The sequence below is a fragment of the Alligator mississippiensis genome, chromosome 15 (assembly GCF_030867095.1).
Source record: "Alligator mississippiensis isolate rAllMis1 chromosome 15, rAllMis1, whole genome shotgun sequence".
In the NCBI taxonomy this organism is placed as follows: Eukaryota; Metazoa; Chordata; order Crocodylia; family Alligatoridae; genus Alligator; species Alligator mississippiensis.
In genome coordinates, this window is record NC_081838.1 from 37,164,099 (window position 1) to 37,228,626 (window position 64,528).

Consider the following 64,528-nt stretch of genomic DNA (forward strand, 5'->3'; position numbering starts at 1 on the left):
TGGAATGGGCTCCCAAGGGAGGGGGTGCTCTCCCCTACTCTGGGGGTCTTCAAGAGGAGGTTAGATAGGCATCTAGCTGGGGTCATCTAAACCCAGCACTCTTTCCTGCCTATGCAGGGGGTTGGACTCGATGATCTATTGAGGTCCCTTCCGACTCTAGCATCTATGAATCTATGATCTCTGTCCCCATATATCTCTGGTTCTATATATCTTTGTCCCAATATATTTCTTGCTCCTTATATCTCTGGTTCTATATATCTCTGCCTTCAGATATCTCTGCCTTCAGATATTTCTTGCTTCTTATATCTCTGGATCTATAGATCTCTGTCCCCATATATTTCTAGCTCCATATATCTCTGTCCCCATATGTCACAGAGCCCTGAGATGCCCTGCTCCCATAGAGGGGAACACTGCTAGGGAAGAAGACCTAGCAGGGAATAAGGAGCCCAGCTGTGGGTTGCCAGGGCAACCAGAGAGAAGGTCAGCTGACCCTAAGGGGCAGGGTCTGTCTCTTATAAAGCCCAGGAGCTGAGGCCAGAGGCAGTTCCCTGCCAGCAGCCAGAGAGGCAGGAGCTCCTGGAGTAATGATGCGAGAGGCAGCGAGAACCGCAGGTACAGCTTGACTTGAGTTGAGCAATGTTGTTGTAGCCACCTGGTTATATGTTTGAGTTATAGCCAGGAGGCTCAAATTTGTGTTGCTGTTTGTTAAACCAATCGGTGGTTTGGGTGAGGCTATTAGGGGTTGGAGGAGGCCTCATAGGGGACTCGCAGCAGACTGCGAGGACCCCAGCACCAGTAGGCGCAGCACACGGGGTGCATAGACCCCAGCCCCAGAGAGGGGCGTTTTAGAGGCCCAAGTTGGCTGCGGTGAGCCCCAGAAAAGGGGGGCAGCATTTTTAGGAGCCAAGTGTGGGCCCAAGTATAGGCACGGAGAGCCCAGATAGGGGGCAGCTTTACTGAGGTACCCAAGGGTGGGCAAGGAAGGCCCCAGGAGGTGGCAGCATTGTGGATAAGGCCCCAGAAAAGAGGGCACAGAGTGAGAGGGGGCCGGAGGGAGCCCTCACACCGGAGGGAGCCCTCACACCATAGGGAGCGTGCAGTAAAGGAAGGAAGGCCCAGGGAGAACAGTAAGGGGCCGAATAGTGAGAGAACTGAGACAACAGTGATTCCTATCGACGAGGTGTGGACTGCGGTGTAGGGGAGGAAACGGACCTGCAGATAGCATCCCCTAGTGGCAGAGCAGTATAAGGGCAGCCTCCTGCTAATTAATACTAATTAATTAATTAATTAAGATCAAGGCATGGCAGGCGAGTAGGCAGGCGGCTGCCCCAGAGATAGGTGTGTGGGCCACATTAAGAGTGGCCCAGAGCAGATGCCTGTCACACCATATATTTCTGCTTACTTACATTTCTGTCTCTATATATCTCTGGCTCCAAATATCTCTCTCTCATTATAATTCTGGCTCCATATATCTCTCTCCCCATATTTATCTGGCTCTATATTTTTCTGGCCTCAGATATCTCTGCCCCAGATATACCAGGCTTCTTATATCCCTGGCTCCATATATCTCTCGGTCCCCGTATAGCTTAGCCCCGTATATGTCTGACTCTATATATCTGTGGCCTCATGTATCTCTCTCTCCTCCATATCTCTGCCTACTTACATCATTGGCTCCTTACATCTCTGTCCCCATATCTCTGGCTCCTTATATTATTGACTCCTTATATTTCTGACTCCTTATATCTTTGGCTCCATATATCTCTCTCCCCATATATATCTGGCTCTATGTATGTCTGTCCCCATACATTTCAGACTCCATATATTTCTTGCTCCTTATATCTCTGTCCCCATGTATACCAGGTCCATATATCTCTCTGTCCCCATATAAATCTGGCTTCTTATATCTCGGAGTCTCTATATATCTTTGTCCCCATATATCTCTCTCCTTGTATATACCCGGCTCTGCATATCTCTGCCCCCATATATCTCATCGCGACCCTCAATGCACAAACTAAGTCTATTCCATCTTGGAGGAAAGGCAGCAAGAGGGCACAGCAACCCCCCTGGCTCTCCAGGGACCTAGCAGACCTCCTGAGGCTAAAAAGAAAGGCCTACAAATGATGGAGGATGGGAGTCACCTCCAAAGAGGATTATTCTGTACTGGTCTGGTCCTGTAGGGAGCATACCAGGAAAGCCAAGGCTGCAACTGAACTCCAACTAGCTTTGAGCATCAAGGACAATTAAAAGTCCTTTTTCAGATATGTGGGGAGCTGGAGGAAAAGCAGGGGCAACATTGCACCCCTGCTGAACCAGATGGGGCAACTGACACCTGACACACAGGAAAAAGCCAACCCATTAAATAGGTACTTTGCGTCAGTCTTTCATCAGTCCCATGGGATGCCCATGCCCACTACGGGACAGGGAAGTCCGGATGAGGGTGACCCCCTGCCCTCCATTAATGCTGACTTCATGAAGGAACATCTTGAGAAGCTGGATACCTTCAAGTCAGCCGACCATGACAATCTTCACCCCAGGGTACTCAAGGAGCTGGCGAGCATCATAGCCCAGCCTCTAGCACGGATCTTTGAAAACTCTTGGCACTCTGGTGTAGTGCCCGAAGACTGGAAGAAGGCCAATGTGGTGCCTATCTTCAAGAAAGGGAGGAAAGTGGATCCGGCTAACTATAGGCCCATCAGCCTGACTTCTATCCCGGGGAAGTTCTTAGAAAAGTTTATTAAAGAGGCCATCCTTAATGGACTGGCTGATGCCAACATCTTAAGGGATAGCCAGCACGGGTTTGTTGTGTATGGTCTTTCTTGACCAATCTCATTTTCTTCTACGACCAGGTGACCTATCACCTGGACCAGGTAGGAAGAGATTGATGTCATATATCTTGACTTCAAAAAAGCCTTCGATCTGCTTTCCCATGATCACCTCTTGGAGAAACTGGCCAATTGTCGCCTTGGGTCCTCCACGATCCACTGGCTGGAAAATTGGCTCCGGGGTCGGACCCAGAGGGTAGTAATTGATGGAACTCAATCATCATGGTGTCCTGTGACCAGTGGGGTCCCCCAAGGCTCTGTCCTTGGACCCATACTGTTCAACATCTTCATTAGTGATGTGGACACTGGAGTCAGAAGCGGACTGGCCAAGTTCGCCGACGACACCAAACTTTGGGGCAAAGCATCCACGCCAGAAGACAGGTAGGTGATCCAGGCTGACCTGGACAGGCTCGGCAAGTGGGCGGACGAGAATCTGATGGTGTTCAACGCCGATAAATGCAAGGTTCTCCACCTTGGGAAGAAAAACCTGCAGCATCCTTATAGGCTCGGCAGTGCTACACTGGCTAGCACTATGGAAGAAAGAGACTTGGGGTTCATCATTGACCACAAGATGAACATGAGCTTGCAGTCTGATGCTGAGGCTAGTAAAGTGACCAAAACGCTGGCTTGCATCCATAGATGCTTCTCAAGCAAATCCCGGGACGTCATTCTCCCCTTTGTACTCGGCCTTGGTGAGGCCGCAGCTGGAGTACTGCATCCAGTTTTGGGCTCCACAATTCAAAAAGGATGTGGAGAAGCTTGAGAGAGTCCAGAGAAGAGCCGCGCGCATGATGAGAGGTCAGGGAAGCAGACCCTATGATGACAGGCTGAGAGCCCTGGGGCTCTTTAGCCTGGAAAAACGCAGGCTCAGGGGTGATCTGATGGCCACCTACAAGTTTATCAGGGGTGACCACCAGTATCTGGGGGAATGTTTGTTCACCAGAGCGCCCCAAGGGATGACGAGGTCGAACGGTCATAAACTACTCCAAGACCATTTCAGGCTGGACATAAGGAAGAATTTCTTTACTGTCGGAGCCCCCAAGGTCTGGAACAGCCTGCCACCGGAGGTGGTTCAAGCGCCTACTTTGAACACCTTCAAGAGGAAACTGGATGCTTATCTTGCTGGGATCCTATGACCCCAGCTGACTTCCTACCCTTTGGGCAGGGGGCTGGACTTGATGATCTTCCGAGGTCCCTTCCAGCCCTAATGTCTATGAAATGTATGAAATATCTCTGCCCCCATATATCTCTCTCCCACTATATATCTGGGTCTATATATGTCTGTCCCCATATAGCTCTGGCTCTATTTATCTCTGGCACCATATATCTCTAGCTCCTTATATCTATGCCTCTATATATCTCTGTTCCCATATATCTCTGACTAATTCTATCTTGGTCCCCTTACATCTCTGGCTCCATACAGCTCTGTCCCCATATTTCTCCTGCTCTATAAATCTCTCTCCCCAATATATCTCTGGCTCTTAATATTCTCTGGCTCCATATATCTCTGGCTCCACCTCAGTGCTGCCAGGGGTCCTGCCTCCATGGTGCCACCCTTACGGAGCCCCTCTGAGGCTGCCACCCAGATGGAGCCCTTGTGGGGCCAGGCAACCACCTGCCCCTGAGCTGTGGGTGTGGCCCGGTGGGATGCCTGGGGTTGGGACTCAGGTCTGGTGACTCCCTTACCTGCCCCTCCTGTGAGCACCTTCAGGCTCTGGAGGGGCAGGTGGCAGAGCTCCAGGCTGAGGTAAGCATGAGACCCCGTGTGCACAGCGCCCAACTAATCGGTGGCAGCAGGTACCTTTCAAGGGCAGGGCAGTCTGAACGATGCTGTGCCTGCTTCCCAGGCACCCCTTGGGAACAGGTATGCAGCCCTGGCGCCCCTGGAGGAGGAGGCAGAAGAACTGGTCACCAGGGGAATTGAAGCCGGTCAATGTACATCACCGGCTCAGAAGAGGCACACCCCAAGAAGGAGACACACAGTTCTGGTATTCGGGGACTCCGTCCTAAGGGGGACCGATGGTCCAATCTGTCACCCAGAGCCCTGGTCACAGCAGGTCTGCTGCATGCCTGGAGCAAGGATTCGCAGTTTCACAGAGACCATCCCTAAAATCATCAAGCCCTCTGACTACTACCCACTGGTTGTGGTCTATGTGGGTACAAATGATGCATTTAAGGGCAAGCTGGATAACATTATGGAGGACTACAAGGCCTTGCGACACCAGCTGAAGAGGATGGGAGCTCAGGTGGTATTTCCCTCCATTCTCCTGGTAAGTGGATGGGGTAGGCATCATGAGGCCTGCATTGACATGGTTAACCAGCTGCTTCAGAGCTGGTTCCACAAGGCAGGCTTTGGGTTTTTTGGCAACAACCCAGGTTTTTGTAAGGAGGGAATGCTGGGGTGAGATGGGTTTCACCTCTCCCCTAATGGCAGACCTATCTTTTCCTCTAGGTTGGCTGATCTCATATGGCGGGCTTTAAACTAGCTTCAATGGGGGAAGGGGTCGCTTCAAGTGGAGAGGGTGCTTCACCATCATGCAGGGTGACAAGAGGAAGGGAAGAACAGTTAAGTGTCAACATCTGAGGCCACAACTGTCCTGAGGGTGGGAGGAAGGCATGAGCACCCTCAGGTGCCTCTGCACTAATGCTTGTTGTATGGGGTGTAAGCAGGAGAAACTATCCCTCCTGATTGCAAGTAAGAACCCAGACTTAGTAGGGCTCACAGAAACCTGGTGGGACCTTACTTATGACTGGGCAGTGGGCATTTGGGGGTACACCCTATATAGAAGAGACAGGACAGACAGGAAAGGGGGGGGGGGTTGTGCTCTATGTCAAAAAGCACCTCACATCATCAAGGATTAGCTTCCGGTTAGAGGAGGGTCGGGCAGAGACACTATGGGGCAAACTACAAGGGGGGCAGGGCGAAAGGACCTTACGGTGGGTGTCTACTACAGACCACCCAACCAGGGGGAAGAGCTAGATCAGGACTTCTGCAGTCAGCTTATGGAGGCAGTTAGGTCAAGGGATGTTATTGTCATGGGTGACCTAAACTACCCAGACATTTGCTGGGAGGAGCAGACAACCAGGTCTGACCGCTCGCGTAGGTTCCTGGCTGTATTACAGGACCTTCAACCTATCCAGGAAGTGCACAGCCCCACTAGGGGTAATGCCTTGCTGGACCTGGTCCTGGTCACGGGGGATGACCTGGTGAGGGGACTACAGGTCCTTGACCACCTGGGCAATAACCATCATCACCTGCTCGATTTCATTATCCAACGCAGGGCGTCTAGGGCTCACATGAAGGCTAAAGCCCTTGACTTCAGAAGGGCCAACTTCAATGACCTTCGGAGACTAGTGGGGGAGGCACTTAGGGCCAAGAAGGTATAGGAGATGGGAGCCCACAAGGGATGGTAATACCTTAAGGGGACGATCCTCCAGGCCCAAAGGATAACAGTCCCTGAAAGAAGCAAGTGGGGTAAGAGCGCCCAGAAACCCCCTTGGCTCAGCAAGGGCATTCAACAATGCCTGAGGACTAAAAGGGAGGCATACAACTAGTGGAAGGGAGGAGCTATCACCAAGGAGGAGTACTCCTCCTCTGCCCGGGAGTGTAGGAGGGCTATTAGGAAGATCAAGGTAGAGATGGCACTCACGCTAGCGTCCAGGATTAAGAACAACAAAAAGTCCTTTTCAAGTACATTGGGAGCAAGAAGAGAGCACCAGGCAATGTAGGGCCCCTTCAAGACACAAACAGTAATCTTGTGGCCACACCAGACAAAAAAACTGTTATTTTTAACAGTTTCTTTGCCTCTGTTTTCCTGAACAGGGACCGGGATATCCCACCTACCAGAGGTAGGGACAATCTTGGGGATAGCTCTATCAAGTCTTCAGTCAGTGCAGATGTAGTTAGGGTTCTTCTGGAAGGGCTAGACTTTTTTAAATCTGCAGGTCCAGATGCCCTCCACCCAAGGGTATTGAGGGAGCTGGCAGGGGTCATCGCGGAGCCTTGGCCCAGCTGCATGAGCATTCGTGGTCATCTGGCCAGGGCACCTGGCATTGGAAACTGACTAATGTGGTCCCTATTTTTAAGAAGGGAAGGAAGGAGAACCCAAGTAATTATAGGCCTGTAAGCCTCACCTCGGTTCTCGGGAAGCTCTTGGAGAGGATCATCAAGGAGCAAATCTGTGGGGGGCCTGCACGGGAGATAATGCTCAGGGTTAATCATCATGGCTTCACTAAAGGCAGGTCCTGCCAGACCAACCTGATTGTCTTTTATGACCTAGTAACTAAATCCTTGGATGATGGTGTCACTGTAAACGTGGTCTTTCTAGACTTTAAGAAGGCCTTTGACACTGTCTCTCACCCCATCTTCATCAAGAAATTAAACGACTGTGGCACTGATGCCCGCACAGTTGGATGGGTAAAAAATTGGCTGATGGGGCGCACCCAGAGAGTAGCTGTGGACGGGCCGTACTCAACCTGTTGAGATGTGAGCAGTGGGGTACCCCAGGGCTTGGTCCTCAGGCCCACACTGCTTAAAATCTTCATCAGTGACTTGGATGAGGGGGTTGAAAGCACGTTGTCCAAGTTTGCTGATGATACTAAGATGTGGGGCAAGGTGGGCACACTTATAGGGTGGGAGATGTTGCAACTACATTTAGACAGACTACAAAAGTGGGCAGACGAGACTAGGATGGGGTTCAACATAGACAAATGCAGGGTGCTGCACCTTGGGAGAAGGAATCCACAGTATACATACCGGCTTGGGAGTTTCCCTCTTGAAAGCACGGAGGCGGAAAGAGATCTTGGAGTCGTTATTGACTCCAGGATGAACATGAGCCGCCAATGCCAGACTGCAGCCAGCAAAGCCAGCCAGACCTTGTCGTGCATCCAAAGGTGCATCTCAAGACAGTCCAGAGAGGTGATCCTCCCCCTCTATACGACTTTGGTCAGGCCGCAGTTGAAGTACTGTGTCCAGTATTGGGCGCCGCACTTCAAAAGGGATGTGGCCAGCCTGGAGAGGGTTCAGAGGAGGGCCACCCTCTTGGTGAGAGGGCAGCAGGACAGGCCCTATGAGGAGAGACTGAAGGACCTGAATGTGTTCAGCCTCAGCAAGAGGAAGCTGAGGGGGGACCTGGTGGCTGCCTACAAGCTCATCAGGGGGGATCAATAGCAAATAGGCAGAGCTCTTTTCTCCCCAGCACCACCTGGGGAGATGAGGAACAATGGTCATAAGCTGATGGAGAATAGGTTTAGGTTGGAGATCAGAAGGCAATATTTTACAGTTAGGGTGGCCAAAATCTGGAACCAACTTCCCAGGGAGGTGGTCCTCACCCCTACCTCGGGCATATTCAAGAGGAGGTTGGATGATCCCGTCTGGGGTCTTATGAACCCAGCATTCATTCCTGCCTGTGGCAGGGGTCAGGCTAGATGATCTGTTCAGGTCCCTCCTGACCCTAGCTACTATGAAGGGGAAAGAAAATTCCCTACTTGGGGCACAGCTCTGTATTGTCATCATTTGCTGTTAGTATAAACCACCAAAAAATGAATAAAGTACACCCCCTTCCCATGCTCAGAAAGAAATGTGACTCACGGGACAGTCTTTGAGTCATGGTGCTGCCCCCAAAGATTATCCCCACCCCCTTCTGCTCAAGTTTGTCTCAAGGTCCATCTAATCATCTGTTTACATATTTTTCCTCATCTATCTAGCAGGATATCACTTCCTGCTTTCAACAGTTTATCAGAGACTGAGAGAGCTATTTCTTTTTCTTTTGGACAGCCAAGTGGAAAATGTCTCTCAGATTCAGTCTCTTCCCTTGTTTGGTTGATTACAAAGCCAGTCATATATTCATAGGTTCATAGATGCTAGGGTCAGAAGGGACCTCAATAGATCATCGAGTCCAACCCCCTGCATAGGCAGGAAAGAGTGCTGGGTTTAGATGACCCCAGCTAGATGCCTATCCAACCTCCTCTTGAAGAACTCCAGAGTCGGGGAGAGCACCACCTCCCTTGGGAGCCCATTGCAGACCTTGGCCACTTGAACTGTGAAGAAGTTCTTCCTAATGTCCAATCTAAATCTGCTCTCTCCTAGCTTGTGGCCATTATTTCTTGTAACCCCCGGGGGCGCCTTGGTGAATAAATACTCACCAATTCAATTCTGTGTCCCCGTGATGAACTTATAGGCAGCCACAAGGTCACCTCTTAACCTTCTCTTGCGGAGGCTGAAGAGGTGCAGGTGCCCCAGTCTTTCCTCATAGGGCTTGGCCTGCAAGCCCTTAACCATACGAGTGGCCCGTCTCTGGACCCTCTCCAGGTTATCCACATCCCTCTTGAAGTGTGGCGCCCAAAAATGCACGCAATATTTCAACAGCGGTCTGAACAGTGCCTGATAGAGGGGGAGTATCACCTCCTTGGATCTGTTCGTCATGCAACAGCTGATGCACGATAAAGTGCCATTAGCTTTCCTGATGGCTTCGTCACACTGACTACTCAGGTTCATTTTGGAGTCCACTAGGACTCCAAGATCCCTTTCCGCTTCTGTTCCACCAAGCAGATCATTTCCTAGGCAGTAGGTATGCCTGACATTTTTCCTCCCTAGGTGCAGCACTTTGCATTTCTCCGTGTTGAATTGCATTCTGTTGTTTTCTGCCTATTTGTCCAACCTGTAAAGGTCTGCTTGTCGTTGTTCCCTGCCCTCCAGAGTGTCCACTTCTCTCCACAGTTTTTTCATCCACAAACTGGGACAGAGTACACTTCACTTCCTCGTCCAGGTCACTGATGAAGACATTAAAGAGTATCGGTCCAAGGACCGAGCCCTGAGGGACCCCACTGCCCACACCCTTTCAGGTCGATACCGACCCTTCCAATACGACTCTCTGGGTACAACCCTCTAGCCAATTCGCCACCCACCGGACTGTGTAGTCATCCAAGTCACAGCTTCTTAACTTGTTCACCAGTATGGGGTGGGATACCGTATCAAAGGCCTTCCTGAATTCTAAGTAAATAACGTCTACCCCTACTCCAGCGTCCAGGCATTTTGTAACCTGGTCATAAAAAGAGACTAGGTTAGTCAGGCATGATCTACCTGCTATTAACCCATGCTGGTTTCCCCTCAGCATAGTTTTTCCTGCTGGTCTCTGTTACCAAATTTGCCCATTACTTTGGGGTGTGCTCATTTATTAGGGATAGTTTCTAGGGTCTTGGTGATTCTGTCAATGTGCTGCTTGTGTTACTATATGGAGCTGTATTTCTCCCTTCTGCAAGCCCTCACCCCCAGTGGAGCTATCTTGCAGGACTCAATCTCAATGGGACTGGGTTCCTCCAGTCACCAAATCAGTCATACACACAAACACACACAAATTAACGTGACACGCCTGATCTGGCCGGGCTGATCAGCATGGACAGGCTGACACCCTCATATGCCAAGAATCAGTTCATAAGAGCAACAATAAAATGCAGTCAAACACAAGCACACAGGTAAACAGAATCCCTCTGAATCCGGCTGGGTGTCCAGCTGACACCCTCATGGGCCAGCATTCAGTTCATAAGGGCACGTCTGAGTCAAACTGGGTCAATCAGCCTGTACAAGCTGATCCCCTTATGTGTTTCAAACTCAGCACGTCCCAATCTTTGGCCTCTTGATGAGGAAACCCCACAATAATTTAGGCTTCACAGGGATCTTTAGCATAGGTAAAAGAAGCGTTGCTGCAGAGCACAGGAGGAAAAAGAAGCAGAGAAGGAAAAATATACCCAATTACTACCAGTTTGCCTATAAAAGTTATTTATTGCTAAGCATATGAAATATATAATAGTACTAGTAGTAATAGACATGCAAAAGAAAAACAAGCACAAACAATGACAATACTACCCTGGTTTCACTAAGCATTTGGGGAAACTTAGCTCAAGCTTAACTGATATAGTTCAGGTTCAGAAGTTTATGCCTAGAAAGAAGAGAGAACGCTGGGAATCTCACCGAGTCCACGGTACCCAGGCTGCAAAGCTGACAGGCACAGTCCGTAGCACAATCCTTGAACAGAGAGACGATCTGTTCTTCCAGCGTCCCAAGAACGACAGGGGATGGTGTCAGCACAGGAGTTTTCTTCTTCTTCTTTCTTTCTCCTTTTCTTTCTCCCTGCTTCTTCTTCTTCTTTTTTTTATGCACACGCACTTACAGATTTTTATACCCTCAGTTCAGCTGCTTTGAAGCACCCTCAGTAGTGTAAATCATTGTCTTTTCTATTGACAAGGGGTTATCTGGTTTGGACCATCTCAGGAAACTGATTGATAATCAGGAAACACTTAAGATTAGGGAGTAACCCAAATACTTGGGAGCCAGCTTGAGATTCCTATGGATGGCAGATATCCTGATGGGATATCTCATGGTTTCTTCAGGAACAATAGATAGCTTGCAGTATCAGGATTTTGGATTTTTACTTGTTGTGCACAAGCCTCAGCTTAGCATGACTTTTCCAGATTTTACTATAGTCTTTTAGCAGACTTAAAGCAATTATTGGGGTACTCATAACCTTTTGTGGAGAGGACTCCCACCAGTCGTCTCAGGAAAGATACGACAACACCTGTGATTAGGGCTCCAGCAGGCTGGATGCTGTGATGAACCCTTAACCATTGTTCAAATGTTGCCCATACCCCCTCTGACTCGGTCTCTTCCCTCAGCATTCCCTAACCCGGCAACCGAGTTTTAGTCAATCAAGTTTAAATAGGCCTCCCATAGTGGGACCGGGGAATGTACGGCCCGAGATGCCTTTTAAACTTAGAGCTGTGTGTGTGTGTCTGGGGGGAGAAAAGTCCTTAGCAAATCCAGATTAGAACTGGTCTGATAAATGCTGAGCTGGGTGTGTGTGAACATGGGTTAATTAACGTTGGAAGCACAGATTCCCCATCATGCAGCGCTCTCCTGCTTCTCTGGTCCCAGAATTCACTGCAGTCTCTGCTTCAGGCTTTCTGTTTTCCAACTCTCATGTAAATGAATGGTCATCTGGTTCCATCTCGGATGTAAATGAGACCTAGGGCAGTTGTTTCACTCTTATCACCCTTATCTGGAGAGTTTTAGGTGCGTCTCTCACTGCATCTTAATCAGTTTTGTTTAGGTAGAGGAGGGGAGGGAGTGGGGGGGTGAGTCCTTGTGAGTCAGACAGACTGCATCCTGTGCCAGGGTTGCCCAAGAATACAGAGCTGAGGTGTAACAGCTCTCACAAATGTGAGCCTTAATAATTTTTTTCAAAGACTTTGCCAAGGATGGAGGTAAGACTGACTGGCCTATAGTTGCCTAGGTCCTCCTTCCTCCCCTTCTTGAAAATGGGGACCACATTGGCCCTCTTCCAGTCCTCCAGGACCTGGCCCATGTGCCACGAGTGTCCAAATATTCCCACCAGTGGCTGTGAAATGAAGTCAGCCAGTGCCTTCAGTACCCTCAGATGGAGTTCATCCGGGCCTGCCGACTTAAACGCAAGTCCTGAGATTTCTTTTCTGCACGCCTCAGACTTCCTGGTTTCTATCTCTGGCTTTTCATCACTGATTCTGTCTGGTAAAAGCCTGACTGCCTGTGTTGCAGCCGAGGTGATTATTACACTTCACAGTAATGAGTTAGAAACCAGTACCTGGCTGACAGTAGTCAGAGAGAGCATTATGTGCTGAGTAAGAGCTTAAATGTCTTAGGTGTGTTCTACTGAGAAGCCGTTCTAGACAGGAAGTGCTTGCAAAGTCATTAGGGGAGCTTTAATTTCCATCTGGGCAGCCACCTGAAACGTCCTCTAATCTTTCAAGTTAAAAACTGTTCCTTACAAATGCAACACTGTCCTTAAGTCTTAAAAAATCATGTTTTTCAGGCTTAAGGGACATCTGTTTCTATGATAGTAGTAATAAAAGGAAGGAGAATGAACGAATGATGAGGTAGGGATCCATGCATTCAGTCCACTCAAATCTTCCACTCACTCAGATCTGAACCTGAAATGAAACTCACCACCAAGGACACCCACGACCTTAAGTGTGCTTCCGATTGCTGCATGATGGCTCACTCTGCACAGGATGTGCAAGCGACCCTAGAGCTCTTCAACACTTTGTACAAGAGACTTGGCCTGTCCCTGAACTCTGCCAAGATGAAGCTTCTCCACCAACCCTTCCCAGGCCTGCTGGAGAACTGATCGTTCCTCGCAGTATCTATATAGACGGGGAGGCTCCGCAGTATGTGGAGCACCTTCCATATCTCGGCAGCCACGTCCCTCAATGGGCTACCATCAATAAAGAAGTCCAGCACCGGGTCAGCTGCTCCAGTGGTGCTGCCTTCAAGCTGTGACAATGTGTCTTCAAAAATAGAGACCTTGGGAAGTCGATGAAGGTCCGGGTTTATAAGGCTCTTGTGCTGACCACCCTCCACTACTGCAGTGAAACCTGGACCATCTACCCATACCTCATTAAGGCCCTCGAGAGCTTTGACCGGTGGTGCTTGCATCAAATCCTATGGATCAAATGGGAGGACTGCCAGACTAGCATGAGCGTCCTCCATGAAGCTGCATCAACCAGCATCAAAGCCTTGCTCTTGAGAAATCGACTCCAATGAATAGGCCACTGAGTCTGGATGTCCAAGAACCACCTCTCTCACCAGATTCTCTTCTCCCAGCTCTCCACTGGCCAATGCTCAAAGGGCTGCCAAAGGAAACAGTACAAAGACAATCTCAAGGTCACCCACAAGCACCGGGGCATAGACACCAATGGCTGGGAGGAGCAAGTTGCTGACCATTCAGCATGGCACTACCTGGTCCACCAAGGTGTCTGCCAGTTCGAGGCCCAATGACATGATACTGAGGTGGAACGGTGGTGGTGGAGGAAGCATAAGAGGCCAACTCAGGACTCTGAATCCCACTCCCCCCATGCAACAACATGCCCCCATTGTCAAAGAATTTGTGTATCTAGAATCAGTCTCCGCAGTCACCTGAGGACCCATCAAGCCTGATGGATGTCATCCTCAACCTCGAGGGACCACCAATGCATGCATTCAGTGCAGGTTTCCAGAGAGCTCAGCTCCCATTTATGTATCAGAAAAGGGGAACAATTTTTGGAAGAGCTCAGGTCTTTGGGTTCTGAGCACTGCTAGAAAATCTGAGCAAGAGCTGATCTGGCAAGGGGCATGTGGGATAATTTTGTGTCAACAAAGGAAGAATTTTGTGTGTGAAAGCATCTAATCATTGATCTTGTGGTGTTCTCTATTGTTTTTCCTCACTACGTCTCCATTTTCATATAATGTGAACCAAAATGACGGTCCTTAGGGAGAGGGAGCTTTTCCTTTCTTGCAACGGTGAGAGCATCGCTGCCAGGTCCCGGATGAGTTTTTATTGCTCAGCACTGATTGCTGCTCACAGGCAGTCTAGGAAAAATGTCTTTTCTGCCTGTTCATCAGAAAGAAGTTTGGAGTCAGTGCTTGCAAGTGTCTTCGGTCATTTTTCAGTAAACTTGCAAAGACATGTTTTCCCCACATGTACTTGACAGAGTGGGGTTTTTAAAGTGACCTTTTTTCTTTAAATACTTGACCACGGGGAATGAACACAAGGGTAATTAACACTGCGAGCATCTCTTTGCCCAGAAGAATTACAGGCATGGAAATTAGGGTAAAACTGCACTTCATAAATGTAGTGGATAGAAAACATCCTGGACTACATATAGACATTGGATTTATGGCACATTATACCCTGCTTGCTATCTGGTTAACCCCAGGTAACCTCTCTACATTTTATCAGTTAGGTTCTTATCACCAGGTCAACACTCCTCCTTTCCCTGCCATGCATCTGTCTCATACCTGTTGTCTCCCATAGCCTCTGTTCCTCACTGCATTGTATCTGCATTTTCACAGACCTGGATTTTGCATATTGGCCTCCTATTCCATCCCAGCAAATCATTTTGGAACCAAGAGTTCTAGTTTGTTGCATGTCTTCTATCCCATGCAGCTACTTCAGAGCCTATGCCCTGGAAAACATCATGACTGAAACCCCACAGACTTTCAACTGGAAGTTGACGTTGATAGCAATGGATTTACAGATCAAATTAATATTCTGAAACGTAATTAACTCTAATTGAAATGAGCTATAATTCAGTTTTACCTGAGTGGAGCATCCATAGTAGAGTCTTTTCTTTTAACCTTCCAATTTCCCTTTCCTTACAAATGATGTTAGTACTAGTGGAATTTGAGGTGTGGGGAGGAGGAGGAATAGCAGGGAAACAGCTTGTTCCACTTGTATGGTATACTGAATGTGGGACCTTTTTAACTTTTATTTACAATGAAGCCTACCGGCTAACCCCACACTGAAGCACCCTTATGCCCTAGGCAGCCTGTCCACAGCATGTTGAGCCAAGGGGAGCAGCCCTGGGCCTGCAGGCTGACCCCAGGGCCCCCCACCACCCGGGGCTCCTCCAAGCTGGCTCAACATGCTGCAGTCCTGGGCAAACGTTCAAACAGCATGTCTGGGAGCACTAAACTCCGAAGCAATGAACTCCAGAGTTTATTGCTTCACATTAATGTAGATGCACCCAACCAGTAGGTCTTTTCATGCAGCTAGTTACTACTCTACAGAAGGGAAGGTGGCAGAAGGAGGGTTAACATTTCTCTGTGAGCTATTTGGTAAATTCAAAATCCTTGCTGCTTTTCTGCTCTAGGAAATAAGGAAACCTCTTAGTCCCCTGTGGGCACACGGTGCTTCAAGTGGCAGCACTAGGTTGGAAAGGACTTGGACTCCAACCTGCCAGTAGCATAACTGAACTGCCATGGAGAGGGAAAGCCTGGCAAGGGTTATTTCTCCTGGCACAGCTTACCTTCCTCCTTGGAGACAGCAGGGGCTGTATTGAGATTGTCAGGACAAAACCAGCTATGACAACTAGTGCTAATTATCATATTTACTACGGTGGTCCCTAAAGCCCCAGACTGTAATGAGGACCTTATTGTGCTAGGCAGCTGTACACACATAGTTTGATACAGTCCCTGCCTTGAAGAATTTACCTTCTAGATGGGCAATAAGGAAAAGATTGATTGTGGCCTCCCCATATTTAATGTATAGGAAACTGGAGCTCAGATTGCTCATAGGCACCTACAGAATCTCATTTTATTTTCTACAGTGATCCAGGCCCATAGCCTTTAAGTCTCCGGCTTTCACTGACACTTGAGCTTTCTCTGTGCCAACTTCATTTGTGATAGTACTTAGACTTCTGAATCAGCACATACTTCCAGAAAGAAATTAATGATGAGACTTTCCCAAGGTCACATGTCAAATCTGTGGCAGACCTAGGAGTAGAAGATGTTACTTGTGAGCACCTGAACGTTGCTTCAACACAAGACCCAGCTTCTTTCCGCACCTTGGTATACTTGCTTTCTCAAGAGGGCCTGCCAATGTGGTTTCCAGTTTATCTGCTGGTCTCCCATCTCAATATCTCCCCTCTTCCCCCCTCAAATAAAGCATTTTAAGCAAGGTGGTGAATCCCCTGTCCCTTCCAGTGAGTGAGCAAGCTCCTCAATCTCACATGGTAAGCGTGTGTATTACAGCATGCACTAAAGCAAATCCTGTGATCAACAGCTTCCATTTGTTGCTTCGCATTGTTACTTTAATTTCACCTCAAACATATATGTCAAACTTTGTTAGCGTTACTTGCATTGCCATAGCAGACGGATGGCAGCCTTGGAAGGATCTGTTTCTGCTTTTGTTTCTCATTTAATATATAAATATGTACAACAAGAAACAGAACCCACAACTGAACTAAGTTATAGTTAAAGGGTTCATAGTGGTGTGACTAAATGAATGAAAAATCCAAATGTATGGCATTTCTCTGTACATAGCGCTTGAAACTTGAACAGCTTGGCAGTTGTAACATTGCAGAATGTTTTATTACTGTGCATTCCCACAAGGTGAATTCAAATAAGGATTAAAAGGCACTATAAATCAGATTTCATAGCTGCCTAAACCACCAGCAAACTGTTGGTACTTGTTTTCAAAAGCCAGCATCCTTGATTCTTTTAAATGTCGTAGTATCTCCTGGTCCAAAAACAATGATAGACAACCAAGGCCCCCAATCTTGCACTGATCTTTAAGGAGCATCATCCAAACAGTACACCATACTAACATAGCATTACTTCCTCTTTCAGTGATTGAAGGGGTGTGTGTGGTTCTTCCTTCAATAAGGTACCTAGCTCTTCAGCTTCAGTAGAAACTCCTGCTTTAAGTGAGATTCCAGAGCTGCAGGAGGAACTAGATGGAAGTATTTTGGTAAGACATTTCATCAAAAAAATACCATTTTTAACAGCCACGCATGCACACGCATGCCCTGTGGACAAAGGCTGACAATTTAACTTGGACAAACTTTTTAAATTGTTTAAAGGAAAATTTTGTTTTTCGTTTGTTTTTTAAGGACATTTCATTTTGAACTGTGTTGGTTACAACAGGGCATCAGTGGTTGGCAATAAAGAAGTTTCAAGACTGCTGGAACATTGTTTTGAAACAACACAACAGAGAAAAGCAATGCTTGAGGGGGATATAATAAAGGCTTACAAAATACTAAGTGGGGAAGAGAGAGTAAATAGGGATGCAGTATTTACGGTTTCTCACAATACAAAAACTATGGGTCATAAAATGGAACGCAGAGGTAGTAAGTTCTTTTTTGCATAGCATGTAATTAAAGTGTGGGCCTCATTGCCACCAGCTGTGGTGGCACTGGGCAGTTCAGCTAGATTCAGAAAGGGATTGGACACATGGTGGGAGGAAAGGTGCGTCACTAGCTATTGAGCATGGGAGTTAGGGGTACAGCCTCCGAATATGAGCTTCCTAGACCTTAAATAAGGGGTGGGCAAAACAGTGGATCCGGTCTGTGGCCAGACTCCATTTCCCAGAAGCCCCTGCCTGTGTGGCTGGGGCCAGTTTCCATGGAGACCCCAGCAGCAGCTGTGCTGTGATAGCAGGAGGGCGGGGTTTCTGTGGAGACTGGCCTCCGTGGCGCTGGCATGGCACGTGGCAGGACGGGGGAGCTGCTGCAGGGCTGGGCTGGGATGCTGTGGTGGTGACAGCATGGCCCGGAGCCAGGGCAGAGCCATGGGCCACTGCCTGCACACCCCTGCCCAGGACACACAGGCTGTAGATCACAGCTCTGCCCTGGCTGTCACTGCCGCAAGATCCCAGCCCAGAGCAGCTCCAAGCCCTGCCAGCAGGAGAAGCGCTGGGGAGGGGCTTGTGGGGGCTATAGCCACCCCAGAATTCCCAATAGCCAATCCTTCCAGTGCCGCTGCCACCACCCGCTCATCACAGGTCCCCCTCAGCGCCCCCAACCAGGAAGAGGCTGGCACCGCTGGTGCTGCCAGCGCTGCTGGGGCCAGTCTCCATGGAAACCCAGCCCTGCTGGGAGGGAGCGAGGGTATACTTGCCCCCCCCCCAGTTCCAGCCCGAGGTTCAGACCTTGCAGGGCCCCCCTCAGGGATGCTCTTAGATGAGCTGATGAACACTTACTGTGGCTGATTCACTGTTATGTAACGCTCCAAAGGACTGTAGGTTTCTGATGGGGTTGCTAGTGACCATTTATTCCTAGCTCAGGGAAGCACAGACTGGTTTGACAATTTAAGCGCTCTGAGATAGAAAAAGAATCCCGGCAATGGGGTAAGAAGTGCCCTTGACTCAGGGAGTGACAAGTATCCAGTCTATCACTGCATTACACAGACATCGGAAGAAAAGAAAACGGCATATGCTTCTTGGAGTGTTGCTCTGAGCCGCCCTGCTCTGCCATTCACCCAAACCTGCCCCCGCCCTGTTTTTTTTTAAAGCAAGGACTCATCTTTGCGGTGATACCAACAGACAAGTCTGTATCCTCTGCATTTGAAAAAGCATCGAGCCACTGTCTTCAAATTCCCTGCTCTTGATTTTAAGCCGGATTGGAATCAAATGTAATTTTAACTCTGGTCCCATTCAACAAATCTCTAGTGAAGTCCTATTAATTTTCAATCAAACTTCAAGAAAACTAATTAGCATTTTCATTTCTATAGAGCCACAGAGGCAGAATGTATAATTAGCCTCCCCACCTTGTTCACAGAGGAAGAAATGGCATGGAGAGACTCCTCAGTCCACCTCTCCTTACAGTATATTTCTTTTATCCTGCCTGCCTCTTGGAGGCACCAGATGGGATGTCTTTAGGTGTCTGCAGCCCTACAGTCCCTCTTCTCCTCCAGCTGCTTTTGATGTCCCCCACCCCACCCCAGTCACTGCTGGTGCCAAAGCTGCGCCCTGAAAGCACAGTGCCCCCACGCTGGGCATTGCATAGCCTCCAGCCCCTGCTGGGATTAGCATTGCCATGTCTTAAATATAAAATGATCATATTAGAAGCTCAAAATTATCATCTTTGCTGAAAAACTATTGTACACTGAAAATATGCAAATAAATATACAAATAAGCCTGTTTCCTATTTACTGTATATTGTCAGTGAGTGTGTGAGAACTGGATCCTCAGAGTGGAAGCATTACTTTATTTTGAGGCAAACAGTCACAAGAAAGTGTTAACAGCAAAGCCAAAAGCCAGCTAAGACATCCTGACGGGGACTTGGGTTTTGCGTATGCTGCCCTAATTAGCTGCCTCACAAATTATCATGTATTTTGAACACTTTTACTAGTATTGCTGTTACATCATACAAGGGTGGAAATTACCATGCATATATGACAATTATTGTACACCTGTCAACACTGGTTGTGCTCTCTTCATGGCTGCTGCCTCCTTCCTGCCTGCACCAGGAGCTGCTTGCTTGCATTCATGCTCCTGCAAAAGGTAGCGCCCCTGCTCCTGTCCCCTGAGCTACTGCCCTGCACAGAGCCAGTGTGGGGCTCTTATCCCTGAGCTTTCTCCAAGCCAGCTCTGGCCAGGGACTCAAATAGGGCCCTGCCTCATGTGCAGCGAGGACAGGGGCTCTTGGGCCTGCACTGTCCCTCTCTTCTCATGTGCCCGGCTCTCAGGTCCATCTCCCCCATGCCCATAACTTGCGGTGCATTGATTCTCACAGGAGCCCTAGGGGCCAGGGGAGTGCTAGTGTCCCTAGTATGATGTGGGGGGCATTCACTGAACACCACAATGTCTCACAACCAGGCTTTGGCACCTCAGTGAATGGCGCTTCAAATCCTGTGTGGTACAGACATTCAGAAAACCCATGGCTCTAAGTTATGCAGGATTGTGTAAACACAGTATAGTTTAGCATCTGCTGTTATTAATATTATTAGTATTATTAGTATTAGGGATACTTTTCCTTTCCTTTGTTGTGTGCTTGGGGGCCTGTTGGCCAAGCTTTCAGGTCCAAAGTGCCCTTCTCCATACTGAGCCCACATTTGGAGAAGGCCATGGAAACCTTGTCCAACATCTCTCCCAGCTGTACAGTTGGTCCAGCTGCAGATGTCACAGCTTTCCCACCCCTTCTCGCCTCATACATTTCTAGGACCATCAAGGCCTCAGTGACACTCCCCCTGTTGCACATGGATGTCTTCCTCAGTACTCGGACAACGGCTGCCAAGGTGAAAGCCTCAGGGGTGCAAATGGTAGCTGTATTGGTCTAAGGACATAGGCAGACAAGGTTCTTTGGGTGAATCTGATATCTATTATTGGACCAATTCAAATAGTTGGAAAAAATTCTTCTTTGCCAGCTTTCAGGTATAAATACCTTCATCAGACTAAGGAAGTGTCTGCTGATGGTCTGTCAAAAAAGAAGTTTAAAGCCTGATAGTTAAGAGACTGAGTGCTTTCAAAGAGTATGCGATTCAGTTACGGTTTTTGGCAGACCTGTGGGAAGCACGTTGGCAAGGTGTCTGCCCTGCTCCTGAGCTTTAGCTCCTATGACATGAATACCCAGCTCCATAAGTAAATACGAAGAAGAACTGCTTATCATTTTTGCAAATGTAGAGCAGCAAATACAAGCCACCTGAAAGCAGGTCTTACAGCCCCCTGCTAACGGACATTGTCTTGCAGTATGTCAGTAACTTCATCTGCCTCTTTTATGTAACTTCTCTTATTTTGTGAACAAAATATATCTGCTGAATTGGGAGGAAGTAAATCTAGAAGACACCAAGGTTGTTTTATTATAATAAAGCTATTATCCCCAACAGATGCTGCCCCAAAATTAGTTTGTTTCATAAGTGCATCCCCAGTATTGCTTCAAAACTGCGTGCAATATTTAGAAACGCTGTTCCTAGACAAAGGCCTAATTAGGGTCCCTGCCTGTTTTCCAAAATGTTTTGTGAGTTTGAAAACAGAAGCAGGGGTGGTGGGGGTGTTGTGTGTGTGTTTTGTGAACACACAACATGCGAGCCTCTGCTGTGTATCTGTGACTCCAGAACGTCCCTTCACACCACGGTATTTCTGGTCTTGCTTTCTGTTCATCCACTTTCCCTGGAGAACAGTTTGTGTTGCTTATTTCCTACCGGGGTTGCTGGCACTGCCATGGCCCTAAAGGATCCTGTCTGTAGGAGGAGAGGAAAGGGTTAAAGCAGAGCCTTGGAACTGAACCCACCGCAGCTGAGACTTGTTCTGGCCTTGATTAAAGGCTGCCAAAGGGAGTGCGGGTTCTTGCATATATGTGGTGAAGTAAAGACTTGTTTGGTCCTTTTATTTTTTTTTAACTTTTGGGTTTGTTTTTTTTCATTTCTCTCTCTTTTGGGGGGAAAAAAACACTACTTATTAGTGTTGGGATGAAATAGTTTGGGCAGTTGGGCATTTTGCTGAGTGGGTAAAAGCCTGTTTGTAAAGTTTGGGATGAAATGGATAGTTTGGGAAATGTCTACAGTTGCTCTTCTCTGACTGTCAGAAAGAGTATTTGGTGACAGCCCCTCAACAGATCAGAAGAAATCAGCAAGCATCCACCCTTGGGTAGCCAAGGTTCGTGTCTACTAACTACAAGCCTGACATCTACATGGTATTAATAGGGGTGTAGGTTGTAGCCCTGTGGGTCTAAGGATACAGGCAGACAAGGTGCTTTGGGTGATTCTGATTATCTTTTATTAGACCAACTTGAATACTTGGGGGAATTTTTTTTCCCCGACTATTTAAGTTGGTCTAATAAAAGATACCAGATTCATCCAAAGAACCTTGAATGCCTATGATATCAAGAGATGAGCTGTAATTGTGGGCTCAAAGGCTGAGGGTGCAGATTCTGCTTGAAAAATGCAGCTTCTTATCAGAAGCTCGCTTCAGAAATGTGCAGCTTGGATACCAAAAGCATTTTGTTAACAGGAAAATCATTAATGTGAAACTGTGCAAATGAGAAGGTTAGAAATGCTGAAGTGATTTTGATGCTTCATTGTTAGGTTTGTTTTTTTGGGGAGGTGGAGACTTCTTTGTTCATTGTGTTTCTTCAAGTGGCATTTGAGTTCCTAACCAACTTTGGGCACTTTTGACAATTTTACTTGCAATATAAAAATACAAGCAATAATGATAAACATCCTAAATGCATTTTCAGCTCATAGGGTCAGTCTCAACTGGTGTATTTGAGTGTAGCTCAAAATGAGGAGTTAGATTATGCCATTGCCATGACCCAGTATTTTCAGGCCTCCCAATGCAAAACCTACACCTGTCTTGCAGAGAGAAAAGGAACTTTCTCTTAGTAAAAAGCATGAACCCTGTAGCACAGGCCACTTCTTACCATTTAATTAGTTTATTCAATGTAAGGTCATGGTCAAGATCACGCCCAGGTTTCTTCTGTACCATTTTTGGTGGAGTTGAAAATGCTTTGTGTAGCAAATATACATCAAAGCCAGGAGGTGGTTTCAGTGCCAGCCAGCTTGAAAACCAAAACCAAACGAAAAAAATATTCTGGATTTGAATCTTCACAGATGCCAATTAAAGGGAGGCCTTGAGATGTAAAGCAGCACACAACAATAATAAAAAACCCACTCTTGGGTTGAAGATGTGCCTGATTGCTAATGAGCAGACAGTTGCTATGCTATTCCAGGTGCTGTTAATAAAAGCCTCTTTTCCTGGCAGCTGTGACCCTGTGACAAATCCAAAAGACTCATGGGTGGGATACGTTGCCCCTTGGTAGGTGTCCCAGGCAGGTCATGTGAGCCTAGTGAAATAAAACCTAATCCACAGCACAGAGGGCTGTGTGGATTTTTTTCTGATGAGTCCATCCATGAAGCAGTGATTCAGTTCCAAGAGACCTACCACGTCACTTAAGTTTTGTTCTGTTTTCTAACCAGTTTCTCCCCCTCTCCTATTTTCTGCTTGGAGTGAAGCAAAACAGCCTTTTCAGCCTCAAAGTTTTGGGTTTCTTTGAAAGGCACCCAACGTTTGATTTCCACTCATTCATGACAATGTAACTCGTTCATTTTTAGTGTAATTTTTTTCCTGGATTTGTGCCTTTTTAAGTGAAAGGAGAATCAGGCTCCCTTTTAAGAAGGAAATTAGTCCATAAGACTTGCTAACGTTGAAGCGTACAGCAAAGCTTTATATATGGCAGTCTTCTACTGCTAGTTTTTAGTTATTTGTGTTTTTGCATCATTTACAATAAACTTTTAAACAAGTTCATAAGGTGTTTGTTTTTTCTTTTGAAGTATTTCACTACTAAGCACCTAACTTATTTCTGCATAAGATGACTTACTTGTGAAGAATAAAATGTCCTCCAGTGCTAACAGAATCTGTTGTCCTTTCATAACAATCACTACTATCGAATGTGTATCTTGCAAATTAAATCGAGCATTTAACATTTTTGACAGGAAGTTTTTTGCAGTGTTTTGCAGTGATGGCCTTGAGCCAACTAGCAACACTGTTGGGGACCCTGTTTGGGTACATTATTAGTCATAAGTATTATATTTTGTAAGTTTGAACCACTTGTTTATCCTTCAGTGAAAGCATCTACATAATTATAAATGTGAATTATTTCACACTCAAGTTAACTGAGGTCCAGAAAAGTTAAGTATACTGTTCCATGGTTTTGGTGACAGAGCTGAGTAGAAAACACAGAAGTCCTTGTTTTCAGCATCCTTTTCTAACCATTATAAAACAACATAAAAATCAGCCTTTTTTTTTTTTTTTTTTTAAGAGTTGCCAGCTGTAAAATTCAGCCTAAGCAAAATGCTAGCAAGCACTCAGGGAAGGATATTCTCATTTCATCAATGCTTTGTCTTTCTCACCCAGGCAGAGAAATGCCTCTGCAGAGGATAATACACAACATGGCCAAAGGATTAAACAGCCCAAGGAGAGAGCACCATTTGTATATTCTGCTACAAGGTACGCAAAGCAAGCACCTCTGTTAATCAATCTAACTTATATAATTGAGACTGCAAATTAGAGAAACAATCAAGTGAGAAACTATTGTAATTATGCAAAATCAACCCGTGAACTATGTGACAATCTGTCAACACAATTCATATATTTCAACACTGCTACATGCAGTAATTATAGAGGGGGAAACAAGGGGAACTACACTTCCAGTGCTTCATTTTTTAAGCCTCACTTGGAAAGCAGTGGAAAGGTAAAATGGTGTCAGTATTCATTTGGGGAACAAACCAGTGTCTATTCCAGTTAGCTAGAGCCTTTGCAATAGGTATTGGATCTGATGTTGGAAACTACAAAGTCATCTGCTGTCCAATCCTGTGTCACTGGATTCTAGCAGAGGAACTTTTGTGTCAGGAGGTCTACAGGATCCAAACCGAGTCACTAGAGCACCTCACTGTTACACAAAATGTCATTCAAAACTGTTCCAGGTGGTATCATGTGCACTGTGGGTTAGTTTTGATACAGAAATGTGTGCTGCTCAAGTTGGAGTTGGATGAAATTTGTCATTTTTTGAAGTTAAAAAAAAAATACTTTTCTGACAAAAAATAGCTTGGGCATTTTGACTTTTCTAAATGTTTTTCTTTGTTTTCATCAGCTCGGTAGCAGTTATGGATGCTTCTAAATCCTGTGAGGCTGTGAATCTCTGCTTTTTATTCACAGGGAATTAAGGGTAAAGGATTGGGTCATTTCTTGCTTATCTATTTAAATGTGTAGAAGCACATGGGAGCAGGAGGGAGGACTTCTCCTTGACCTCTGGATGCTCATGATCAAAATGTATCCTGAATTCATAAGTATGATTTAATATAACACTCAAATCCCTTTCAGCAGTTTCTCACCCTTAAAATTTTGGTTGGACCAATTTGCCCTGGGCCTAACAGACTGTTTCTGTTCTTCCACCTCAACGCTTGGTAGTTCCTGACTCAACGAGGAGTCGCATTACAATGAGTAAGAACATTTGCAGTTCGAAGTATTCCTGCATGTAAATAAAGGGCGGAAGAATCGAGCAAGGACCCTGCTACTTCACTTTTAGATCACAAAATTCCTCTGTAGAAATGATGGAGAAAAAAATACCCCACCACTGCAAAGTTAATACAAGTTGTGATATGAATAATGTTCCCTGTAAACACTTGCGAACAACTAACGATATAAACAGAGGACAAAAGAAAAATAAAACGGGGGAGTAGGCCTGTGCAAACAGGGAAGTATTCAATTTGGATTCGACCAATTTGGAGGACAGTGATTTGATTCAGCGATTCGGATCACTGTTCTAAATCGATTAGGCCAAATCGGTTTTGGACGATTCAGCGCAGATTCAGAGATTCGGCCATAGACTATAAGGGAGAATCACTGAAATACCTATAACTTGATCACTTTTTGTCAGATTTGGATGAAAACAGCACGGATGGTAGCCCTTTCTGAGGGCATGAGGCCTTCCAGGTTTCAAGGAGCTAGGTGTAGGGGTTTCTGGAAAACTGCACCTCAAGTTGCTGACAAGAAAAACTCATTATGTGTGATGTTGTGTGTGTGTGTGTGTGTGTATGTGTGTTCAGGCCCAGCGGGGGGAAAACTGCAGGGCTGGTAGCCCCTGTCCTAACCCTTACAATTCCACTGCAACCAGTAAGCCTCAGGCTTCTCTCAGATCTTACAGGTCTGGGCTTTCCACAGCCAGGACTGTGAAGTGGCTGGAGGTTATCAGGTGCCTCCTTCTCCTACCTGCCTTTCACCAGGGATGTTCACAGTTCTGGCATTTTATAGGGCTGCTGCACCACCGGTGGTCCCATCCAGACCTCCCTACTCTGCCAAGGTGCAGTTTTAGGTGGTGCGAGGATGATGTGGGGCCTCCTCCTCCTCATATACCCCAGCCCTTATGCCTCCAAGTTCTCCTGGCTCGGGAGCTCAGCAGGGAGATGTTCTTACCCTGCTCATGGGTGAGAAACTAAACTGCTGCCTCCAGCTCCGAGAGTGGGCCATTACATGGCCACCCTGTCCTGCCACATACATCGCCCCTCGTGCGGGCATGAGGCCTGCCAGGTTTCAGGCAGTGGTGCATGGGGTTTCTGTGAATCTGCACCACAAACTGCTGAAAGCAAAACTTGTGTCACTTGTGTGTGTTAAGGGGTGTGGTTGTAGCCATGTCAGTGTAAGGATATTGCCCAGAGAAGGTTCATAGATTCATAGATGTTAGGGTTGGAAGGGACCTCAATAGATCATCAAGTCCGACCCCCTGCATAAGCAGGAAAGAGTGCTGGGTCTAAATGACCCCAGCTAGATACTCGTCTAACCTCCTCTTGAAGACCCCCAGGGTAGGGGAGAGCACCACCTCCCTTGGGAGCCCGTTCCAGACCTTGGCCACTCGAACTGTGAAGAAGTTCTTCCTAATGTCCAGTCTGAATCTGCTCTCTGCTAGCTTGTGGCCATTGTTTCTTGTAACTCCCGGGGGCGCCTTGGTGAATAAATCCTCACCAATTCCCTTCTGTGCCCCCGTGATGAACTTATAGGCAGCCACAAGGTCGCCTCTCAACCTTCTCTTGCGGAGGCTGAAAAGGTCCAGTTTCTCTAGTCTCTCCTCGTAGGGCTTGGTCTGCAGGCCCTTGACCATACGAGTTGCCCTTCGCTGTACCCTCTCCAGGTTATCCGCATCCTTCTTGAAGTGTGGCGCCCAGAATTGCACGCAGTACTCCAACTGCGGTCTGACCAACCACCTATAGAGGGGAAGTATCACCTCCCTGGACCTATTTGTCATGCATCTGCTGATGCACGATAAAGTGCCATTGGCTTTTCTGATGGCTTCGTTACACTGCCGGCTCATGTTCAACTTGGAGTCCACTAGGACTCCAAGATCCCTTTCCACCTCCGTGCCACCCAGCAGGTCATTCCCTAGGCTGTAGGTGTGCTGGACATTTTTCCTCCCTAGGTGCAGCACTTTGCATTTCTCCTTGTTGAACTGCATCCTGTTGTTTTCTGCCCACTTGTCCAGCCTATCCAGGTCTGCCTGCAGCTGTCCCCTGCCCTCCGGCGTGTCCACTTCTCCCCATAGCTTTGTGTCATCTGCAAACTTGGACAGAGTACATTTCACTCCCACGTCCAAGTCGCTGATGAAGACATTAAAGAGTATCGGTCCAAGGACCGAACCCTGCGGGACCCCACTGCCCACACCCTTCCAGGTCGAGACCGACCCATCTACCACGACTCTTTGGGTGAGACCCTCTAGCCAATTCGCCACCCACCGGACTGTGCAGTCATCCACATCACAGCCTCTTAACTTGTTCACCAGTATGGGGTGAGATACCGTATCGAAGGCCTTCCTGAAGTCCAGGTATACGACATCCACCCCTCCTCCTGTGTCCAGGCGTTTCGTAACCTGGTCATAGAAAGAGACTAGATTAGTCAGGCACGATCTGCCCGCCACAAACCCATGCTGGTTTCCCCTCAGCATAATTTGTCCTGCCGGGCTCTCACAAATGTGAGCCTTGATAATTTTTTCAAATACTTTACCAAGGATGGAGGTGAGACTGACCGGCCTATAGTTGCCCGGGTCCTCCTTCCTCCCCTTTTTGAAAATGGGGACCACGTTAGCCCTTTTCCAGTCCTCCGGGACTTGGCCTGTGCGCCACGAGCATTCGAATATTCCCGCCAGTGGCTCTGCAATGACGTCGGCCAGTGTCTTCAGCACCCTGGGATGGAGCCCATCCGGGCCTGCCGACTTAAAGGCATCCAGTTCTTCCAAGTGACACTGCACCACCTCAGGATCTACGCATGGAAGTCTGGCACCTTGCTGCTGCCTCTCTACAACACCAGTGAGAGACTTGTCGTGCCCCTCACTTAGGAACACTGAGGCAAAGAACTCGTTGAGGAGTTCAGCCTTGTCCCCTCTATCTGTCACCAATTGCTTCTGCCCATTTAGCAGGGGTCCTATTCCTCCCTGGGCCTTCCTTTTACTCCCTATGTATCTAAAAAACAATTTCTTGTTGTCCTTTACTTGGGTTGCCATCCTCAGCTCCATGGTAGCTTTGGCCCGCCTAACTGCCTCCCTACAAGCACGAGCAGAGGAGGTATATTCATCTTTAGTGATCTCACCCTGTTTCCACTTTTTATGTGCTCCCCTTTTGGCCCTTATGCTGCCCTGGATTTCTCTGGTCAGCCATGGAAGCCTCCTGGCCCCTTTCCCTCTTTTGCCTCGCTCGGGGATCGTCTTGCTTTGTGCCCAAAGGATCGTTTGCTTTAGGCACAGCCACCCTTCTTGGGCACCCATCCCATCAAAACTCCTACTCTGCAGTGCTTCCTTGACTAATCGCCTGAGTGCAATGAGATCAGCTTTCCTAAAGTCTAGCACTTTCACCCTACTAGTTACCTTACCCACTCGACGTCTTATGTTGAATTCTATCATAAGGTGATCACTGTCTCCCAAATAGCTACCGATCTGGAGGTCCCCTATCATGTCATCTCCCGTTGCCAATACCAGATCCAGTATGGCATTCCCCCTAGTGGGACCATGCACCTCCTGTGTCAGGTGGAGGTCCTGTACACAAGTTAGAAACCTGCGTGAGGGATGGGACCTTGCTGTCTGCGTCTCCCAGCAGATGTCCGGGTAGTTTAGGTCCCCCATGACTACCGCCTCTTTAGCTTTTATGGGCTCCGAAAGTTGCCTCAGGAGCCCCGCATCTATTTCTTCCCCTTGGTGTGGGGGTCTGTAACAGACCCCTACCACCAAATCCCTTTCTCCTTGCCCCCCATGTAGCCTAACCCACAATCCTTCTACTTCCTCCGCCTCGAATTCTGTCTTGATGAGGGTTGATGTATATTGCTCACTGACATAAAGTGCAACCCCCCCCCCTTCTTCCCCGACCTGTCCTTTCTGTACAATCTATAGCCCTCCATATGTACCGCCCAGTCATGGGATGAATCCCACCAGGTCTCTGTTAGCCCCACTAAGTCATAGGTGTTTAGTGCAAGCAGGAGCGCTAGTTCATCCTGCTTGTTCCCCATGCTCCTAGCATTAGTATATAGGCACTTGAGCCCTGCGACTGGCGCCTTTGCTGCCCCCCCGCTCCCAGTCCCATGGGGCCCATTGTTTCCTACCTTCTTGTTCCTTACCTGTTCTGTTGTGCTGGCCTCCCCATGGCTTTCAGGTTCCCAATGTTCTCCTTCTTCAGGCTGGGCTGTCCTTGTGGGTGCCACATGGTTTGGTGGTCCACAGCTTCCCCTGCCCTCGTACTCCCCTCCCCCCTACAAGCCTAATTTAAAGCCCGCCGGAGGAGATCCGCCAACCTAGAAGAAAACACACGCTTACCTTTGGGGACAGGTGAAGCCCATCCCAGCTGAGCATGTCCCTCGTCGTGATGTGCGGGTCATGGTCCAGGAAGCCGAAGCCTGCCTCGAGACACCACTGCCGAAGCCGCCAGTTGGTCTCTCTGATGCTGTTCTCCTGCCGTCTTCCTCGTCCGGTCACTGGTAGGATGGAAGAGAAAACCACCTGGGCACCGAACTCCTTCAGCACGCCGCCCAGAGCACAGTAGTCCGCCATCAAGTGATCGGGGGTTCTCCTGGCCGCATCATTAGTACCCACATGGACTAGGACCATGGGGTAATAATCGGTGGTTAATCTGATATCTTTTATTAGACTAACTGAAGAGTTGGAGAAATTGTTCTGTGCAAGCTTTTGGGTTTAAAAAACCTTAGTCAGACTGAGGAATCATTAGTTGTACATGCATGAGTGTGTGTGTGCTCGTCCTGGACAGAAGGAATAGTAAAGAAGCCAGAGGCTGGCACGCAATGCAGGCAACAAAGCCAGTCAGTGAGAATGGAAATGGAGGTCTCAGGGTTGAGAGACAGACTCGGGTAGGGGGAAGGGTTATGTAGCAGGTAAAAGTGGGGAGGAACTTGGGGAGTCGAATCTCAGGTTGGTTGTAGAGTGTCATAAATCCAGTGTCTATACTGAGTCCATGAGTTACTATATCTAGGAGGTTAGTGAAGTGAAGTTCATAGGTCTGTCTGTGAAAAGTGGTTTGTAAATTCCCATTGAGGATCAGGACTGAGAGACTGGGAGACGGCACCCATGTCACTAGTTTTTCATGCCTGCAGCCAGAGGTGCAGGGCCCCAGAGCCCAGGCTCCCCCTCTACCTGTCTCCTTGATACTTGGCAGGCTTTGTGGCCTAAGCAAGAGCTACCATCCCTGCAGTTTTCACTCCACTGTAGCTTAACACACACATGTGACAGGAGTTTTGCTTTCAGGAATTTGAGGTACAGTTTTCCATAAACCCCTATACCTATCACCTTGAAACTTGGCATACCTTATACTCTCAGAGGAGGCTACCTTATCTGAAGGTTTCATCTAAATCACCTGAAAGACAATGATGTTATAGCTATTTCATTGCTTCTCCATTATACTCTATGGCCGAATCTCCAAATCGTCTCTGGATTGTCCAAAGCGATGTGGCCGAATCAAATTGGAAAAACAATTCAGATATCTGAATTCAGTCTCTGGCATGGAAATTGGCTGAATCCAAATCAAATAGTTCCCTATTCACACAGGCCTAATAGGAAATCTCTAAGCAGCCTCAAAAGAATGAGAAGCCTGCAAAGAGTTAATCTGTTATTGGGAATTACAACTCTGCTCGCCATCTGTTTTAGTCCAAATTGATCATAAAAAAATATTACTGATTTTAAATTAATAAATACTGTGTTAGAAGAGTAATTGGAAGTTTCATGAAATATGGATTTGGAACGTTGGATATAAATAATAGAGCATATCGTTTTGATGATAGCTTTAAAAGATTTCTATAGAAGTACACATTTACTTCATATTTGTTTTCCTGTTGTCCACAGATTTGCCCTAGTCCCATCACTGATATGGATGTGATTAAAAAACAACAACAACAAAAATAGATGTAGGCATGCTCAGTTGAAGGCTGAAAGAAGCCACACACTAATCATGTCTGACTTCAGCTGGGTGATCATTAGAGCTAGTTAGGGATTTTGGAAGGATTGTTTTCAGTAATAAATTCCAGTTCATTAAAACAATTTTTTTTTTCCAGGAACACACACACCATTTGTGGCAGAAAATGTTTACATGAGCCCATGTTACAAGAGAGCAAGACTGACATGTTCCTGACACAACAGCCAGGTGGTTTGGAGAATCACCCAAGAGCCAACAGATCAGGGTTCAAGCTCTTCTGCACCTGATTTAGGCTAGAGACTTGAACTGAATTCTCTTACAACATAGATAAATGCCCTCACCACTGGCCTGGTGGTTATTTTGTGGAAGGAAGGCTTGTTCCATCTTAGATGTGAGCAAATCTCAGATGGGAGGGGGAAAGGCTGGGAAGGAGATTTTCATCTTTTAAACAAATTCTCCCTAGAGGTGTTTTTTTTTGGTATGTGTTGTGACTAGCCATTGTCACCTTCAAGCTGTATATTAAGCTGCCTGCAGTGGAAGTTTATCCAATTTAATATTACCAGGTGGGTAGATTGCAATCTTAGCTTCAGTACCTGATAGCATGAAATCAGGCTGCAAGCCCTGTGGATAGCAACTTAAATTCCTTAACTTGACAGCACCTATTACCTTGGGTCTCTGGGTTTCTTAAAAACTGCAACAATAAAAGAATACCTTGATTTTATATATATATATATATTCATATGCTCAATATTTAGTCTGTTAAATGTAATCAGGGTCTGGGGCTGGTGATCTAGTATAGGATGTTCACACTTCTCCTTCTCTGCCATAGCATTGAGGGTCTCCTGGGGTTCATCAAGCCTTGAGGGAGAGATCCAACACCAGGATAATTATTTTTTTCCCCTCTAAGTTCACTGGTGAGCCTTGGGCCCAATTTCGCAAACACTTTCCATTCCTCTGCACAACTGAATTCAAGATAAGCACGTGCGCGAGTGAGTGTGAAGTGTTGGTTTTCCTGGAGTAGAGAATCTGCTGCTTTGAAAATTTTAAGATACAATATAAGGCAAACTATTCAGCTATAAGTATATTGACCCCTTTATTGGGGAAGGCTTTATGTTCACAGCAGAACGTGTAAAACTCTTAGTGTGTTTTGTTGAATGACTGTTTTTTTTCCAAAAAACAAGCAGCTTTCAAGCCATGAAGTTGATTTTCAAATCCTTGCTTTCTTGTACAAATCTCTTTGTACAACTGGACCCTTAAGAAGGACAATGAAAAACCTAAATGGAGGCACAGAGACCCTGCTGCAAAACCCACTATGGGCAATCTCCACGCAGATCTCATTTCCCTGTTCTTTGTGTCCCCCAGCTACAGCACAGCACTTCAACATGTAATGAATGGTGAGCACAGGGATCATCCCACCTCCTTTTAGCAAAGCATTTAAGGTGCTGCTTAAATATGCTCTAGTCTTGTGGCAGCTATCTGAGTCCCTAAGGAAATCTTTTGGATTCTAGGACATCCAGGAATAGGGCTGAATCTCCTCCGAATTGAATCACCACCCAAAACTTCACACAGCCTTACTAGATCAGTGCTACTTCTTGCTGAAACGAGTAGCAGTGTCATTCACATTAGCAAAGGCAGTGTCCAAGATTCCATAAAAATCCTATGTTTTTAAAGAATTTACCTAGTAAACCTCACACTCAGTCTTGCACTTGGACCAAGAGCAAAGTTAATTACGTGTTTGTTAGTTTTTAGAGGGTTGGGGGTGGGGCTGGGGAGGATAAAGAGGGGTCTTAAAATATTTTCATTCATAAATGAGCAGCTAAGAGATAATGGACTAGATGTGCACTAGATCAAGACAGCAGTTAAAACTGGTTGCTTGTCTGAGGAGGCAAAATGAGGGTAGCGTGGTGATTTACACAACTGGCTGGAAAATAGTTTCCTTTCTGTGACAAAGTTTGTCATTTGTGGGGGTGGGAGACTGAACTCTAAAAATGAATTTTTGGATTCTCAAAGCCCTCTGTCATATCTTTTGAGAGCTCATGTTCCCATAGGGTATTGTGGTCTCTCATATTAGTTATGGCAAGAGATGTGCCCAAATAATTTACACGTACCAAGTGCAAAGGGTCCAGCAGGAAGGAGTGAGATGCAGAGGTTTCAGAGCTAGTTGTTTGGTTGGTTGGTTGGTTGTTTTTTTGAGTAGTGACCTTCAGTAAGGTTTTGAGTAAGCTTTGGGTATGGCCTTATGGCATATGTGACATCTTGTGCATGGTATCCTTTTAAATGCACCTACGGGTGATCAGAATACCCCTTATGTAGTGGGTGCATGGAAATTGGGAGCTAATGGATCAGGCTTGTGATTCCATCAGCCTATCATTAGTTAAAACTTACTGGCAGGGCTTAGTGAGCACCTGCAGTAATTATGAATGTGGGTCCAAGGTATAAACTAGAAGATTAGTCTGCAAAATGTTATAATCTCCCCAAAAAATTCATCACGGGCATAAATAAATCACTGGTTATAGATTATCAGTGTCCAGCCAGGATGCTGAACTAGACAAATCCCCACTAAAGATCAGCAAAAGAATCATTGCAGAATCTCAGTGGAGTGTGATAAATTAAGATCTGTGCTTAAAGCATGATTTGGGGCTAAAGGACAGGAGCCGGGTGTCTCAAGTATCACTTTGATGTTTCATTCAAGGGCTGTCACCATGTGAAGTTCACCTGAGCTACTGGTATGGATAACTGTCAGACAGCAACAGCTGCTGAAGGATGCAGAGAAAGTTTAAAGCTCCCTGTTTAGGGCAATGTAAAATGATTGTGTTTTTTTTTTTTTTCTTCAGTCTTGAGATATTATGTGTAGTTGCTTTCAGACTTATGAGCAACAACATTAAGAAACAGCTTTGTTTAAAAACCAAACTTTATAGTTAACTTCCTATTTTACCTGTCAAGACAGGGTTAGTATTACCACCATCATTATTATGGGTTCTTAAAGAATCCCTGTCAAAAGGGAGTAAGCAGCAATGTGTCTTCAGTACGCTGAAGACAAATACATTCAAATATATTGAGGACATTTACTCCTCCGACTAGTCCATGCTGAAGGTCAAAGATACCATTTCTCTAGTAGTGGTACTTCAGTGATCTAGATATAAGACTGTCCCTGTCTCTGTAACTCTGTCTATGCTGCAGTCACACCTTCACTTGCATAGCCTTTTTTTCTGGTCAGGCAAAGCTGTATTTCATTAAATATTCTGACAGACTCTAACCCGGACTCTTTTTTAAAGCCATAAATTAGCAAAGCCTGCTAAGTACACACTCACATTTAAGCACGTTGCTGAATCAGGGAATAAGCATGGTGGGACATCTTGAGACTCGCCTTAAAACTCCTGGGAATTAGAATTCAAAAATTTTGGATTGGCATCGAACATCATATCCAGGCCAAGGACTGTGCATAGCATGTATCTTCCTGTCAGATACACTTTACATTTACTCTTCTCTAAATACTGCTGCCTCAGAAGAGATTTTCCTTCTGAAATTTTTCACGCAAGTGCAAATTAAGATATAGCTGCAGACCCAACCCCCAAAGCAGCTGGGCCAGATGTGCAGTTAGCAGATGTGGTTGTTGGTTGGTGTTGCCAGTGCATTTGATGCATCTTGCCTGTTTGCAAACTGTAGCTACATGAACAGTAGTTTTCAGACTCCTGTTTTCAAGGAGCTGGAACTAACTTCCAAGGGAAGTGGTGCTCGCCCCTACCCTGGGGATCTTCAAAAGGAGGCTACTAGACAGCCACCTAGCCGGGGTCGTTTGACCCCAGTACTGTTTCCTGCTCGTGGCAGGGGGTTCGACTTGATGATATGCTTAGGTCCCTTCTGACCCTACCTACTATGAACCTATAAGGCCCAGCACTTGTGTTTGTGCATCTGGACACATTTCCAATGATAGACTGAGGTTCATTTTGGAGGTCTGCAAGACGGCAGGGCTGGGGGGTGGGGGGCCGGGGGTCAGTCCTTCCTTGAGGAGGGCCATGAGTAAATAAGAACAGATGATGGCCATGTGTGAAGCAGTCTTTAAGTGAGAAAAAAAAATTACCATTGTGAAACTATATTCCTGAGCAACCCTGAAGGCACATAGCCATTTCCATCTAATTTATGATTTTTTCTTTTTTTTCCCTAATCCTCAGCTACGATTCATCACAGTGAATGTTTCATCCAGCATTTTACTTAGAATATTTTTTTTTTCTTATGAAAAGGATGTCTTTTTTCCGGGGGGGGGAGCCAGTAGATAAATTTCATGTCACTCCAGCAGCATGTCCTTTCTCCTGCACATGTCCCTTCCCTTTAAAATTGTTGATGTCATGCTGATGTTAACATTTGTTAATACTGACATGGGTTATAAAATTGATAAATATGCTGGGTTACTGAAGGCACACGGTTGTTTTAAAATGGTTGTTGACACTATTTTAATTTTTCATTGAATGCTGGCATTTTCCCCAGGGGTTTTAAAAATTCCCGAGCTTTTTTTATGGGAATACAGTAGGCTCCTCTATGAACAATGTAATTTTAGTGTTTATGAAAAAGGAATTAGTTTCTATAAATCTACTTTCCACAAGGTGCATGGGTCTCTCCAGCAGCAATGAGGCAATGTTTGGCTTTAAATGCTTCCCTTGTTAGCCCCAGAAGAGGAGGCAAAGATGCAAGCTAACTGTCAGATAGGTTGATATTTTCTTCAAAAGTTGCCATTGAATTTTTGGGGCGGGAGGGAAAATTTGAAATGACAAACTTTGACAAAAAAAAATCAACTTGGTCCAGAAGAAATTAAATAGTCCTGTGATTTCTCAGCATGGAGGGCCCCTCAAGTTGTTCATGATCTGGTTATTAACTACAGTAGGTTAACTTTTCTTGAAACTTAGAAGTGTTAACATTTAACAAATTGTGCATTTAAAAAAAAAAAAATTCCTTTTCCACTAGCTAAATAGAGAGAAATAGGGTGGGGGAATTGTAGAAGAGGAAAGGGGTAGGGACAAAAACCATTCCCCACCCCACACACACACTGAACAGCTGGAAAAGGCATGAACTTTTCTGCTGGAAAATTTATACTCACATCTAGGAGTGAAACACCCTGGTAATTCAGCCAGGCAGGCTCTTTCTGTTTTGTCTGTCCCACATCTTCTACAAGTTATCAGAGACCGGACCATTTAGTATAACCAGTCTGCCATTTCTCCAAGAATGAAAGCATCCACTTTGAAAGACAGTGTACAGCTATGTTTGTACGTTAGCATTAGATGCCACTCTTTATTTGCTGCACCTGCTTAGATCTGAGAAGATGTATAGGACTTCTTGGGAGGTACCTCTATTGTATATGTGGCAGTCACTGGTTGCATCAAGGAGCAAAACCAGTCAATAGGCAAGAAAGACTTTGTGATCCAAAAAGAAAAGGAACATATTTTAACGCTTAAATGTAATTTTTCCCTACAAAACTCTCCACTGAGTTGAGCTCATCTCTTCCCAGACCCACGAGCAAAAAAATATTTTTTTATTTCAACAGAACTCAAGATCAGGTAGGTTTTCCCCCCAATCTGCAGGAGGAAATCCCTTAACTATGATCAGAACTTTTTTTTTTTTTTTTCTCTTCAATAGACACACACAGAAAGAGAGACAAGTTTTACAGACTGCGTGAACTTGGCCTAGACAAGCAGAAAATTGCAGACAAAATCTGCTGCTTTTTAAAGTTAGCTGTGCATCACAGTGGCTTGTTTAAAATCTCCAGGGTTTTTGCTGCTGTTCCTGTTCATTAATGAAGGTGTGACCATTTGTTTGATGGTACTGTGTGGTTATCCCAACTGACACCGTGGTCCCACCTGTTGCTGAGTGCCACATGCAAACTTCCTTAAGAACAAATTGATGTTATAGGCATTAACCTGAGTTGAACAAGTAAAGGAGAAGGGGCAAAGGTGAGGAGCCAAGGCATGGACAAGTGAAGTATCTTGCCTTAGTTCGTCCAAAACATTGATAACAGAGCCATAAAGTGAAGCCAGTGCCAGTCTGATTATCATCTGAAAAATTCACCAGTAGTTGAATTAATGGAGGATTGTATTTCTTAGTGGAAATGGAGTTAGGGTTAGGAACAACATGGCTGCAGGGAAGTCAGAAAATCTGTGCTTTAACTCTTTCCCAGCTTGCACTCCTTTATGTCTAGTGTTTGCAGTAATAGATTTGTCTTTGGCTCACTTGTCCTCATTCTGATTTTCAAAAATGGCAAACACGTTTATGTCAGTGGGAACTGCTGAGTGCTTAATACTTGGAAAATCAGACTGGTTCTTTAGGAGACCTAATTATAGTTTGTGTGGGGAAAGAGCATGGCAGGGAGTGAAAAGCCATTTCAGAACAAGAAATGGAAACACTCCAGTCTGATAATGCGGAAGTGGGACATGTTGGCATCATCAACATCCCTCCTTAGAAGTTCTTAAATGCAATGTTGTCAAAACTGACACATTCTTGTAGAAAGCTTTTATTTCAATGACATGACATTTTATGATGGAAAAATATTTTGTCAGATAATTTTTGACCAATTTTATAACTGATGCTTTACTGCCTCTAATTCTAGGTGATGTCTCTTACATGAGACAAAATAGGTTAGGTTTTCAAAATCACAGAGTTGGTTTCAGAAGAAGTTATGATGTTTTGAAAATTGTTTTCATTCTGAATAAAAACAAATATTCTTGTAATTTGCTATAAAATGGATTTTTTTTGAGAAATTCCCATTCATAATCCCAGCATTTCTTGCCAAAATTTTAAAATATTTCAAAAAATGTTGGAATCTAATTTCCAACACGTTTTTAAATAGATTTTCATATTTACATTTTTATTTTTACATTGTTTCATTATTTCCTAGTGATGTGGAATAATACCAGATCCATGCTGAAGTGAAGAATGGTCTGATTTGTAGGCCAGACCCACTGTATGATCATGAAAGGTCAAATAACAAAATTACTTTTTTGGGTTTTCTTGGTTTTTTTTTTTAAAGAACAAACCATTTGGTCTTTTAAATTATTGACATTTAATGAACCATGTCTTGTTCACCCACAGGTTTAGCCACTTTCTGTTGTTTAAACTCCTTTACCTTTACATGAGACAGATTGTAGGGCCCCCTGGAATAGCTTTCTTTTATGGCCAAGAGAAAGGAAGGACAGTGGTTTTATTGGTCCAGCACTGCTTTTGGGCATCAAGAGAAAGAGATTAAGTTCCTTGCTCTGCCATAAGCTGTTTCACTGTCACTTGTGACTTGATTTTTTTTCCAAGTGTTGAGCACAGGTAGTTTTCACTAATCTTAGTTAGAAATTAGGAGAATCAATGACTTGGAAGAGCTGAGTCTTTGTGTCTCTCTCGCTGTAGGTTCCCAATGGCTAAAAAGGAGAGAATGGCCCTACCTTTTTTCCAACATTGGTTTGAGTTTACTCTAGATGCGCAGTTCTTTGGGATCCATGACAAGGGTATTTCCTCTGGGTTTGTCCAGGGATCAGCTCCTAGAGACCAACATTCAAGTGCTTGTTCCTTCTCCTTCAGGATTTTTAGTTTCCTACCTCCCAGCTGAGCACCTTAATCACTAAGCAGCTTCCTTTTCTAGTGTCGGTGAGGCTATCTCTTTCTAGCTTTTCCTGAAGACACTTGAAAGGTCTTGGGTTCATCCTCATGAAGGTCAGAGCACTTTATTTCCCCTCCAAATTGACAAAAGCTTTTATTTCTGGATGGCAAAGTAGTCTGCCATGCAGTTCGAAGGCTGTGATGAGAGTGGAAGGTGACATGAATTCACTTGGCACTGCAAAACAATCCAATTAATATGTAACCAATTCGCCATACCATCAGCTATAGAGGCACAAGTCACTCCTTTTTCAAACATTAAATGCAGCATTTAGTAACTGACTTGACACCGAAGAGCTGTATAATAAGTCACCAATTGATTACCATTAGCCTGTCAGGTATTAATTAGAACAATTGACTAATGTCTTTCTAGTTGGCACTTGTGTTTCCATTGTTAATTTTATGCACTTAACGTAATGGGAAAGGCAGTCGTAAGAGATGGAAAAGGACAATCTACTACATCCTTCTGTCAATTTAAGTCAGAAACATGCCCAAGTGCTTTCTATGGTCTAGTTTAAAAGGCACATACAGTAGAGTTTGCAGCACTTCTCTAAAGAGAATCTTTTTTTCCAGCAAGAGTAGGTCTTTTTAGGTCCCGAGTATGATTAGCTACTAATTAAATGGACTGAACTTTTGGCAAGAGTTAAATCTACCACTCCAGGCTGAAGTTGCCATGCAAAGGGATCTCTTTTTCACAGGGATAGAGGGCAATACTGTTGTTTTAGGGATCATCAAGAAGACACTATCAAAGGGGCCTGGGGATCATTATGCAGTAGTGTGAAAGAATTTGGTTGCTTCGTATCATGGCTAGATGATGTTTATTATAGTTCAACCAATTTAGCCTTACCTGGCTAGGAACATTCCCACTGCAAAACTAGTGCACTGTCCTCACTGTTTCTGTATTTCCAGCCTTAGCAAACATGTTAGCTTCGGCTCCCTGCTGTGCTAGCTAAGCTGTACATAAAGCACCATAAAAAAAAAAAAATAGATTTTTTTTTTTCTTCTGTACATAGCAGGGATAGGTTATGGTAAAATCCTAGGTGGGAGACCAAGTTGACTGTGTGTTACACACAAACCCATAAAGCTGCTCCTGGTAGTGATCTCCTTACAGCCAAAATTCAGATGCTACGTCAGAAGTCAATTGAGTCAGTGGGAGCCTTTCCCTTCACTAAAATGGGCTTTAAATGAGTCCTCAAGGAGCAGAGCCTTTTAATTGTGATGTGTCTCCAAGTGCAAGCTGCAGCGGTATGGCAGTAGAGCTGCATTTCAGTACACGAAAACCAATAAAAAAAACTCCTTTATCAATAAAGACTCATTAAAACATGAGGTTATATTATATTAAAGAGCATTTTGTAACCTTAAAGTGCATTGTATTGACTCAGCCTAATGAGTACAATGTAGGTTTGCAACTTTTTTTTACTTTTTTTTTTTTTTTAATTACTCTCTGTTGCAGATCATTTTACAAAAGAGCAATAATACCCTGGGATGATTAGACATGAATCTGCTCCCATGATTTATTCATAGACAGGTCATGTGGAGACAGAAATCTGCTCTGGTATAAAAGGCAGGCCCGAAGGGAAGTGATTTCAGAATGACAAAGCTAGGAAGGTTTAGAGTTTGGATATCCCACGTTGCATTGGTGGTCTTTCTCTTGGACACAGACCTGTCCTTATATGTGTGTGTGCGCACATTCGCGCACACAGATTATTATGGTTTCACAGTCAAGCATGTAAATATTAGGAAATGCCAGGATTTAAGTCTCTTATGTAACCTCATTTTGGGACATGTTCTACAGGGAGAGACAAGGGATGAAAGCACATGGAGATGACAGGACTTGCCCAAAGTCTGTATGTAGTGGAGTCAGAAATAGCATCTAATACTCCTGGTGCTTGAGTGGCCCTTGACATATTGGACTACGTTGCCCATCAGAAGTCTGCCCTAGCTGCTAGCAGTTTGGCTTCTGCCCGGCGGAAAACAGTAGGCCACATGCCCCATTGTGAGGCTATATCTACCCATTTGCCCCATTCTCAAAGTCGACATTGATTGGTGACACAAAACATTGTTATCCACAGCAATTTTCTAGATACAGCTGTTTGTTTCTGCAGTCACAATGTCGGAAGTGCACCATAATTTCTCTAGTGAGATGTTTGGGTGATTGCCTCAGCTTATCACTGCTCACAGAATGGACTTGGGGGCCTGATGGTGGCCTGCATGAGAACCAGTCATTTGCCCATTTATTAACCCCTTTCGTCACAAGCTCCCCTAAGGGTGTACGGCTCGGTTCGGGATGCTGATGCAATGCAACAGACACACAGTAGGAACACGCTACAAGCATCAGAGCCTGTGAATAATTGTAATTCCCTTTTAATACTTTTCCTGAAACAAATAGTATGTGTGCGTGCCTCCCTGTGGCTAGTAGCATCTGGTCAGCTTTAGTTTTGATTTGTATACAAGAGATTATTATTTGGTCCATGGGTTTAACTCTTTTTTTTTTTTTTTTTAAATTGGCAATTTATAGAGCTTCAGTTTAGTTTGTAGAAAATTTTATATTGCATGGAAATTTTACTTGACCTTGATGAGATTAAATGGAAACTGTTCCATTTAATATTTATAGCAATTAGTGCTGCTATGTATTTTTACCAGACGAATAAACGCTAGGTACATTATAACTGATGCTATGGCTGCAGCAACCTTAATTTTACCCCTTGTTGCTCTTCACTTCCCCCAAGCACACAGGAACATATGACTGTCCACACTGGATCAGACTCGTGCTTGTTGTAATGGGAGTGCAGGGATCTTTTCATCCATCCATGACAGTGCTTTACCAAGGAAGTTAGTGTTTTGTACATACTTTTTCAAGGCAGGGTGGTCTAGCTGCAGGTTGCCCAACAAATCAGTGTACATCCAGGAGTATAATTCAAGTCTCTTGAGTCTCTTACCTCACCATCTTGCAACCCTGGAAAGCCATTGTGACAGCACCAGATCCTGATGATTTGAACAAGAGCAGAGACCTTGATTCTCACATCTGTTGAATATAAGTAGGTTGATGAGGACTCTGCTAAACATATGGCATACACTGGGGAAAACAGCCTGTTCCCCATGTGTGCTGATATAAGACTATTCATATATTTGTTTCTACGTATGTACAAACACATACCTTCCCACCCCTATCTCCCCCCTGCTCACCACCACCAAAGAAAGAAACACGGGTTGGAAAAGATAAAAACATAATTTGAAGTTATTTGTTGGGAACAAAGAAGGAAGATTAAATTGGGGGTTTGCAGGTTGAAAGAAGTTGATTATTACTTATAAGCATTTGTATCATCCTGGCTCCTCCTCAAAGGAGGACCAGATCCTCAGATGTTATAAGTCAGCCCCATCCCCTACCGCTCCCCCCAACTTCAGTGAAGCTGTGTTGATTTACAATCTCTGAAGTAGTCTCTCTGTGTCCGCTCCAAGGAACAGATTATGTAAATAATCTTTTACAAAACTTCATACAAATCCTTAAATTTTCTGGCACTTGACAGTCAACCTTTAAACATGGCCTACAGAGATCGACGATCAAGTGAGCAAAGCATGTTCCAATTAATTATTTCTTTAATGTCTTTGAATGGAGCAGAAGCAAGTATATCTTGCTACTAATAGAAAACCAACAGGAAAAAAATAATAGCTCTTCTTCCTCACTGAAAGTCAGTGCTTTCCTTGAAACACTGCACAAGGCAATGGCATGTGTCACACAAGACTAGAATTGGCGCTCATGGTGAAAAAGTCCTGAGGGCAGTCAATTCAACACTTATGTTCCCTGTTCAAACCTGGTGGCACTGTCACTGTTGTTGGCAAACAGAGCAATCGTTGTTTTGTGTGAAGATCATGTAAAGGTCTATTAAATGGCTTGACAGCTGGAACAGAAGCAATTGCCTGATTTGCATTTTAAGGGAGCAGAAGATGTGCGGATCTGAATGTGCTTCCTTGGCTATGACAGATGACTAGATGCTGGATGTGACTGGAAGCATACATACTTTATTTGTACATAATTAGCTCTTCTTGAGAAAACTCAGATAAATCTCCAAGTTTAGCAAGCATAAGAATCCTCACTCATTTAATGTGCTTCTGTTATTGAACATACTTTCTTATGTGGATGTATATACCTTTCCCCACAAAAGCCCTATTTTTGGATATAGCATAAGTTCTGAGAGTTTCACAATGGTAACCAATCTAATGGTTGTTCTTGGGTTATGTTTTTTTCTTACTAACCAATGATGGAAGTTGACTTTGTTTTTAGGGGGTCAGAGAAGTTTGAACATGAGGAATGATTTATCTAATGTTGTAAAGACAAAGAGAAAAGTGTTTTGGTTGCCCATGAGTACCCAGAATTATAATTAATAATTATTTTGCTGCAGTGCTTACAACCAGCTTGATAACGGTTTAGGCATCTTGTGTTTGGACTGTGCTGTCTATTGTGCTGTCCAATATGGTCTCAGTGTTGCCTTTTATTCTCCCATCTATATCTTCCTGTTTTCTCTTGTCCTGTGCACAGATTCTAAGCAAAGAGCATCATTTAATTCCCTGTTTGTAACAAACCTAGCACTATCGCTTCTGTTAACATCAATTCTAATATCGTAAATGGCTTAATCTGTCTGTCTGTCTAATGTTTGCGCTCAAGTGTGTATGTGCCACCAAGATAGGCTTACCATATATCTGGGTTTCCCCGGTCACATTCCCACTCTTTTTAAGCCCTCTGATGGCTGTCAGGAGTGACGGGCACCAGCAGGGGCAGGGAATGGGGGGCTGCTGGTGAGGAGTGAAGGGCACCATCATGGCCCAGCGGGGCAGGGTACTGCAGTTTGGTGAGTGAGAGGCAGTCGTACTGTGAGTCATTGGCAGAGTTAGAAAATACATCCCAGAAGACTGAACTTTGTTTCATGCTGTATACCTCACTGCCTCTTATGCATTATAGTAGCTGTAATGCAACTATGCCTTTGGCTCTGGGACTGTTCAGCCTGGGGAAGAGAAGACTGAAGGAGGAGGGACTTGGTGGCTGATTATACGTATGTAAGGGGTGAATCTTGGGAGCTGGGAGGAAAACTGATCAGAAGGGTACCGCCAGAGACGACAAGGAGCAATGGCCATAAACTGGTAGATGGTGGTTTCAGGTTGGAAGCGAGTGTGGCAGGGCACTCCCGTGCCTGCTCTTAGAAGAGCAGGACCTGCCTGGGGAGAGCCCGAAGAGCCAGGCGGGAGCCCAGGGGCAGGTGGCCATGGCAACTGGCTAAGGCGGGAATTAGTCCGCACCTGCAGCTGGTTGGCTGGCGGGAGGGGCGGGGCCATGGGCCCAGGTAACCCCAGGCTGACACGACGGGAGGCAGGTCTCTGCCGGCAGCTGAGGGGGAAGGAGCCCTCCGAGGTGAGAAGGGAAAGAGGCCTGACTCACCTCTGCTCCGGGCAATGGAAAGGGGCAGAGCACACCGTCGGTAGCCTGCGTTAAGTTATAGCCCAGGGGCTTATGTTTTGTTTGAAGTCTTATAAGGCCGGTGGTTTGGGTGAGGCTAGTCGGGGAAGGAGGAGGCCTCATTGGGGCCCACTACAGAGTAGAGACCCTGGCGCCAGAGAGGGCTCAGAGACAGGGCTGCGGAGAGCCCAGTGAGGGCAAAGGGCCGAATTACAATGAGGCCAAGGCAAGACAATGCCAGTGCCATCTGTGAGGCTTGGGGCGTGGTAAAGGGATGGTTGGAGCCACGCGTACAGCCCATAAGGCTAGGGTGCCCCCGAAATCCCCATTGTGAAACAAGGGGTCCGGGAACCCATGGGGTTCAGTAAGTCCATCACACCGTGTCCCAGAGGACTTAAAGGCAGGCTCCCTATTTTCGTATTTCTCATCAAAGGTGTGGCGTGAGAATGCTGAGGGTGCCCATCTGGCCAAATTGGCATGGTCAAAGGGCCTTAGACACCTTGGAGAGCCACCTTAGGAGAACGCGGCCATCCTTAAGGACCCCGTCCCGTGACAGCAAGGAAAAACTAATTTGTGGTGCGGGTGACCTGAATCTGGAGTAGACTACCCACGGAGGTGGTGCCGTCCCCAGCCGTGCAAGTCTTCAAGAGGAGACTGGGCTTGCTGGGATTGGTTGATCTCAGCAGTATTCCTGCCCGAAGCAGGGGCTGGACTTGATCTTTCGAGGTCCCTTGCAGCCCTTAATTTCCATGATTTCTGTGATAGTTTCTTCTGGGACTGTAGGCAGATTTAGTGTTTTAAATGCTGGTTACCTCACTGGGAGAGATTTCAGACTGAGGGAAAGTAGAGTGTATTTCTTGTATCCTCTGCAGGATAAATAGGAATTAAATGCATATTATGGGTTTTTACTGAGTCAAACTGTGAATTCTGCATTCTTTTGATTATTCAGGTTTTATGACTGGAGCCTCTTATTCTTTTTAATTTTAAAATAAGAGAGGGGAGGAGGGACACACTCCAATTACAACTTCAGAAATGTTCTTTGTAACTGGGAATAAAAAATATCAAATGAGATAGGAATGAAGCAATACCTTGTCTTTGCTTGTTACTAACTTGCTGTTATTATTTTCATTAAATGTTCACAGGCATAATTTCAGTTATTTAAATCAACATGATGACCTAGTTTTAAAATCAGTTGGAGGGGAATATGGCTTTAATTATCTTTGGTGATTGCTTTATAAACCCTACAGAGGACATAAATGTAATCTAACGTAAATGTAAGGCTCCTGCACCAGCAAAAGGCCCAACAAAATGTTTGTTTTTTTGTGGTACCTTTTAATATGGTACCTAACTTTCAGCGAATAGAAGCAGCAAGTAAAAAGAGAATTCCAGATCTGATGCACAGTACTGTATGCATCAAATACCCTTTATAAATGGGAGAGTGGCAGACTCATACCCACAAGTATATTTCCTGCACTTTTGGCAAATATTGTGTTTACATAAAATCACTTAATGATAGACATGAGCCAACCACTGATATGCTGGAAGTGGTTAGTGGCTGCCATCAAGTGAGTCTTCGATCCAAAGACTGTCATAGGTCTTGTCAAAGCTCTAGTGGGTTTTCTACTGTGCTCAGTGAAAGGAACAATTAAAAGAAAAATAGGGCTGAAAGTTACACTGGAGTTACCCGACCTAACCTCCCTGCCTGAGTGTTGCTCCTAAATCTTCTCTGACCAATGCTTATCCAGCCTTCCCTTGAAAACTTCCAATGAAACGGTTTCCCCAACATCCCCGGGTAGTCGGCTTCACTGCCTTAACAGTGTTCAACTGTGCTAAATAGCTTTGCTGTAATTTAACGCTGTGGTTTCACGTCCTGCCCTCTGTAGAAAGGGAGAACGGTTTCCCCCTCTTCTTTTACAGCAACTTTTCTCCTTACTAGAGAAACAGTAAAGAACTACTGCCAAGGCAAGCAGTTGGACAGTATGGCCTGAGTCAAAATGAAACCAGGTAGATTAATCAGGATTCTCCCTGCGACTTATTGCAAATATAAAGGTTAGGATCTGGGTTGCACCTGGGTGTATCACTGCATGTGTGTTGGAGGGTTAGCGCCAGTAGCTGAAAGCAACAGAAGCAGTGGTGACTGTGAGAGGAAGTGACAGTAGTGACTGTTCTTCAAAGTGGTTGTCTACCCTATAAACCTGCTGCTGGCAGACAGCAGCTATCAGAGGGAAGACTCCAGGGTGCATCTCCACTTGTAGCGCTTCTGGCTGGTTTCAGTGAGGCAGCTGTGTGAGGAGGGCATGAGATGCACCCTGGGAGGCACTGGCTTTTATTAGGGTCATGGCAACCAGCAGAAAGTATGGCTATATTCTATACAGACTTTCCGGTTGCCTCTCTGCAGTGGCAAAAGCAGGTTGGTGTTGCTCTGATGGCGAAAGAAGGTCTTATGGATGGGAGCCTGCTGTTTTAGGGGAAAACTGCCAAGACTGACATTCATAGTTTTGATAGCTATGGAAGCAGTTAGTAAATAAGAATGTAGAAACATGAAATTTCAGAAGTCGTTTTATGAATATCCATGGCTCTTTCAATACATCTAGACGTGCCGAGAAGAACTACTGTTTTAATAATTCCTAGCAGGAAAAATCTCCGGTTGCATCTTGACACCGGCTAATTAGTTCTGAGCCGGAATGCATCGGACTGCTGAAGCGTTTAGCCTGCTGTTCTTTATCTGTCTTATATTTTAAATGGCACTGAGGCTAATAAGCAGTTGTGGATGCATTTATTTGGTGCATTAACTGTCTAAAACACTTTGCATTTTTTTAGTGGTGATTCATTTGAATTTTGAATTGAAGGGTGAAAAAGTTCTCTGATTTTATTCTTAGGTGTTATGAACAATCTGCTTTATGTAACCGAGACTGAGCAGTTAACGCATCCCAGCACAGATCCAGAAGTACAAGGCAGAGCCTTGCTGTGGGCTTGTGGTGACACCTGTCCCAGTCACATGGTCATTTGGGCTGTCGAATCATTCCCTTGCATGGCATGAGTTGCAGAAGCTGATGTATCTTAACCATCCCAGCTTGAGAGGATCCTTTTTTGAACCAGGATTTCAATTGCAGTTTTTGCTTGGAAGAGCATGCAGTACAAAACACTGGATCCTGATCATCAGGAAGCAATACATAGACTTTTTCTCCCAAGAGACTGAGTTCTCTTCCAGAAAACCATGTCAATGTCTAATTGACATTGATAGCACAAAAAGTGTGATTGACTGACAGGCTTTAATGGAAGAGAGCTGGATAAGACCACATAAGCTCTCAATAGCACCATTTTAATTTCTTTCCTGAAGATGGAGGATAAGAAGGAACACTCTCTGCCATCACTTCCCAAAGAAGTCACACCACCTACTTCAGTGAGAACAGCAAAATCTTGTGGGAAGAGGGAGGTGTCAACAAGCTAAGACTTTTTTTATCACTGGTTTGTGGCCCTGGGCTCAGTGGATTGAAGAATACCCAAAGCCACCTCTATTCTGGGTAAGTTCTGGTTCTGGGATCTCAGCGTTTTAATTACTATCATCCAGCAGTTTCAAATGATCCCTGTTAACTTTGCATCAATGTAAATGTTTATTTACATTGTGAAAATCGGGAACCCAATAAGCATCATAAAAATAGGTTGTGGTAGTGCTGCTTCCAGGACTCGGTGACCCATCTCCCAGCGATAAGGACGTGCTGAAGCTCTTTTTGTTTGTGACATTATATGTGAACAGAGAGTGATTATTTCCAGTGTATCTCAGAATTGCCAAAGGTATTATTTGGGATTATTGCAGTGCAAGTGCTCTTTGCTCAGGTTTACTTAGGTTCTTGGAAAATACTAAATGTTGCCTTCCTAATGCCTGATCACACCCTGCTGTAATAAATGTTAAAACAAATGAAAAGTAAAGATTAAAGTATACCATAGTTGAACTCCTGAGATGTATTGCAACAGCACTTCAGCTTACACTTCAATTTCCCGCAAATAGCTTCCTATCTTAGGTGCCACACATTGAGAAAAAAAAAAAAAATAAGCTCCAGTTAGATTGAAAATGCAAGACTACCAATAAGCTGCTAAATTACTTACTGTTATCTATTTTTATATTGCAAGCCCTCTTGGCAATCCATGTTCTTTACAAATTAAGTTGCACGGAGGTATAGTTCTCAATAGCCATCAAGTTTCAGCACAAAATGCCTTATTTGCATTTTTTATGGCTTAAAACTACTAACATGAAATGATTTACTGTTTGTAGGTGGGGGGAAAGGCTACTGAGGAGCTTATTGTTTGAGTTGGACTTTTTCAGTCTTTATTGGCAGTGTTTACCTCAAAATGTTAAATGTACAGTAGTGGACTATATAATTTAAAATCGGTCTCAGTCACTAAAGTGTGCTAACGTATTATCATCTAGGAATCTGCATAATATGCAGGATTTTGTCCAATGAATGGGATGATGCTTTTTAAATTACGCCAAATATATTGCCAAACCGCCAAAGATAGGAGAGCTGAGGAGCAGAGGTCGCTAGGGGGATCTCAAACTGAACCTTAATTTCTGGATGTATTCATAAAATGGTGAGGGCTGCCATGGCTCAGAAACACCACTGATAGATGGATAGAGATACAGGCCTGATTTTCAGCGGGGTATAAAATGGTTTTAATGAAGCTGTGCCATTCGGCTTCAGTGGATGCCAGCAGAGCTGGGCCAGTTTGTGTCCCATAAAATGTGTCTATAGTCAGAAGCAAAGACGGGCTGAATTCAAGAATAAGAAGGTTGTGGATTTCTGAAATAAGCTAATTATCATTGTTTTTTGAAAAAAATATTATAGTATTTTTGTATGTTTGTTTTCCTTGTTGTAATTAATGATCCTTTAGTAAAAATGTTATTGCAGAGGAAGCAGGCCTCTCTCCAGCACCATGTCAGACCTTGAAACTCAGTTCTTCTAGGGAAATGAGTATGTTCTCCCCAGATTTGTAAATCTAGTTGTGTCTTAGAAGATATTGGACTTGATTTTCCTCTCACCTCACCAGTACAAACTTAAATGGCCATCAGTGGAATTACATGTGTTGATGCAAACCTGATGTGACAGGAGAGTAGGACTCATTCCTACTTTATCTGATTCAAATGAGAGGAATTGGGATTGGAGCTCCTTAGAGCTCCAGTGGGATACACTCCAATGGGTGTATCTGTGGGCTGATTTTTTTGCTGCATTATGCTGCATTTGTAAAATGGCTATGCCGCCATGCCTGTATTGGCCAAAACTGGACCCTATCATAGAGAGAACTGCTGTTCTGCTGATGAGATTTCGGCTCCCGAAAAGTTTTCATGATTTATGCTAGCCTTTTTTTTTTTTTTTTTTAAACCCCTTTTCTATCCTTGAGTTTGTAAGACATGTCTGGTTGCATTACACCTTGTCAGAATACGATATGTGGCATAAGTGGCACGCAGCTGAAAATAACCAGGAAAAATTTACCTGATGCAACACATGCTACCCTACCACAGCTGCTGATCTTCATCATGATAGTGCAATGTCAGAAAGCTAATAGATGCCCGCAGCCTGGGAGTTCTTGCCTTGCACAGCACCACAATTAGTGAGTTCCTGACATCCTCAAGTCTAAATCAACATGGCACATGCCATACACTTCTTTAAAAAAAAGTCTTATTTTTGTCTAATTGGAGTCAGTACAATAGAAACGACATTTTACCTTTAGCACAAGTCTCATTTTACAGGTATTATTTTGGCTCTTTCTTGTCCTTTCATCCTATACATTTGTCTTTTTTATGCCCTGAAAGAAATAGATGAGAGAGATCTGTAGGATCTGCACTGTGTTGCACAACGTGGGGGGAGCAAGTCTCAAGTAATAAAATCTCCAGGATGAATAACCTTTTTACAATGAGTGGAGCATATTAAAAAGTCTAGACTTGGTTCTGGATGTCTGTTGGAATTGCTTGCCTAAGTCCATAAAACCTTTTACCTGGGTGTTCAAGACTTACAATTACTGCTAGTTTAAGTTGATTGGACTTGACAGGGTTGGTTGGGTAATCAAACCTTGGTTTTAATCACTACTATCCACAGAGCACCTTGGATGCACAATTTTGCACCAGAAATTCATTTTATTTTATTTTTTTGTTGCTATACAAACACAGAACAATACAATGCCCAAAGAGCTTAGAATCAAAGTAAGGAAGCGAGTCATTTTTGCTAGGACTGCAGGAAGAATGTGTATGGGTCCTTTTAGAAGATAAAATGGGAAGGCAGAGAGAGAAAAAGAGGGGTTTGCACACTCTAGCAAACACATAAGCATGAGCTTAACTTTTAAATATACAAGTATAGTCCCCTTGAGTGCTTTGTTGGATCTGGGCCTAGGGAAAAAGGAGAAACATTCTCCTGTTCCCTATGTGGCATATGGTATGCTTGGGTTTAAATGATTCCTTCCCTCTGATTATACTGAAATAAGTTCAAAGGAATCTATTGCAAATATCTAAGAGAGTGCCAGTAGAAAACCAATCTACCTGGTGGGCTGAAGTGCTGTGTTAACCGAGGATGCCAAAGCCTCAGCATTTCTCTTTCCCTGGATTTTTTTCCTCTCTCTCTGTCCCAGAGAGAGCAGAGAATTGGTCACAGGGCCAATTCCACTGAATTATATTGAAACCCTGTGACAGGTAAGGATCTGGATCTGGTGCCATGTTAGCAGTTCTGTACAACCCACTTGCAATTTCTTGTTTGTTACAATTCACAATATACTCTCCAAAAACTTTCCTTCATTCACAAACAGTCTACACAGCAAGTTACTGTTCTGTCAGGGCTTTGTGACCATGGGTTCTGGCACTTGGGGCATCTATCTGGGAAGGAAACAAAGTGGGGAGAAGCGATTTCAGAGCTTTCTAAGGATGAATGCAATCAGATGTTTCTTCTGTCACTTTGGAAGGGTATCCGTCTCCCCTGTGCTTTGTGCTGGAGGCATGTGAATGACTTCATTGACAAGAGAGTACCAGGCACTCGACTTTTTCTTCTACTTTGGTTAAGTTTGTCAGCCTCTGAGACTGGCTTTCTGTTGCTTACAGGGCCTCTCTTTCCCTCAGTCTTTATTTGCATTTTATTTTCTGCAAAGATAATGCGTCTCAAAATCTAACACCAAACGAGCCCAATGATAGACAAGCTGCTTTTTTATCATCATTGGGGAATTACTGTCATTTGCTAAATATGTGACCCTCTCTCTCTTTTTTGCTGTCTTTGCATTTTCAAGGCAAGATAGGAGTGCAACTAGGGAATCAAAATACTTGCCTTACTGAAAGCAAGCTGCTCAGAGGGCCCACAGTTCCCTGTCTAACCATTCCCCCATTAAAATAGTCACAAATTCTGCCTTCCTGCTTAGTAGAAATACATGGCCCATGCTACCAAATATTTCTGCCACTGCACAGGAAGCTCAGTTGGTGTTAGATTGTCTTGGACTTCCATGCTCTTGTACTGATTTACACCGGCTAAAGGTCTGGCCACTGTCATTTAATCTTTCCCAAACATTTGTCCACAGAGACTTCAAGGTGCTTTCTTAAAGGAACCTAATAAATCTGCTGCATGCAGTCATGCCCATTTCACTGGGAATGTCTGAAAAATGACTGTACCAGATGGTTAGATGCACTTTCACTCTACATAATAGAAAGAGAAGGAAACAACGAAACATTACCAACAAATTGGTCACTATAGTAAACAGCTGTCTCCTCCTACCATTGGCCTAGCTGTGTTGAGTGCAAGTTATACCAAAGGAGAGATTTAAAGGAAAAGAACAGGTCCAGTGTTGTAGGTGTTTATGGAAAACCTGTTGTCTGTCTAAAGGACATGGGTCAAAGCAGGAAGGTTATTCTTTGAAAAAATAGCAAGAATGCAATGGAGGCTGGTATCATGGGCCGAGAAGAGTGAGCAGCTGATCTCTTGATAAATAGCAGGTAGCATGAAGACTGGCAAGGAAGGTATCCTATGGGATTTATAGAGCATCAAGAAAATCCATAAGAGCTGGGCACCAGGCATGCTTAGTAGGTTTTGTGAATGTCACATAGCACATGTCTGCATTTGTAGGGCCCAAAATATTGGTGTGAATCTGGCTTCTTACCCAAGTGACCCTAGCTCCCTAACGCTAGGTCACATATTATCACATGCTTTCCAAGTAGTTGTTTTTAGCACCAAGGCCAGCGGTCTGGTTCAAGGCGGGATCTTCAGGGTACCTGTGAGGAAGGAGTATGTCAAAGCTGGGCCCCCAGGGATGCAATTATTTGTACTGGAGGGCTACTTAACCAGTTTTGATGAGCTGTTGAGGGCCACACACACATGCTCTCTCATGCATGTGGAAAAGCCTATGCACCCACGCACACAAGAATTCCCTGCAGCTGAGCCAGGGCTAGTGGGAGCAGAAGCAGGAGCCCACTCAGGGCTGTAGGACCCCCAAGCCCCTATCCCAGAGCTGGGAGCCAGCACTTGCTGGCAGCATCCACAGCAGGAATGTACAACCGAGCCGAGTCAGGCTGGGCTGGGCCAGGCAAGTGAGTGTGGGGCCTCTTCCCCTGGCACCAGCTGTGGTTCAGGGATATCTGCTCCCCTGCACCAATTGGGGCACCTGGCAATTACCTGCTACCCCTGGTAGATGGCCCAGGTAGCTGCCAGCAGTAGGGGAGAGGTGCTACGTGACTTCACAGCATGGGCTGTGATATAAAGCCAGAGCCAGGTGGACAGGTGGGACTGCTTCCACCCAGCATCCCCATGTTGTTGAAGAGAGGCCGGAGTTGGAGCCCAAGCCTAAGCACAGTTCATTCAGCCTCTGCCCACAGAGGATGCCCCAGAGGGGATGTAGTCTGGCCACAGGCCTCCACCCTGACATAAGGGCCCCTGGAACGCATGCACATGCACACACATATCCCAACCCTGTGGCCCTATGGCAGGGTGGGATGGGACAGCGTGGAGGCCCACAGCCAGACTTCACCCCAGGTAGAATCTGGATGAACCATCCTCAGGCTTAGGCTCCAGCTCCACCCTCTGCTGGTGCCAGGGGGTATTTTGGGTGAAAGCATCCCCACCTGCCCACCCAGCTCAATGTGGCAAGCCCTGGACAAGCCGTTTTTGGGCGCCAGCCTCTGCTGCTGCTGTGTGGGCTGGCAGGGCTACTTCTGGGAGATGAAATCCAGCCTTGCAGGCCCTAGGCGCTGCCTGCCAGCACAGTATGGGGCCCAAGCACAGCTTGCCCAGGACCTGCTGCGTGTGCCACCACCTGGATGCCTGCTTGCAGGCTGGATCTGTTCCATGGGTCACATTTTGCCCACCCCTGGAATATGTAGCTTATATCAATCGTATCTATATCAGTGTGCCAACAGATTCCATACTCCTGAGTCCAGCTCCCCAAAGTAGGAGATTCCCACTGAGGTGACTAGGAAGGTCTCAGCTGAAACGGATTCAGACTTTCTACAAGAATGTATTGTGCTTGAGCCGCTGCCTATTTCTCAGAAATGAAATGTACTCTGCTGAAAAAATCCCACAAAAATGCATCCTGCCACCCTGCCCTCACCTGCTTTCTAAAGTATGGCATTAACTCTATGCATACTCCAAGAGTAACTTTGTCCACTTAGGTTTTGTCTAAGAATGTCTAATTCTCTGTCTCAAAGCCTTGCCTGTGCTGGAACCAGAAAAGGGACCACCAGGATCCACAGATCTCCATCTATGGTACTTCTGTCCTGTGGAGTAGGGGAGGAATGAAAGTTTCCCAGTGAATGTTCACCATGGTAGTGAGTTGTAGTGAATTTTGTAGTGGATGATTGTAGTGAATTTTGTAGTGGATGATCGTAGTGAACGATGGTAGTGAGTGTTGTAGTGGAGGCCTGCGTCCTGGGAACTGGATGGAAAGTGTGAACCTGTTGGTGCTCTGAGGCATAGTGCTCTGTTGGGGTTGTTTTATTAGTATGTCACAGACAGACACTATGTAGTGTTAATGTAAGCATATTCTAGGAGTCAGTACTAATGCGGTGAATGCAGCAGCACTTCACAATGAAGCATTTAAGCATTATTTTTACTTAATCCAAGATGATAATTGCCACACTCCTGGCTTATTTCTATCACTGTACTATTGTGTATGGCCCATCTCTCCCTTTTTTAGAGTACTTCTAAAGCACTTGAAGTGCTACAAACATTACACCTGTCTATGCCATAAGAGAAGAGTCAGGATATTTGTCTTATGTTCCCGGCTGTGCCCACCAACCCGTGTGTGTGAATTTGGATACACAATTTCCCTCTCTATACCTGTTTCCATTTCTAAAATGGAGAGGCCAATGTTTATTTTCCATTATAAAACACATCAAGATCTATGGCTGAAAAATCCTATTTAAGAGCCAGAGGCCAGACCTTCAAATAGGTATCTCCAGATGCTGATAGACATCCAGTGGCATTTACAAGTGCACCTCATTTCAATGGGGGAGCTTCCTGTCCTACTCAGGCATTTTTGCAAATCCCAGTAGGAAGTTATTTGCATCTAAATGACTTCATAAATCTGGCCCTAATCTATAGACAGTTTAGTGGGCCAAATAAGTAGTAGTAATGCTATTTCAAAAACCCACATAACTCCACTATGGGTACAAGTAGCATTACCATCAATGATATGCCAAAGAAGGCAGGTAGAGGAAGAACATGGTAAACTAAAGGAGATGAGGAGAGAGGACTAAAAAAAGGGGTGCAATAAGGAAGTTGATAAATTGCATCATTTTATGTATATTAATTTTTAAAAAGCAAGGGATCATTAACTACTACTTTTTCTCCAAGCCTTGTAACTGTTAGTAATTCTATCAATAATAAGCACCATCCTATTAAGCAAACTATCCGATTATTAATGTACTAGCAATTGTATTGTACAAAACTGATCATAATGTATCTACAGAAGTCGCATCCTTGACAGACTAGGGTAGGGGATGTTTGTTTTGGTATTGTCTAATTATGATTTAAAAGGCTGGCTCCCCAAACTTAATGAGGATTTAATGAATGGCATTACCCCATAGTTCTCTAGCACAGCTTGTTCACAAATAAACTGTATCTCCTGCTTTCTGCCTTGAAAACTTAACCTATCGTATGTAAGCTAAATTTTGCTCCTCTTTTTGATAAAAGCTGCAAGATTATGTAAAAAATGGCAGCAATTATGGTATTAACATAATGAGAACAATAACATAGCAAAACCTAAGTTTGAATTGGAATGCATGCATATATCTTTTCAGAAGGTCTCTGTGGTATCTTTGATCTACCTTCTGACTGTTATAATGTTCTGCTTTCTGCTAGCAGAAGTGATTGCCATGTGAAAGCATTCAGACATAGTTATCCAAGGTTCAAGTGTGGTAAAATAAACTTGTAGTTAAAGCAGCTGATCTTGGGTCAGGCTAGCTGAAAATGCTGTAAAAAAAGCCTTTCAAAGAGAAAGCTAGGTTTTGGATTAAACTAGAATTCTCATGGAAAGTGTTCTCATTCTTCAAAAATGCTTTTTGTTCATTGGCAAGAGAAGAAAATACCTGGACACCATTTTTTTCAAATTTTTGGCCTTACATTTTTCAGATGTTGCAATTTATTGGCAAAAGTTGAAATTCTTAGTGTAGGAAAAAGAGTACCATTTTTTGATGATCATGATTAAAAAAATCTGTATACACTTACTCCCTCTGTGATTTTTGGATACAACACTTAAATCTCTTGGGATCAGGCAGAAGGCAAGGGGCAGTCCCTGTATGAAAGACTGAATGGACACCAAGTTGATATCACTTCTAAAAAGACACAAAAGCCTATGGCAGAAAACCTTTCCGGAAATTCAGTCAGTGACATTAGAGTAGCTGCTCTTTAACAACAAAACTTTAAAAAGCAACCAGACTATCAAATTGTGGAACAACAAATCAAACTGAATAGTGATAAGTCTCAACAGAGGTTATGGAGTCTTATCTCATTAACTGGCATGGCTTTTATAACCCCTATTATCTCTGGATGGGTTAACTCCTTTGTTTATCCTTTGATCCTTTCAACTCACCGTCATCTCTCAGCAGAGCCCCTGCTTTCCGCCCCTCTTTCCCCATCATCGGTGTGATGATAAACTACATCCAAGTGGAGGGCCTGATGGCAACACGATGGGATCACATGTGGTGGGATAGCTCCTATAAAATACCACAATGTTCCAACCTCCAGAGGAAGGCAAATATGGGGCATCTCAAAACCCTAGCCCCTACGGCCTTGTGGGTACTTCTTGGTTGGAGAAAGGCTACGGGAGCTCACCCTGACAAAAACATACCCTTACTGAGGGATTAGGCAGTCAGCAGCAGGTCTGATCTGTTGCTCCCTGGCAGAAGCTACAGCCATCGAGGCACTGAACATCTGGACTTGGTCTGGCCTTTGGATTCCATCTCAGTGGTCTAAAGTGGGGGTGGTACATTTTGGGCAGCCTCCACACCTCCATACTCTGACCAAGGTGTATGCCTTAGGTCTCATGGTTCATAGTTTCATAGTTGTTAGGGTTGGAAGGGACCTATTAGATCATCGAGTCCAACCCCTGCCCTGGGAAGGATTGAGTGCTGGGGTCAGATGACCCCAACCAGGTGCCTGTCCAATCTCCTTTTAAATACCTCCAAGGAAGGGGACAGCACCACCTCCCTTGGAAGTGTCTCAGTGTGATGGTCTCAAGACTAGGTACAAGTGGATTCATCCATCACCTGACAACCTCTTGGGCATACACCATGATCCAGAGGATCGGCGGTTGCCTACAAATGACCTTATATCTTTCTATTTAGTAGTCCCCACCCTCTCTTCAAGTCCATTCACAGCATCTAAGGAAGCAGACTAGCCTACAACAGCTTGTGACTCTCTGAATGACTTAAGCTATAAGGAGCCCTACTGCCGTGCCTTCTGCCTTGAATAACACGCAGCGTGGTGTTAGTTTCCCATCAACAGAGGATGATTATCACACTTTGTTACCTTACAGGATGTTGTGAGATTAAATTTCTCATCAGATACAGGAGCATTGGGATCATGTGAGGCTCTGATTCAGAAAGACATTTAAGCCTTCGTTTAACCGAATAGTTGCATTCTTGTGAAAATTTTCATCAGCTAGATGAGGGGCTCTGGAAGGCTTCCCTAGAAAATATTTCTTCTTCTTGGAAAGTGTCCTTTCTGCCATATCTAGTTATGATATTTTTTTTCCCCTTTTAGTGCTTTCAGTTCCCTGTGATGCCTTCATTTCTCCATTCCACAAATGCTTATTCCTCGGCCAAGAATTGGGGAGACCCTGTATGGTGACACTAAGTCACACACACTGATGCTGGATCACCAGATCATTCCTAGGGTCAGTCTGTGTCCTGCAGCCTATCTATAGACCCCCTTTCTATGAACTACGCTGGTCTCCTCTTTCTGTAAAAGTTTTCTCTTAATTCTAAAACATTTGAGGTGGTATTATATCCTGATGCTTAAGAGCTTTTTATTCCTTCTATACTTTTTATTTTGAAAATGGTATTTAAGTGCCTGTCTGCATTTTTAACAACTTGATTCTTTTAAAATCTGGCCCTCCGCCTTTGAGAGCTGTTGTCACCATGAGCTCTATGGGCCAAATGAGAGAGAGAGGATAAAAAAGAATTTCCTGGCGAGGTTTGAATTTGCTACCTTTCAGGCTTGAAGAACTAAAGTCATGTGTCAGGGATGGATAAGAAGTGTTTACTGAGAAGCGTTACTTTTCATTTATTACCCCATACATTTTCCATGAATGTCATTATGTGTATGCAAACGTCTGATCACACTAAGTATCTATTTGAATGCTGGCATATTTGACTCCTTGTGTTTTGAAGATCTAGTCTCGTTGTATCTAATGACATGTACGAATCTGTTACTGGTTTGGAAATGCGGTTCAGCAGCTGCCGACTCCAAACATTTAATTAGAAGTCAGGGCATAAATGTAATCATTTATCAGTGTTTTGGCATATATTTAACAGAACCTATATGTCAAAGACCTTAACCGTGTAGCATACAAAGTGGTCTTGTTTAGTGATCACTGATTCCACATCATTTAAATGTTAAGCTGAAAAAAAAATTAAGGGAAAGTAATGGTACATAAATTCTCGAAGGAGAATATAAAGTCTATATGATGTACATCTCTATTTTGTATCCTTAGTGTTTTACAGTTTGACAAGGACATAGATAAAGTTACCCTTTGCCAGTGGCAGTGGAGCACTGATTAAACATCTAGGAGCAATTATGAAGTGGCTGGTGCCGGCAAACTGTGATAGCCTACTGGTTTCATGTAAATCTGTTACCTACACCTGGATATCCTTGGTTTGTTTCCAAAACCTGAATTTTCTCCACTTTGGCCCAGTGTTAGAGCTCTTCTTATTGAATGATTTTTGAGTGTCTGTCTTATTTTGAATTTAATATTGCAGAATGTTAGTGTTTAGTATTGCAGTTTTGCAGTGTTTAGTATTTAAGTGTTTAGTATTGCAGAATTTTAGTGTTTAGTATTGTCTGTGTGTGGAAGCCCTTTGGTATTTTGAAGAACGCATTGTTTAAGAAGACAAGTATTTTCATGGTTGAAAGGAAGCAGGAGGAGGTGAGATCTGGCTGCTTTATTTCTTTATTTGTCTTTCCATTTATTTATTTCACTGCCTCATGCTATTTTATGGTTCTTTTGTGATTGAAGTAAAAGTTCATCTTTACTTTATAATAGCATAAGTTTCTGATCCTCATTATGGCAATAAAAACATTGAAAACTTAAATCATAAGGAGTCCTAACCAAAGGCAAAAATGAGAATAATCCATATTAAATTTAGGTTAAAATTTAGATTTTTTTTCTCCCAACTTATGTTTCTCTGTAGTCTAGGAAGCTTTAAATGTGGGTTCAGGCCCTTAAGGCATGTGTACGTTATCTCCATTCCTCATTTGGTACCACTGCTGTGAAGCATGTCTGTCCCACTTGTATGTGCTCAACATTCACCAAATTCCAGAACTGAACTAAAGTAGGAGCTAGCATCACGTTTAGAGCGTGCCAATAAGCGTGCCCATGGCAGAGAAACCAAGGGCAGTGCCGGGCACTATTCTAAGGTTGCTCTGTTGCCTCCTTTCTGTGATTTGGCACATACAAAGCAGGAGCCAGGTGGTGGCATATGATTCTTGGCAGCATTTGTAGACATGGCACGGGGGCAGTGCAGGCAGGCCCTCATTAACTCATGCAGGGTTGTAAAGGCCAATTCAATGGTTTTAATCACCTTAGCGTGTCTCTAATCTACCATCAGATACTTGTCATTTGAATGATGTTCACTGTCTCCTACTTGCTACTAGCATTGGAGCAAGCATAGGGCTGTTTTCACAAAGAATCATGGCAACGTTTTTATTTGTATGAATGTGTTGAGATTTTAAAGGAAGCCTAAGGGGATTAGACACTTAAAAGCTATTGAAATTCAGTGGGAGTTGGACAACTCATTTTCTCCTATCAACATACCAGTTTGTGTACATCATCCTACCCTCATTGAAGTCCATGGCATCATCCCACTGACTTCAATAGTGCTAGGATTACACTTGAGGTGGGATTAATGCTGGAAGCATTTATGAAAAGTAAAGTCTCCACAAACATATACTTTCACAGTGGTTCGTGACAGAAGCATTAAAACTGTAAGAGAGATTTAACCATTTCCTGTGATGACTTCAAGCTCTTCTGTTTGCTGTTGTTCCCTTACTGACTTGCAGGACCGTGTGATGTTGGTGACTGGTCATACAGCATAACGGGTGCAAATGCTTGAAGTATTTTTTACAGAAAATCGATTATGAACAATCCATAGGGGAAGATATATTTCTATCAAACACGTCCAATAAGTCACATGTGCCCAAGAAACCTTCTAAAAACTGAATCGGTATATGAATAATTTGTGAAGGGAGTAAGGAACACATTTGTAAAATAAGACTGTGTTTTTCTAAGCCTTAATTGGATATTTCAGGTCCCAGTAAATTGTGTGCCTGACTCGTTTCAGCTTTATTGGCAGTCTCATCTTGAATTATTTGGTATCCATGCATTGTCTGGATCTACTGTCAGTGAACATGCAAATAGATCATGGACTGAAACAGGGTTCCTCAAAAAAAATTATGGAAAGATGAAATTTTCACAAAACATTAATTTGGTATTTTTACATATGCATGTAGTGATATGCTTGCAGGTTACCTTAACAAAACAAAATGTTCACCATGAACCCATTTCTGTTCATGGTGCTACTGCAAAATTTATTTAAGGGTATTTTTAAAGCCCTTTTTTATCTTTAGCATAAAGATCCTTAGATGTGAAAATCAAATGTTTTTTTTTTTATTTTAGGGAGATTTCTGCTAATTAAGAATTACTTAGCTTTGTTTGCCAGTTAGAACTGGTCTTTCTTTTAATTGCCAGAGTTAGCTGAGTACCTTCTGCTTCAGTGGTCATTAGCTTTCTATTGTTCCTTCTTCAGTGAGAGGAATTTGCAGACTTAACTGTGAAACTACTTTGAGATTGAGGCTGCTCTGAGTACCTTCCCTCATTGTAAATCAGCTAACAGAACTTGGCACATCTTTAAGCACTGCAGGAGACTTCTTTGCTGGGAGTTTTGCCAGGAAAAATGGGACTGGATCTGGGGCCTGTGGAGATCTAGAAATTAAGCACATGCTGACATGCTTTGCTGGATCAGTGTCTTGATCTCCTGGTAGTCTCAGTATGATCTGCAGTGATTGCCTTTGCCTTTCTTGTACCTTTAGAGTCACCACCACATTTGGTCATTATGGGCTTTCCATCCTTCTTGAGTTGGTGCATCATTATTGACTGCTGCCACATGTGCCACCTGGCTTTTTTTTGGCATGGGTTTTTTTGACCCAGGGATCTCCTGGGGTTAACCGCCCCCTGTGCTGCAAAGTAGCAGCATGGGGAACACCTGCATATGCAGCTCTTCATTTAAGGGACTCACCTAGCACCTGGCGTATGCTGCCTACCACACATAATTTCCAGTCTGTAAGCAGTTCTTGTCCTGTTTGCAACTCCTTGGGGAATTGAACTGCTTCTTCTGGAAAGGCCTCGTAAACTTTGAACCATCATTCCTCTGTGAGTTTACTGCAATAACCTGTGTTGTGAGCTTGTTTGCAACATTTCTTAAAACAGCATAAATGTCTGATTCTGTTTGTCAATGAGGTGCTAAATATTTCCAGAATAACAGAGAGATACTCATCTCAGAGCCTTATTTTTCATATTTATTTTCATGGTTCCTTATGTGCGATACTATTGAGTGTGTCTTGGCTGTAATCATCAGAGTTGCCTGTGTGATTTTAGAAACACAGTTAACCTTTCCTTTTTAGTACGTTGATGGCCCAACCTTGGAAATTTCAGCCTTCAAGTCTTGAATTTAGGTCTCGGGGAGAAGTTCTGCGAGCTGGTGCACAGGTTTTCTGGGAGCTCCAGTCAAAGAGTGGGAAATGCAGTTAACTTGTTAGCGCATTCAAGCCAAAGATGAGTACTTGGGCACAGTTCAGGGGTAAATAAACTAAATAAAATGTCACCCCTGTATTACATGGAGATCATGCTGATGATTGATTCAGTGGTTCCTTTTGCCCTTAAATCTGCAGATGGGTGAAGTTGCCTGATTTGTTTCACAGTTTTGATCGGGGTCTGAGGGGAGCCTTTAAACAATTGCTATGCAACAAGCTGAGCATTTCTCTCTTCCTGGAACATGGCAGCAATGTGCTGGTTCTCACGTGGCACTTCTGCGCGATATGAAGTTGAGGTGTATGGGATCTATCATAGCAAGTGCTGAGTGCCTCTTACAAGCTGAGGAATGCTTAGTCCCTGGAAGCTGAATAGAGCTGAGGTTTCTTAGTTCCCCCAAAGGAGAAAGTCCTGAGGAGCCTTGGCCTTCCACAGTGGGCAGTGCCAACTGCAAAAAAAGGGCTGATAAACCTTTACAAACACTCTGCATGGAGGCTGCGTATGCAGGACAAGGGAACATCACAATCATGCTGCCTAATCCATGTTTCCCAGTTTCTTTTTGAGAAGCAAGGTGGCAGTTGGACTCAACATTAGCTTTCCAGTTGATTAAAGTTGGGATTTTTTCCACCCAAAAAGTCTGCAGAACATCCAACCAAACATAAAAAGGTTCAGAGGTGTCAGTAAGAAGATCTGTGCTGTAATCAGGAGGGATGTCTCCTCTGAGCTCTATTAGTTGCCAAGAAACTACTTCTGTAAGAGTGAAAATTGCTAACCACTCCTAAAATAATTGACTGGGTGGATACAGCAGTGCTCAGAATGATTTCCTGGAACAGACACATAGGTAACCAGGGTGGTGAGCATGATATAAATGCCTAGGCAGATGGAGATAGCCAAGGAAATGGGCACCCTCAGCTAAATGGATTCCTACTCTGTTGGTGTTGAGAAAGCAGCATAGCGCGGTGAACAGCACATGGGGCTGCAGGTCTGGAGACCCGGTTCTTACTTGAGCCCTGCTGTTTAGTTTCATGGTGGTGTTGGGCAACTCACTTCCCCTCTCATTCCCCACTTGTGTTGTGTCAGCTGTGTCTATTTGGCCTGTAAATTTTCTACAAACTGTTGCATATTATGTTATTTGTATAGTATCTGGCACAAAGCAGACCCCTTCTTAGTCATAGCTGTAATAATAATAAAATTAGTTTCCTTTGAAGCATAGAAAATTAGGGTTGGAAGGGACCTTGTCCAACCCCCTGCTCAAAGCAGGACCATCCCCAACTAGATCATTCCAGGCAGGGACTTTGTCTACCTGGGGCTTCAAAACCTCCAAGGATGGAGATACCACAACTTCTCCAAGTTAACTTGTTCCAGTGCTTTACTACCTTCCCAGTGAGAGAATTTTTCCTAATATCTTTCATGGGGCCAGATGGCTACCAGACTCTCATATTGTCATTTGTACTGGTGCAAAGTGAATGAGAACACCTGGTATTTTATGTTCATTCTGCAAGTGTCAGTAATGCAAGGGATATATATATAGATGTAAATTGGCATATAGACAATAAATATTCTGACAGAGGATGAGGACATAGTATGTTATATAGGTAGAAAGAGACACCACTTACGCATCGCCTGTATTTATGGGGCGAGCTGTGCATTTGTGTACAGTTGTGGGTCAGGTCCTCATCTGGTGAAAACTGGTGTCACTAGCAGGGAGTTAGGCTAGCTTTGGGATCTGGCCAGTTGGGATGCCTTGTCAGAAATTGTGCTGCCTAAATGTCAGGTATAAAAATGTTTTTTTGGAGGGGAATCTCTCTGGTGAAAGCATTGTTACCAATGCTGGACCATGAAATCTGTTCTACCAGCCAGCAGCTAGGTCACACCGGTCTGTACCAGTCATATAAAGGATGTGTTCATTTCTAAACCTGTTGGTCAGCAAGTCTGTATTTCTTCTACTGCCTTGGATAAAGCTAAAGTTGGGAGCACTGACATTTTTTTTTAATATCTCTCCTTCTTCCTATATATAATGTACCATTTTCCTCTGTATTTACAGAAGCTTAAAATAAAATGTGTGGGATATTTAGTAAAACACTCCCAAACCAAGGTCTTTTTTTTTTTTTTTTTTTAATAATATTTCCTTTCCAACCCTATGATCTTCAGGAACTGGGAGCTAGGAGAGTTAACTGTGTTTATTGTCTCCTGCATGTCTACAGTCATCTTGCAAGCCCTGCTGCTGCAAAAATGATCTCTTGCCCTCAACTCTTTAGTGTACGAGGCCCCATTTTTTAAAAAAGCAAAAGCAATTTTGCTGTCGTCTTCATGATTTAAAGCTTTGTTCCATGGTAAAACACAAAAAAAACCTCGGAAGATTTAAAAGCTATACCATGTTTCACAATATTGAGAGCTTGGGCTCATACTTCTAGTAGACTTTCCTTGTTGCTGTTAAAGGCCAAAGGTGTGCGAGAAGTTCGCATGGTGAAAGATGCCCCCTGGACTGAGAGTACATAAGGGAAGTTCTGCATAGACTCTGCATTATTGGAGATACCCAGAATGCAGTAAGTTAAGCACGTGATTAAGTTTTTGCAGCATTGGGGTCTATGGAAATGAGAGAAAGGGGGAAGAGACTATCTCAGGGGGAGGCAATTATTTGGCCTTGTGGGCTGTATAAAGAGTTTTGTTGAGCTGATGTGAGCTGGGTCAGCACCCCACCCCCTTCACCCTCTCCCCACTTCACAGCAGTTCAACAAAACTCCCTGTGTGTCCCCATCCTGTCCTCTTGTCCATGCACTCTGCTCATGTCGGGTCCCAGCCGATCTCCACGGAGACCCTAGAATTGTGGAGAGGCGAAAGCGTGGGGCTGAGGCCTGGGGCAGAGCCACAATCCACTCCCTCCACACCCCTGCCTGGAGACCTGGTGTGCATCACAGGGGTGTGTCCACAGGAGTGTGCAGGCAGCAGATCATGGCTGCCAGAAGGGCA

The 64,528-nt window shown here is 44.6% G+C and overlaps 1 long non-coding RNA gene across 3 annotated transcripts; it reads left to right on the plus strand.

The window, feature by feature from the left end:
- Positions 1 to 21,365: 21,365 nt before the first annotated feature.
- On the plus strand, positions 21,366 to 49,471 carry LOC132245640 (uncharacterized). Of its 3 annotated transcripts, XR_009457344.1 has the most exons (6): positions 21,366 to 21,703; positions 23,960 to 24,052; positions 24,696 to 24,770; positions 31,136 to 31,559; positions 32,181 to 32,390; positions 46,954 to 49,471. It is a non-coding gene; the product is annotated as an uncharacterized LOC132245640 (long non-coding RNA). The 3 variants fall into 3 exon arrangements; XR_009457346.1 differs by lacking the exon at positions 32,181 to 32,390; XR_009457345.1 differs by lacking the exon at positions 24,696 to 24,770.
- Positions 49,472 to 64,528: the final 15,057 nt, after the last annotated feature.